This window comes from Lathyrus oleraceus, chromosome 6, assembly GCF_024323335.1.
Source record: "Lathyrus oleraceus cultivar Zhongwan6 chromosome 6, CAAS_Psat_ZW6_1.0, whole genome shotgun sequence".
NCBI classification, from domain to species: domain Eukaryota; kingdom Viridiplantae; phylum Streptophyta; class Magnoliopsida; order Fabales; family Fabaceae; genus Lathyrus; species Lathyrus oleraceus.
Window position 1 is genome coordinate 220,458,344 of NC_066584.1, and position 72,089 is coordinate 220,530,432.

Genomic DNA, 72,089 nt, shown 5'->3' on the forward strand with positions numbered 1-72,089 from the left:
ATATGTGAAATGAGAGTGAAGTGGGTTTTATAAAGGTTTTGTAATGATGACAAAATCTTTAATAGTGCAATAAATCTGACATAGGGGAAAATGTAGAGATATTTTACTTATTCCCAAAAAAAAACTTTTCTCCCAATGTGTCACTCAATCGTTAGAAGTGTTCCATTTTAAGACAATTGTCTTTAATTTGAACCACAAAATTAAGTTGATTGACAACTAATTAATATAGAAATTGTTCAGTATCCAGAAGGTAAAACTTTTTACAAAGAGGTTCTGACTGGATACTTCTGAACCATGAAACCTTCTCATTTCAGAAGACTCACTTGTCAGAGCCAAAAATCTTATAGTCTCATTTAATCACTCTGAGAAATTAAACATTCTAAGATAAACATTCCAAAAATCTTATACATCTTTTTCATTCTAGACATAAGTCCATTTTCAAATTCTTCAGAATGAAAACAAATATATCTTCAGCAATGGGTTTTGTAAAGATATCAGCTCATTGATGGTATGTATCAATAAATTTTAAGTTTAAAATTCCCTTTTGAACATAGTCACGTATAAAGTGATATTTAATCTCAATATGTTTAGATCTATAATTTAAAATGGTATTCTTAGATAAATAAATAGTTGAGGTATTATCACAGAGAATAGGAACGACACTCTCATATATCTGAAAATCTTCTAGCTGACTTTTCATCCAGAAAATTTGAGTGCTACATCCAGATGCTGCAATATATTCAGCTTCACCTGTTGATAGTGCAATTGTGGATTGCCTCTTGTTGGACTGTGAGATCAAGTTGTCTCCTAGAAACCGGCAACTTACATAAGTGATTTTTCTTTCAAGTTTATCTCCAACGTAGTCAGCATTACAATAACCTACTAGTTATACTCTTTTGATTTTCTATAACATAAGCCAAGGTTAGTAGTACCTTTCATATACCTGAACATCCTTTTAACATCTGTTAATTGGGATTCTCTAGGATCTTATTGGAAGCAAGCACATAAACAGACATTAAATAAAATTTATAGACCTTTAAGAGTTAAGTATAAGAGAGAGCCAAAAGGATCCAAAAGGATTCTCTAGGTTCGTGTTTCCTTGTTATATATCATATGGCCTTTAAAGTGCTCAAAGTATCCTAACATTATACATTTTTGTGCCTTAGAATCAAACTTGTTCAGATTGTCTTTAGTGTTCAGAATAAAACAAGTACGTCCAAAAGGATGGAAATATGAAATATTGGGTTTTCTATTCTTCCACAATTCATAAGGAGTCTTACCTAGAATAGATCTTATAGAGATCATATTCTGAATATAGAATATTGTGTTAATTGTCTCTTCCCAAAAGTACTTAGCTACATTAGGGTCATTGATCATGGTTCTGACCATTTCTTGCAAAGTCATATTCTTCCTCTCTACAACTCCATTTTATTGTGGAGTTCTATGGCAGGAGAAATCATGGGAAATTCCATTTTCATCAAACACTTATAATCTATGATGGAAGAATCATCCAAATTTTTCATGGAAAGATCAACAAGGGAATGTTCCAAAGTAGAGTCCCATTCAATATCAGAACCAACCACAGCAGTACCAACAGCAACAACCGTACCCACAACAACATCAGCAATATCAACAATAAGCACCCAAAAAAGCTGAATGGGAACTTGCCATTGAAAAGATGGTTGCTCAAAATTACCAGGTCCAAGAGTAAACAAGAAATAATCACAGGAACATGACCGCTTCCATCAAAAATCTTGAAGTTCATATCGGTCAGATAGCACAACAAATAGCAAGTTCTCAAACACCAGGTCCTTTACCAAGTGAAACAGTACAAAATCTAAGAAATCATGAGAATGTTAATATTATCACGACGAGAAGTAAGAAGGCTACTAAAGATTAAAAGTTATACCACCTGGAAATCCAACTGAAGAAAAAAATAAAAAGGAGACTAAACATGTGATTAAGTTACCATATCCTCTGAGAGCAACAAAAAAGGAACCTAGAGAGACAGATTTTGTGAAATTCATGACAATGTTCAAAAAGATAGAGAGTCATATGCCTTTGTTTGAAGCACTCGAGCGAATACCCGTGTACACAAAATTCATGGAAGAGGTAATCGCCAAAAAGAGACCAACAAAAGAAGAATCGGTAGCCTGGAAGGAAAAGTGTAGTGCAATATCACTAGGTAAGAGAATTCCAAACAAATAGAAGGATCCTGGAGCGGTCACAGTACCGTGCACTATAAAAGAGAGAACTTTCAAAAATGTACTAATTGATTCTAGAGCTAGTGTGAGTATGATGCCATTATCAATCTATCACGGGTTGGGTATTGAAAATGTCAGTGATATAAGGATAAATCTGAAGTCTGTAGATCACTATATAAAGAATGCATATGGGATAGCAGAAGACGTGCTGGTGACAATAGGGGAATTGAGTTTTCCTGTTGATTTTGTGATCATAGACATACCCGAAGATTAAGTGACACCTATCATTCTTGGTCGACCATTCATGCGGACAGGTTGATGCAATCTCGACATGGACCAGGGCACGTTAACTTTAAAAGTTTATAATGATGAAATAACCTTGAATGTTATTGAAAACAGGAAGCTAGAGGTAGGAAAAGAACATAAATATCAAATAGGCATGATCAGGACATATGTGAGAAGGCAAAGCAACATACCAACATCAGAAAAAGACGCAAGAAGGCATTCTCAACTACCACTGCCTCCATTAGCAACTCCGAATGAAAAAATTCCTGGTTCCAATCAAAAAGAAAAAAGAAAAAAGGAGATGCCATATCCTCAAGGACGAGGAATTGTCCTGGTAAAGAATGTTTATCTACACAGATAGTGTGGTAACCTGGCGAGCCATGTGACGTTAAACGAAGCGCTTAGTGGGAGAAAACCCACGCTTTTACTTACTTATGAATTTTTCATTTTCGTTATTTATTTTGTCTTGTATTCATATGATATACAATCTCTCAGTAAAGGGAGACAGAAGGAGCCATGCTGAAACAATGCAATCCATGATGTTGCATTTTCCTCCTCCACCTCAATGAGGGTACTGTAAGTTAGCCCTCTCTCTCTCTCTCTCTCTCTCTCTCTCTCTCTCTCTCTCTCTCTCTCTCTCTCTCTCTCTTGTTCTAAAACATTAAGGTCAATGTTTAGTTCAGGTTTGGGGGAGGTTTACTAGTTTCTTTTTATTATTGTTTTCGTTACTACGTTGATTGTTTATTTTTATTAAGTATTGTTAAGTGACACACAATTGCTGGAGTTCAGTGTTTGAATAAGTGACGAAGGTCAGTAATGATAGATGATTGATTACTTCCGTAGAATTACCCCCAAAAATATTGATACTGCTGAAGATGATCAGACACAACTTTCTTGAGCTCGACCAACAGAGGAACAATGTACATCCCAACTTAAGAGGGAAGTTGCACCACACTAGAGGTATTACAGAAATTATTAGTTTTACCAAACATGGTGAGAATTAAAATCCAAACACAAGATTCATCATGAGAGATCATTCATGTATGTCTCTATTACTCATAGTTTGCGTAAGTTCTCTTCGAATTTCACTGCATTAGTATACACACTGAGGCAAGTTATTTTCTTTTATCCCTGAGCCTTTCAAGTCAACCTTATTAATTATTACCCTTCGTTTACCCAATTTGAGCATGTATCCCTTTGTTTGTATATATCACCATATGAATGTAGCCCGCGGCCCGAACACTTCCTTACCATGTTCAGAGAAAGTGTTATGTTCTTTTAGTTGTGTGCAATTCTAAGTTTGGGGTATCCCCATAAGAAACTGAAATTAAGGTGAGTGCGGAAAAAAAATAAGAAAAACGACCATAAAAAAAAGGAAATAAAAGAAAGAGAAAAGAAAAAAGTAATTTGATGGAACGAAGAAAATCACTCACTGAATGAGAAACACTCAATTGGGTATAAAACCAAAAACAAAAAGAACTGAGTAACGGAACTGAAAAAGAAAAAGAAATGTAAATGATATGTTAGAACAAACACATTGAAAAGAATAATGACATTGACTCTGAATCCAAAAACCATTTCTACCTCTTTCATATCCCATCTTACCCCAAGCCCCGCTATAACCTGAACGACCTCGAAAGTGTGTGTATTGTGCAAGTGAGATGAAAGGAAAATTCATTCAAGCTTAAGAGTCAGTATTGTATACTATGAAATCATGAGTGCAAACACTATAGCCCCGAGAGTCTAGGCGAGTGTGTGAAACAAGCTGACAAGCGAAGTAGTACTCCTATGTGGAAGTATGGCGGAACAAATAATAGCGGAAAGCTGGGGATCCTGAAAGAAGAAGAATGAGTAAGTTGTGAAAGATCTCAGCAATATTTTGGTAAAAGATAATTCTTTAACTATTTTTTGGGGGTGACATAAATTGCTTGAGGACAAGCAATGAGATAAGTTTGGGGTTGTGATCAGTCACCATTTATTCTATGTATTTTGTCACTTATTCGGCAAGAATCCAGGTGATTTATATTTACTTTGTTTTAATTACTGTTTTGTTGAGTCTATTTCTCTCACTGATAGCTTATTTTACTATTTCATCATTATTTAGTGTCATTTATATTTTTTGTCGCATTTTACGCTTTGGGTGTATGCATTTTCTGTGTTTTAGGTCCCGGTAGAAGACCCAAAAGACTCAGTGCGAGAAAGTGGAGAAATCGGGTGTTTCGGGAAGGAAATGGCCAAGATACAAGAGGCATGCCACAGCCACCCGTGTCACCTAACCCGGGTCGTGGTAGGATGATAGCCTTACAAGAATTCAAGAAAATGGAAGGATCAGTTGCGCAACACGGGCGCTCGTGTCACCTGACACGGGCTGTGTCAGTTTGCCTGAGCTTGAAAAAGGAATTGGAAAATCAGTGGTGCAACACGGCCACCCGTGTCAGCTGACACGGGCCGTGTTGGCTCAGGCACTGATTATTTTTGCTCTTTTTGTTTTTTTATCAAGTATTGAGATGAAATGGTGTTTTGGGGATTTCCATCCAGTGCCAATGGATTTTCACTATTTCGGAGAGTTTTTACGAGGAATGAAGGACTTTTGGACAGCGCGAAGAATTGTTACACGATTGAATATTGCTGAGATCAAGGAATTCAGATAGCAGAAGATTTTCATGAGCGAACGCAATTGAAGAAGATCCAAGTCATCCAATTACTTGTAATGTCTAATTTTTATCTTGAAATTATTTTGAACAGTATGAGTAGCTAAACCCCCCAATGATAGGGGTGTCCCTGATTTGAATTTGTAATGACTTTGAGTTTACATTTGCAATGACAATATTATTTTTCAGAATTACCGTAATCTTTTGATGTGTTTTAATGCTTTATCTTTCAGAACAATTAAGATTGTTGTATGATTATCAATTAGGCTGGACCGCCATTGATAATGCTTTCATAAGATTATTCTGCAGTAGATATCACCTAGGACTAGGGATACCCTGTATGAACCAAATGATTCTCGATATATTAAGGCTTAATTTCACCGGTAATTTTCTCTAGACATGGAGATTATGGCTTAATGATTAAAGGTTTTCTCACCAAGGCCTTGGTAGAAAATACCCTTGAGAACTGGTAGTAATTAATTGATATTTGTTGATGCAATAGTGACTCAGAGTTGTTACAGGGACAAATTACACACCTTCCCTGGCATGTTCCTTTACCTTGAAAACCCTTTTTACAACATTATTTATTTTAGTTGCAATTATTTTTAGAAACTTTAATCATAAACCCCCAACAAAAGTTTTTGTATAATTGAACAACAATTCTAACTCAATATTTGCGAGCAGTCCTTGAGATCGACATTCGGGGAACTTTCCCCATTATTATTGTACAGGCAAAATAGTACACTTGCTATTATTTCGATCAAGTTTTTGGCACCGTTATCGGGGACTGCCAAAATATAGAGTTTAAATTTAGTTCAATTGAAATTTTGTTGCTCTGCAACTAAAATTTTATTTTTGTCATTTAATTTATTTTGACTTTTATTAACTAATTTGCCTCTGATATTTTATTCGAGTTAAGACCTCAGCTGAATTTCCTTTTAACGCATAAATTGAAAGAACTTTGCGCGCAAGACTCAAACAAGCTAGATTAGCAAAGCTGGAATCGGACAAAGAACAACCAATTGTTCATTCAGAGCCAGATTCAAACCCGGAAAAAGAGCCAGAAAGAGAGACCGAAACGATGGGTGAAAATCCACCACCACCGGAAAGACTGTTAGGTGACTATGGGATAACAAATGCACCGGGAAGTAGGCTAACTATTGTAAACCAACCGGTGATTGTCCCAAACTTTCAGCTGCATCATAGCACTATTGATCAACTTGAGAGGAAACCTTTTTCGGGAAAGATCAACGAAAATACCAACAAGCATTTACAAAGGTTTCTAACTATGAGCACCACTCTAAAAATAGAGGGGCACACGGAAGAGGCAAAGAAGCTACGAATGTTCCCGTTCACCCTATCCGAAGATGCAGAAGAATGGTTATACTCATTACTTGTTGGGAGTATTACCACCTGGGAACAAATGGAAACCGCTTTTCTGAATGAGTATTTTCCAACTTCAGTTTTCCTCAGGAAAAGATACAACATCATGAACTTCAAACAAAAAGAAAGCGAATCACTTGGTGATCCATACAAACGGTTCAAGAGGATAATTGTTGATTGTCCTACACACAACTTGGATCAGATAGAGCAAATGCAGATGTTTGTCAATGGTCTCCAATTGAAAACTAAAAAATTGATTGATACAGCAGTCGGTGGCTCATCAAACTTTTAAACAGCCACAAGTATTAAAAAGACCATTGAAGCAATAACTGCAAATGAGCACTTGGAGTTATATAATAGGTGTTCAAGCAAATCTGAAGGAACTATTGATCTAAAGCTTGAAACCAATAAAATAAGAATCGAAGACACGGTTGCTGCAGTAGTGGAGAAGAAACTAAAGGCTATGAATATTGGTACCCAACATGTAACTCAAATTCAGCCAATTCAGAATGTAAGTTGTTAAATTTGTGTAGGACCTCATTTGACTGTATATTGTGTTGCAACTGTGCAACAAATTGAAGAGATCAAATTTCTAAAGCAGAACAACCCTTACTCTAACACTTATAATCCAAGATGGAAGAATCATCTAAATTTTTCCTGGAAAGATCAACAAGGGAATGTTCCAAAGTAGGGTCCCATTCAATATCAGAACCAACCATAGCAGTACCAACAGCAACAACCGTACCCACAACAACATCAGCAATATCAACAACAAGCACCCAAAAAAGCTGAATGGGAACTTGCCATTGAAAAGATGGTTGCTCAAAATTCCCAGGTCCAAGAGTAAACAAGAAATAATCACAGGAAATCTTGAAGTTCAGATGGGTCAGATAGCACAACAAATAGCAAGTTCTCGAACACCAGGTTCCTTACCAAGTGAAACAGTACAAAATCCAAGAAATCATGAGAATGTTAATTTTGTCGTGATGAGAAGTAAGAAGGCTGCTAAAGATGAAAAAGTAATACCACCTAGAAAGCCAACTGAAGACAAAAATAAAAAGGAGACTAAACATGTGATTAAGTTACCATATCCTCTGAGAGAAACAAAAAGGAACATAGAGAGATAGACTTTGAGAAATTCATGACAATGTTCAAAAAGATAGAGAGTCATATGCCTTTGTTTGAAGCACTCGAGTGAATGCCCATGTACACAAAATTCATGGAAAAGGTAATCGCCAAAAAGAGACCAACAAAAGAAGAATCGGTAGCCTGGAAGGAAAAGTGTAGTGCAATATCACTAGGTAAGAGAGTTCCAAACAAACAGAAGGATCCTGGAGCGGTCACAGTACCGTGCACTATTAAAGAGAGAACTTTCAAAAAGGTACTAATTGATTCTGGAGCTAGTGTGAGTATGATGCCATTATCAATCTATCACGGGTTGGGTATTGAAAATGTCAGTGATATAAGGATAAATCTGAAGTTTGCAGATTACTAGATAAAGAATGCATATGGGATAGCAGAAGACATGCTGGTGACAATAGGGGAATTGAGTTTTCCTGTTGATTTTGTGATCATAGACATACCTGAAGATGAAGCAACACCTATCATTCTTGGTTGACCATTCATGCGGACAAGTCGATGAAATCTCGACATGGACCAGGGCACGTTAACTTTACACGTTTATGATGATGAAATAACCTTGAATGTTATTGAGAACAGGAAGCTAGAGGTAGAAAAAGAACATCAATATCAAGTAGGCATGATCAGGACATATGTAAGGCAAAGCAACATACCAACATCTGAAAAAGACACAAGAAGGCATTCTCAACTACCACCACCTCCATTAGCAACTCCGAATGAAAAAAATACATGGTTCCAATCCAAAAGCAAAAACAAAGAAGGAGAGGTCTTATCCTCAAGGACGAGGAATTGGCCTGGTAAAGAATGTTTATCTACACGGATAGTATGGTAAACGGTCGAGCCATGTGACGTTAAACGAAGTGCTTAGTGGGAGGAAACTCACGCTTTTACTTACTGATGAATTTTCATTATCGTTATTTATTTTGTTTTGTAGTCAGGTGATATACAATCTCTCAGTAAAGGGAGACAGAAGGAGCCATGCTGAAACAAATGCAATCCATGATGTTGCATTTTCCTCCTCCACCTTAATGAGGGTACTGTAAGTGAGCTCTCTCTCTCTCTCTCTTGTTCTAAAACATTAAGGTCAATGTTTAGTTCAGGTTTGGGGGAGGTTTACTAGTTTCTTTTTATTATTGTTTTTGTTACTATGTTGATTGTTTATTTTGATTAAGTATAGTTAAGTAACACACAGTTGCTGGAGTTCAGTGTTTGAATAAGTGACGAAGGTTAGTAATAATAGATGATTGATTACTTATGGATAATTACCCCCGAAAATATTGATACTGTTGAAGATGATCAGACGCAACTTTCTTGAGCTCGACCAACATAGGAACCCTGTACATCCCAACCTAAAAGGGAAGTTGCACCACACTAGAGATATTACATAAACTATTAGCTTTACCAAACATGGTGAGAATTAAAATCCAAACACAAGATTCATCATGAGGGATCATTCAGGTATGTCTCTATCACTCACAGTTTACGTAAGTTCTCTTTGAATTTCACTGCATTAGTATACACACTGAGGCAAGTTATTTTCTTTTAACCCTGAGCCTTTCAAGTCAACCTTATTAATTATTACCCTTCGCTTACCCAATTTGAGCATGTATCCCTTTGTTTGTATATATCACCACATGAATGTAGCCCGCGGCCCAAACACTTCCTTACCCTGTTCAGAGAAAGTGTTATGTTCTTTAAGTTGTGTGCAATTCTAAGTTTGGGGTAGCCCCATAAGAAACTGAAAGTAAGGTGAGTGCGGAAAAAAAATAAGAAAAACGACCATCGAAAAAAAAAGGAAACAAAAGAAAGAGAAAAGAAAAGAGAAATTTGATGGAACAAAGAAAATCACTCACCGAATGAGAAACACTCAATTGGGAATAAAACCAAAAACAAAAAGAACTGAGTAAAGGAAATGAAAAAGAAAAAGAAATGTAAATGATATGTTAGAACAGACACAGTGAAAAGAATAATGACATTGACTCTGAATCCAAAAACCATTTCTACCTCTTTCATATCCCATCTCACCCCAAGCCCCGCTATAACCTTAAAGACCTCGAAAGTGTGTGTATTGTGCAAGTGAGATGAAAGGAAAAAGCATTCAAGCTTAAGAGTCAGTATTGCATACTATGAAATCATGAGTGCAAACACTATAGCCCCGAGAGTCTAGGCGAGTGTGTGAAACAAGCTGACAAGCGAAGTGGTACTCCTATGTGGAAGTGTGGCGGAACAAATAATTGTGGAAAGTTAAGGATCCTGAAAGAAGAAGAATGAGTAAGTTGTGAAAGATCTCAGCAGTATTTTGGTAAAAGCTGATTCTTTAACTATTTTTTGGGGGTGACATAAATTGCTTGAGGACAAGCAATGAGATAAGTTTGGGGTTGTGATCAGTCACCATTAATGCTATGTATTTTGTCACTTATTCGGCCAGAATCCAGGTAATTTATATTAAATTGTTTTAATTAATGTTTTGTTGAGTCTATTTCTTTCACTGATAGCTTATTTTACTGTTTCATCATTAGTTAGTGTCATTTCTATTTTTTGTCGGATTTTACGCTTTTGGTGTATGCATTTTCTGCATTTTAGGTCCCGGTAGAAGACCCAAAAGACTCAGTGCGAGAAAGTGGAGAAATCTGGTGTTTCGGGAAGGAAATGGCCAAGCTACAAGAGGCCTGCCACAACCACCCGTGTCACCTGACCCGCGCCGTGGTAGGATGATAGCCTTACAAGAATTCAAGAAAATGGAAGGATCAGTTGCGTAACACAGGCGCTCGTGTCACCTGACACGTGTCGTGTCAGTTTGCCTGAGCTTGAAAAAGGAATTAGAAAATTAGTGGTGCAACACGGCCACCCGTGTTGGCTCAGGCGTTGATTCTATTTGCTCCTTTGTTTTTTTATCAAGTATTGACCTGAAAGGGTGTTTTGGGGATATCGAACCAGTGTCAATGGATTTTCACTATTTATGAGAGTTTTTAAGAGGAATGAAGGACTTTTGGACAACACGAAGAATTGTTACACAATTGAAAATTGGAGAGATCAAGGAATTCAGAGAGCGGAAGATTTTCATGAGTGAACGCAATTGAAGATCCAAGTTATCCAATTACTTGTAATGTCTAATTTTTATCTTGAAATTATTTTGAACAATATGAGTAGCTAACCCCCCCCCCCCCCCCCCCCCCCCAATGTTAGGGGGTGTCCCTGATTTGAATCTGTAATGACTTTGAGTTTACATTTGCAATGACAATGTTATTTTTCAGAATTACCGTAATCTTTTGATGCGTTTAATGCTTTCTCTTTCGAAACAATTGAGGTTGTTGTATGATTATCAATTAGGTTGAACCTCCATTAATGATGCTCTCATAAGATTATTTTGCAGTAGTTATCACTTAGGGCTAGGGATACCCTGTATGAACCAGTTTATTCTCGATATATTAAGGCTGAATTTCACCAGTAATTTTATATAGACATAGAGATTATGGGTGAATGATTAAAGGTTTTCTCACCAAGGCCTTGGGAGAAAATACCCTTGAGAACTGGTAGTACATAATTGATATTTATTGATGCAATAGTGACTCATAGTTATTACAAGGACAAATTACACACCTTCCCTAGCATGTTCCTTTACCTTGAAAACCCTTTTTACAGCATTATTTATGTTAGTTGCAATTATATTTAGAATTTTTAATCATAAACCCCCAACACAAGTTTTTGTTTAATTGAAGAACAACTCTAACTCAATATTTACGAGCAATCCTTTAGATCGACATTCGGGGAACTTTCCCCATTATTACTATACAGGAAAAATGGTACACTTGCTATTTTTCTGATCAGTCTTTTTAGACTTTCCCATGGATTTCAGAGCGAAAAAATTGACTTTTCTTTAAGGCCCGTCTTCTTCAAGTTATATCTCATGACTTCTCAAAGAACTCACAAGTTCTTCAAGAGTTGTGTTGTTCATATCCTTAGATAGTTTCAGCGGAGTTACCATAGGCCTCCATATTGTAAGACCCCAATTTTGTCCCTAAGATCCCTCATGGCATCATAACATTGCATTTGCAAAGCCTCAAGGATCATAAGCATCTTGGTTTCCTTTGCCTTTGGGTGGGACCTCTTGTGAGTGGTTTGAGATCACCAAGCATGCTTGAAATCGTATATTATTGCTTTTCTTATTTTACTTACTAACCAAAAGCCCAAAAATATGTCACTAACATTTCTTATTTGTAGTTTGAGCAATCACAAGGTCAAAAGCTTCTAGAAGATCCTTTGTGCAAAGATATGGCCAAGTGAAGATGAAAGCAAGCACGGTAATGGTTCCCAAAGCTCTCATTCATCAAATATGCCTCCCTAGTATCTCAATTCATCATTTTGATCAAAGCAAGTCAAAGGGTTTGGAGTTTGTTTCTCAAGGAAACCCTAATTCATCTGTGTACCAAGTGTGCCTTGCTCATGAAGCAACCTCAGCCCATGATCAAATACAATCAAGGGAAGTTCTTTAATTCATCATTTAATTGCATATTTTAACTCATTTGAGTATCCTCAATCATCAATTCATCAAGATATGAGTTATGGACTTGAGAAGTTGATCAGTCAATTCATCTAACTATTTTGAAATGCACTGAGACCTATCTTTTTATGTGTTGGTCAAATGGAGATGATCCTAAAATAAAATATGTTCTAAAGGACAATATTAACAACTTTCATGTTCATCAAAAATTTATTTGAAGCATGTAATGTCATCATCCATTCCAAGACATTATAGATCATTTTGACTGAAACCCTAATTTTGGGTCAACTTCCCAAGAACATAACTCATTCATTTTTCATGATTTTGAGGTGGGATCAAATGAATTGGAAAGCTTAAGATGTATAATTCAAATTTTATGTTGAACAAAATTTCATAATCTCAAAGGAAATACATGTGATAATGCAAAACATTATAGGTCACTTTGGACCAAATGCATTGAAAGGCAAAAAAGTTCAACTTCAAGTGCCCATACCTTCTTCATAAAAAATCCAAATGATGCAAAATTTAAGTCCATTTTGATTGTCTTGAAAAGATATACAACTCTGATGTTGGAGATTTTTTCATTTGAGGCTTGCATCATCAAAACAGAAGGGCTTGAACATTGGCCAAATTTGGAAATTTCACTTTTTGCATGTTTTGCACCTTACACTTTAAACTCAAAATTCACTAATTTCCACACTCCAAATGAGTTTTTTCTCAACATAACATTTGTTCCTTACATCAAGACCTTTCCAACCATTACCCACATGCTTATGTTTGGATTTAGTAAGTGGCATTTTCGAAGAAGAGAAGTTTTTGGTTCAATTATGCATAACACATCAAAACTCCATGCACAAGCCAATTCATTCCAAACTACACATCCAAATAAATTTGGTTGATGTTCAGAACTCATTTGCAATTGCTCTTGGGCCTCACATGCGCCTGTACAGGCCCATGCATGGAGGACCCAAGTTCATGCACACGCGAAATTCACCTTGCTTTGCATCAGCTCCATCTATAAATAGAAGGCATTGTTCACTTCCAATCAGACCCTGAATCAATCTGAAATGCTGTAGAAATCAAAACCCAGCCATACCTAAAGGAACTAGTTCACATTTTCTTCAATTTTTCAGATCTAAAATTCAACTGAATCTGGTTGAATCTTTAGATCTAAAGTTCCTAGACCTTCATCATATGATCCATTGAACTTCTGTTTGGCTAAAGGAAGCAAGGAAGATAGCTCAACGCTCCACAGTTCAAAGGTGATCCTCAACTGGTTTTTTCTTCGAAACTCATTAATCTTTGATCCATTTGCTCGGCTATTGTGTTGTCTGAAGTCCTCTTCATATAGGCAATTGTTTTGAATGCTCAATTGTTGAAATCCATGAAGTTCAGTATGAACACCATGATTTTCTCTCTCTCTGATTTCTCTCTCTATGAGGATCTAGAGGAGAAACCAATGGTACAGGGGTGATGTACATCACCCCAACTTTCCAATGATATGAGGATCGTCCCTTTTGGTTGAGATTTTATGACCTGTAATTTCTGGACTTCGTCGGAGCTCGCCGGAGAAGACGGTGGCTCTGGCCACCGTCCCTTTGCCAGATGGATTGTGGACCGTGTGATGGCATCTCCAGATCTAATCCCAGCAGTCCATTGTTATGACTTTTAATAATGCCTTGTGTGACGCGTTGATTGAAGCCTACCATGAGCGCGCGCATGTGGAGCGTTTGATCAGCCACGTCAATTAATGAGGCTTGATCAAACGCTCCTGGTTTTTTTGATTTTCTTAATTTCTGATTTTATTTCTTTTATTTCCATTATTTTCAAAAATTCATAACTCTTTCATTTTTAATCCAAAAATATGGGACCAATTGCATTCTTCTCCATTTTAATTCTAGTTTCTAAAAATGATTTTTAATATTTTTTATTTTGTCATTTGATATTTTTTGTGAATTTTCTCTTTTCTGGTTATTTTTAATTCATTTTAAATAGTTTTTAATATTCAAAAAATACAAAACTATTTTCCTAACCTATTTGAATGATGATGGATCTATGAAAAATATTCTCATCAATTTTTTAATTGATTTGAGATTTATTTGAGATTTTAGTTCAATTAGGTTATTTTTATTCATTTTTAATTGATTAAAAATAGTTTCTGACTTTTAAAAATGCTGAATTTTTTTGTCAAACTTTGTTTGACCTTGTTGAACTTGGGATAAATCACTTGGACCTTTCAAGGTTGATTTGAAGTGATTTTGAAGTTTGACCTTTCTTTATTATTTTAATTCAAGTTTATTTTAAATATTAAAAATGTCAAAAATATTTTGTTTATTCTCTTGACTTCCAATCTTTCTCTCACTTCTGTTTTTGATTGTTTGACCATGATTCTCAATGTCATTGGTCAACACTTGTTGATTGGTACATTCTATTTCATTTAATGTCATTTATTCTTTTCATCTCCATTTTCCATTATTCATCTCCTTCTTCTTCTTCTTTTCTTTCTTTTTGATCAATGAGTTAAAGGTTGACAAGTTAGCATTGATTAGGGAGACTTAATCTTCCTTGATTCGAATCTAATTCATCTTGATCAAATGATCAAGAGAATGGCTTTGCATTAAGGATAGGTTGCTTCCTAAATCATGCAAAAGACTTAAACCAATACAAGATCATTTCCCATTTTCTTTTTGGCATGGCAAGTTGTTGGAACTTGGTTCACTAATCAAGACTTCTAACTTTTGTTGTTGCCTACATTATTATTGACCGGCCTCAGATAGTTGTGACTTCTACATAAGTCCAATTACGATTGCTTAACATAGCGCTAAATTTGCCTTATGGCACACTAATTACTAACACTAACCATTAACAATTAACTTTTACTTTTTGCACTTTACTTTTATGCAATTTATTATTCTTGTACATATTATCCATTTGCTTTTTCCTTTGCTCACTTGAGCACATGTTTATGTTAATGCAATTTGCCTTTTGTTCACTTGAGCACATATTTGTGTATATACTTTTGTGCTTGTGTTTTGTTTGATTGTTGTGGATCAAATGCAAAGAAATGGACAAATGGACTTAGACTTTAGGACTCTCCCTATGCAAATTTGGAGTCAAAGAGCAACTAGGCCTCATGCCTTTAGAGTGCTTAAATGTCAAAGAGCAACCAGGCCTCATGCCTTTAGAATGCTTAAAGCTTGAAGATGAACATTGAAAGGACCATATTCTAAACTCCCTCTTGTCCATTCTTTGATTTGTTAATAGAACCTTTTGATGTGTGTGTTTTTGTGCTAGGGATTCCAACATTGAGCCAAATTGAGGAACCATTGCCATGAGCTTCTAAGAGAGAGGGATCTTCCAAGAGTTCATTTGATTGTTGATTGCTTGGGTTTATGCTTATGTGATTGCTTATTCCAAAGGATGGGAGCTACTTGGATCATCAATATGATCTCAAGAGAGGAACTCCATTTGTGGTTTTACTTCTTGTCCCTTACCTCTTGTGCCTAGGACTTTAGCCATTCTTCTTCTTCTCTCCACTCTAACCCAAGCCAAAACTTTTGTGCAAACATTTAACACTTGTTTTCAACATTAGAAACCTAAGCCTTATGCTTTTGATTTTCAAACTTTCTTTTCTTAATACTTATTTGAATTGAACTTCTAAGTCAACTTTGACCATTTTTGTAAATACTTTTCATTGGTAAATATAACCCATTCAAATGTTTTTTGTGGTTTCAATGGCCACTTTCTTAATCAAACTTTTTCATAACCTTTAGCTATTAGGTTTGAGTTATCCTTGAGGTAGATATAATACTCACCTATATCCTTAGTGATGGACAATAAGTCTTCCATGCTTATTATAGGGTTAACCCCTCACTAGCATGTTGAAGCTATCCTCACATGGTGGATTTGTGGTTTTTGGTTGAGTTTTCTCCCTTGGATAACAAAAGACCTTAAGGCTTTTGGACCAATCAATTCACCAACTCATTTTGAGATTTTTACCCCGAACTACGAGGTTTTGATCCTAATCTTTTAAGATGGTACGTAGGCAATGGGTTTATCCATCCAAACACAAAATGTAAATAAACTTGTATATTCTCTTCTCATCTCTTCAATCATGTTTGCACAAATAAATTTTCACAAAACACCAACCTTACAACAAGTATGAAAAGGGCTCCCTAGGAGTACCTAGGATGTTTTGGGTGCTTAAAACCTTCCCATTGCATAACCAACCCCCTTACCCAGATCTCTGACATTTTTACTAGTTTTTGACTCGATAAAAATTTTAGGTTTTTGTTCGCTTTCTAACCATTCCTTTGGATAAATAGAAGTGCGGTGGCGACTCGACTTGTATGGTTTACCTTGGATTTAGTCAATATCTCTAATGGTAACGGATACCCCGCTACACATATCTTGGGTAAGCTTTTGATAATTTTCTTAACATGAACAGAAGTAGAGTAACCTTTATCCAGAACCTTCAATCTTACATAAAGATTCTGAAACCTTGAGAACATATTCTCAACAGTTTCATTATCCTCCATCTTGAAGGCTTCATACTTTTGTATCAAGGCAAGTGTCTTGGTTTCTTTCACTTGAGCATTTCCTTCATTAGCCATCCATAAAGAATAAAATATAGACTTAGATGTGTCTGTATTGGTGATCTTATCATACTTAGAGTATGATATAGCGTTCAATGGGGTGGTTCTTGCTTTATGATGATTCTTGTAATTTTTCTTTTGTTGATCAGTCATCATTCTTCTTTCTACCTTGTTACCACTTGCATCAACAGGATGAATGTAGCCATCAACCACCATATCTCATAGATCCACATCATGACCAAGAAATAAATTTATATTTTATCTTTCCAATCCATCAAAGATTGGGGGTTTGGCACTAGAGTGATCTCTTTCATTGTTACCAAAGGGTGCAGCTGGTTGAGGGATTCCTGTCATATTGTTTTTCAAATCTGGATCTCTATCTGACACGGTGAAGTGTTTGATACGCAATCAATACCAGAACCGGACCTCTGATTCCAATTGAAGGTTATGGAAACACAAGAAATGGGGGTTTGAATTGGGTTTCTAGAACTAAAACTTTTGCAACCCAAAAAGACAAACAGAAAACAAAGAATAAAAATAATGAACACAAATATTTGTTATCCTGGTTCGTTGTTAACAGAGTTACCTTCAGTCCACCCGCCAAGGTGATTTTTCCTCATCACAAGGACTTAATCCACTATAACCAAACTTGATTACAACACAAAGACCAACTGTCAATTTATTCTTGAGTAAATATGAGTAAACCCTAGTCACTCAAGGAAATACACTTATAAAGATTGAGATACAGAATGTGTTTACAGAATGCTTCTAAGAAAGCAGAATAAACAAATGAATTAAAAAGTGTTTCACATAAAATATATTCTATGAAGACTATGAACAAAATTTCCTTGTGTGTATGTTTCTTTTCTCTCAAAAATATTCACAGTATGCAATATTCACGTAATGATATTCTCTTAGAGTTCTTAGCACTTGGATACAGTTTTATTCTTCCAAAACTCCTTTATATAGCCAATAAAAAGATTTATTGGAGGGTAGAAGTAGAATACACAAATGTAATTGTATTCTTGCATAATGGTCTGTGAAAACGGGAAACACAATGGTATGATAGTATAGTCCTTATCCCACAAAATCAGTGTGGTGGAAGGAATATTTGATCTTGTATTGTGTACTACTTTTCTCACATAAAACCTTTTTGATCTTATATTCAATATTTAAGGGCTTCTTATAAAGATTTGATGAAGCATACATAGAAGAAGAACAAGAGTCTGGTTGAGAGAATCTTCAGAAACTTGGTCTTCGAAGTCCTGATCCAGTTCATCAGAACCTAGTCTTCGGAGTCTGGTGACATAGTTCATCATAGTTGTTTGAGCGCAAGACTTCAGAGCTTGACAACATCAGAAGCTTAAGAGTATAATGCTTTGTATAAAAAATGTTCAGAAGCATTGAGTAGAGTAGTCTTGAGCTTGAATATTTTGTAGAACACATATCTCAGAGTCAGAGTGAACTAGTTTCAGAATCTGATGGTGTCACATGTCATTCCTTCAGAGTCAGAACTTGTATCTAGTAGCTGCCTACTAAACAAAATCATTAGGGTACAAAACATTTATCTTAGAGTCTAAGTATTGTTATCATCAAAACATAAGGTCAAGTGCATAACCAAATCTTGTTCTTACAATCTGTATTTGTATATTGAAACTAAAACAATGTAACGTAAGAAACTTTGTATTTTAATTAAAAGAAATGGATATTAGTAAACAATATAATTTGTATTTTTTTTTAAATATCCTTTTTCCTTCGGTTTTTTATAGAAATCGAGAGGTATGTGGCACTAGTTTTGAAAATATAAAAATGTTGTTGTTAGGGATCGAACCAATGATCATTTCAACTATCCCAAGAGGGTAAAGTGGCAGGTTTTCATGACGCCCTTTGTTACCTCACTTGTGTAACCGAGGTAAAATCTCCTTCGCACACGAGGTAAAATGTGTTTTTTGTAATAGGGAATGGATCTGCACAGAGGCTGCCAAATTGGGATTTGGAGTTGTAATCGAAAGGTCAGGTAATGGTTCAGATATAAGACTTGAACTCGTGACACTGAGATGCGAAAGAAGTGGCAAGTACATGACTCTTATTCGGAAGTTGAAAAGAGATGACATTGGTTCGAGGGAATGTGAGTGTCCTTTTAAGTTGCATGGATATCTTTTGGCAGATAATAAATAGATATTTAATATAATTCGTGGTACACATAATCATGACATGTGTCACAAGTTAGCAGGTCATCCCATTGCATGTCACCTTATGTATGGAGAGAAGGAAATCATTTATGACATGACATTGAACATGGTACAACCAAAAAATGTACTTGCAACTTTGAAACATAAAAGATCCGGAAATATCTCAAATATCAAGAAAGTATACAATGTTTTGTATCCAAAACAATAAGGTGATAAGAGAGGATAGAACTGAAATACAACAATTGTTGAAACTTCTGGGTGATAATCATTATGTATCTAGGTACCGAGTGAGCGAGGATGGAGAAACCATTCAAGATATATTTTAGAATCATCCTAGAAAGAATAACAGATTTCTGGAATGTTATAATCAATTCTTTTACATAAGAGATATATGTCGTTTCGGGTATACTTTTCAAAAAGGTGCGTGAGAAATATTCATATTTCTTGAAATATTTGAAAATACAATTCTAGATTGGGTGAAGGAGAAGATTGTGTGTGCTTAGACTGATCAGGTTAGACAATTTGGAAATACAATAACTAACTGATTTAAATCTTCCACGCTACATTGAAGAATTAGTTGGGAAATAGTAAAGGTGTTTTGTGTAGAGATTGGAACTCTATGAACCAAACAATCCAAAATCAGCGAATAAGATACAAACATCATTTGGTCGTAGCACTACAGTGTTGGAACACAGATTCAGAGACAACAATCTTTATTTACAATTGGTCGGTAACATATCTCAAGAAGGATTGAATTTTATTTTTCACGAAGTGAAACAAGCTGAGAAAGTAGGTTCTGATAGCTTAAAGTATGGTTGTACACTTAAGAAGAAGTACGGTCTCCCATGTGTTTGTTAATTTCAAGGAAGGTGGAACGTGATAGTCTAATACAAATGGATGAGGTTTGAACTCATTGGAAAAGGCTCATGTTTGATGATGATGATGATGATGATGATGATGATGATGATGATGATGATGGTATGATGAAGGACGGTAAATCGAATATCTTTATCTTGACAAAATGAGAAGTGATACAAGAGAGATTTTTGAAATTTGATGACAACATGAAACTCCACATCAAAGAGAAATTGAGGAATATTGTTTATCCAGAAACCATAGATTTTAAACCAATGTCTCAATTGATAAAAACAAAAGGTGTTCCTAAGAAGGTTAAACCAACACTAAGTGAAAACTCAACGATGAGGTCTCCTTTCTATTTTGAACATGTTGAGACACTTTTTCTGGATTTTCCAACTTCAACATTTCAAAAAAATATTTTCAAAGGTGTTCGCATTAGCAAACCATCTCTTACACCATATTTACCAAAATTCCGATACATCGAAGATATGTTAATTTTTATGCACAACTACAATGAATGGATTGTTAATATTAAGGGTGACGGTAATTGTGGTTATCGAGTTGTTTCTGCTTTGCTTGATAAAAGAGAGGAGAATCATACATTTGTCCGCCAATAACTTATCAAAAATTTAAAGGCGCATGAGGAATCATACACAATGCTATACGGGAAAAAATAACTTTAATGCAATTCATGAATCTCTTATTCCTTGTGTTAGGGGTCCGGCACCAGAGGAAAAAGAATTTGCTTCCCAGAAATGGGTCATCTTATACCAAGTGCATATAATAGGGAGTGCATTAATCTGACATGATACGGGTTCTCGAAAACATTTTTTTCACTGTAGAGTGCCCCACCTCAAAATCCAACTGATTGAATTATGTATATATGGTGCATATAATAGGGTGTGAAATTATTTGACAAGATACGGGTTCTCGAAAACATTTTTTTCACTGCAGAGTGCCCCACCTCAAAACCCTACTGATCGAATGATGTATATTAGGTGGTGGCTTTCTAAATCATTGCATTTTGCTCAAGTTTATTTGAAACCAGTATATCATATACCATTGACATCACTAAAGTGAACAACTCATTCAACAAAGGAAGTTGAAACTTGGTCGAATCATTTTATGAATAAGATGCAATAATTCACCAAGTTGAGTGAGATTGAAAGAGAAACAAATAAACAAAAGTCAATGGCGGTACCGCCCATAGATATAGATTTAGGCAATGACACATGTTTTGATACATTTTAGTTTTTCTCCAACAATGTATTTAGGTGGTTAGGCATATTTTGTATATAATGTTGGATTAATATTAACGATGTCAAATGTATAAATTTTCATAGATTTTAATGTATGTTTCAGTTTTCCAAAAATTTCAACATTGTTATGTGTTATAACAGGTTATATTTATAAAACAGGTTATGTGTGAACAATAATAAATGTATACATTTCCTTATCCACCCTCATATTGTTAAAAACAATAGTCGAGGTTTATTCAAAAATGTATTTTCAGACTCACTCTAATTTCACTAAACAAAGCAAGTTGTATCCAGAATAACTCCTGAGACAGGATTGAGTTTTTAAGGTCCATATGATCTAAAACTTTATATAAATATAAATATCATTAAACTTGTTAGCATAAACACACAAAAAACATACAAAATATCTCAGTATCTATATCTCTCTTTTGTCTACTTCAACGGCGAGAAGCCCCCTTTTCAATTAAGATTCTCAGAGGTCACATGTCTTGTCAATCTAAAATCAAAACTAGAGAGTATGTACCATAAAATTGATGAGTTGTGAAGCTCTATTATCTTTCATCCTCGATTGACAACAATGGAAAAATACAGTTCAGCGAGCTAAAGACGGGTGAAAATTTAACTGTTATATGAAGTGTATTTTATTGTTACGAAACAAAAGATTCAATCGAGCTGGATGCAAAGATTGCGAGATCGTCCGAAGATATTCTAAAGTTGTTGAAATGTTCTACTTGATGATGAAATATATTATTCGATTTACGTTAAGGATTATCTATGTAAAGGTTAGTTTTTTATGTATGTCATAATAATAATTGATGTTATTTTATCTTTGTTTTTGCATTTGTTTCTGACTCAATAGATTCCAAAAATACACTTTTAAAATTTACCTGAAAATGCATCTTCATATCATTTTTTATCATAAATTAGAGTTTAACTCATTTACAAATGATTGTGTGTGAATTAAGGTACGTCCAAAAGTACATTTTTGAATTCCAATAATAGTTTTAATTCCATTAATCACAAAACTCAAAATCAACCTGCATGTGCAATTAGGGTTGGAAATGAGTCGAGTCGAGTCGAACCCGTCGTCAGCTCGACTCGACTCGATAAGAATTGGTTTAGCTCGAAACTCGACTCGAGTTCGACACGAACTTTTTTTTAAGCTCGAACTTGACTCGTTTTAAGTTCTTGAACAACTCGGTTCAACTCGTTAGGTTCAGTTCGTTAGGTTCAGTTTGTTTACTTCACGGACTAAAAAGTCATTTTTTAAAGTTTAATTTTTTTATTATATTTGACGTTTTAAATTATTCTTTTTAAAGGGAAAATATTAAAACAAAATAAAGCTTTCAAGAGATAAATTTAAAAGTCTAATTCAAAAACTATTCTTTTTAAAATATCACAAGTATAAAAAAATATCACAAGTATTTTTTAAAATATTTAATTTGATAAGTTAAAAGGTTAAAATCTATACATTATTTTTTTAAATGATACTATTGAGATATATGATTTAAAAATATTATATATATATATATATATATATATATATATATATATATATATATATATATATATATATATATATATATATATATATATATATATATATATATATATATAAAACCGAGTCGACTCATGAACCTAACGAGTCGAACTATACATAATTCAAGTTCAACTCATTTATTTTTCGAACTTAGTTTTGAGCTCAAGTTCGACTCATTTGGTTCATGAACCAAGTCCAACGAATTAATTATCGAATCGAGTCTCGAACTATTTTCGAGTTGGTTTGGTTCATTTCCAGTCCTATGTGCAATGATTCTCGTCCCGAGAAATGGAAAATTTTACCTCTTACCCTATCATTTATTCCCCTATCCCTACATTATTATTTTTTTTACCAAAATGCCTCATATAAATAATTGTTAAAGGTTAAAAAATGTTTTAAAAAACACTGACTACGGGAACTCTTTTGCAAAGTCTTCTAGTACGCAAAATAAAAGTTAAAAAATGTTTTAAAGTGAGTACCGGAACTCTTTTGCAAAGTCTCCAAGTACACAAAATAAAATTTAATGTTAAAAACTGACTATCAAAATTCTTTTGCAAAGTCTTCTGATACACAAAATAAAAGTTAAAAAATATTTAAAAAGTGACTACCGAGACTCTTCTATAAAGTCTTCTGGTACACAAAATAAAAATTAAAAATTGACTACCGGAATACTTTTGCAAAGTCTTCCGATACACAAAATAAAAATTAAAAAATATTTTTTTTTAACTTAGTAGCATAACTATTTTACAAAGTATTTCAGTACACAAAATAAAAATTAATGTTAAAAACTGACTATCAGAACTCTTTTGCAAAGTCTTCTGATACACAAAATAAAAGTCAAAAAATGACTACCGAAACTTTTTTGTAAAGTCTTCTAGTATACAAAATAAATATTAAAAAATGTTTGAAAACTGACTACTGTAACTCTTTTGCAAAGTCTTACAATACACAAAATAAAAAGTTAATGTTAAAAATTAACTATCGGAACTCTTTTGCAAAGTCTTTCGATATTAAAAAAAATAAAATATTAAATATTAAAATATTTACTACAAAGACTTTTTTGCAAAGTCTTCCTGTACGCAAAATAAAAATTAAAAAATGTTTGAAAAACAAAATGGTAATTTAGTTAAAAATATACGGAGCGAAGTTTGTATTTTTTATAAAATATAGGGGTATAGAAATAAAAATAGGGGCATGAGGTAAAAAAACTTGAGAAATGTTAGTAACACGTTATTTTTAACACTCTCAATTATTGTGCCACATCTTCCATTTCTTATACATGTTACTTTTACTGTTTATTCAAGTTCATTGCAAAAAAATTATTTTATTCTTTTTATTAAGTTTTGAGTTGTTGTCATCATTCTTCTAGAGAATTTTTTAATGCACCTTATATGTTACTTACACACTAAATAAAAATACTTAAATGCCCTCAGATTTCGAAGATGCATCTTCGGACGCACCCATATCAAATCATTATTTTTTGTATTTCATGTCTACATTGGCGCCATTGACGTACCCGAGGTGTTGCAGAAATTTTCGGAGATGCTTCTTTAGAATTTTTCGTTTAAGTTTCTCAGTAACTAGAGATACATCTCTAGTATTTTCTCAGTCTTTTTTTTTCTTGCTTGTAGTATTGCTTGCTTGCACTAATTGTCTGATTTACTTTAACTTACATGCATTATGGTTGATAGACACGATATGCTGAGGTACGAGAGGATTGCACAGCATGCATCAGTGCAGCGAGAGAAGAGTCAGATTACGGAGGCTTGTGTTCCCTCTGGCCATGCAGAGTCATCTACTTCTGGGGCTCGTGTTTCTCCTCATGCTTTTACATCTTCTTCTTCCCGTATGAGACGGGTTTCACCTACCGACGCGTCATTCCCTCCATCCCCCCGTATGCGCCAGGTTTCACCTATTCAGGCGCTAGAAGTACTCGAGTCACTAGTGGTACCAGAGGAACCATTGCCACCTCTGACGCATGATGTTGCTGAGCCATTGCCACCTCATACTTCCAATAATGTTGATGTTATTGAGTCAGTTCCACCTCCTACTGCTGATGGTGTTGAGTCAGTTCCATATCCAAAGGTGAAGTTGCTGAGGATGTTGTGCCAGAGACATTTGGAGAAAGCCTTGTAGAGTTGTCACTAATTAATCTATACCCAGTCCATATTGTCGGACATATCTGGGACGAAGAGGTAGCATTAGTTGAATTTATTCTTTTAATTTACGTTTATTTTAATTGACAAGTTTATGACTTTGATTTATTGTTCTGCAGGACCGTGATCCGCTGAAGTTTATTAACCACGGGCAGGAAATTATCGGCTTGCCTCAACCGAATGAGGTGTGGTTTCAAGTAGCTTTGTCCCTATCTGGGATGAAGGACTTGTGCATGACCGGTTATATTACGGTCAATTACGGGATGTTTAATGCATTCGTGGAGAGATGGCACTCTAAGACCTCGTCATTTCATCTCCCGTTGGGTGAGATGTCTATCACACTCGATGATGTGTTATGTTTTCTGCATCTTCCGATCAGGGGGAAACTTCTAGATCATGGGAGGATTAGAAAAGACGAGGCACTCGAGATGATAGTATATTATTTGGGGTTGACCCAACGGATGCGATTGCGGAGATGGATAGAACTAGAGGATCTCATGCTAGATTTGAATTCCTGAAAAAGTTATATTCAAATGAGCTCGAGAGAGAATAGGAGTCTAGAGGTGATGACTAGCAGGTGGAGCTCTACAGAGCGCATGCTTTGAGAGAATTTTAGTTGGCACTGTAATTTTTATGGACAATAACGCCACCTATACAAATGTCATCTACCTAGGGTACTTCAAGGATTTTGAGCAGATTCATGAGTACAATTGGGGACCGCTTGTTTGGTCTACTTGTACTTGAAGTTATCAGAGGGTTATAGGTAGAAGACGAAGCATGTCACAGTCAGCATCACACTACTTGCGATAATATTTATTGGTTTTTTTAATGTTTTTATGTCCTTTTCATTTAATCTTTACAACGCCATTACTGATGATTCGTGTGTTCCAAAAAAATTCAGGTTTGGATCCTCCAACACTTCCCGCGTATCTCTGACTGGAAGAGTGTACTGATTTACACTAAATATATGCCACGTGCTACTTCATTTTTTCCGCTCAGAGGGAACCAGACGATAGAGTCGTTCAAAGTGTATCTTGATCGTTTGGTTGCCGAGGACATGCACTTCAACAGCTATGTCGATCATCGTGTGACACGACCATTTGACAAGATAGTTCTATACTCATGATGGTTGGCTTGCGGATCACGTCTCACTTCTCCTCATGTGCCCGAGTGTGTGATGCGACAGTTCGGCTACTTTTAGACTATTCCTAGACACCCTATTGTCTCTACTCCTCCTGCTTTAACACATAGACATATATATATCATGTTTGATGATTATGAGAGTCATTTGGTACCGAAGGAGGCACAGAGTACCATAGATGAGAGTGACTGGAGCTACGTCGACAAGTACATCAGGTGGTTCTTCATAATGTCACATACATATATGGTGCAGGTTGCTATATGAGATTCATCTAGGCCAACTCATCAGGAAATACTAGAGGAGGAGCATGCATAGTTAGATCATGCTGAGGATGTACTTCCTATATGTCATCGCATTATGGAGATTGCGTAAACAGACATTGATAGAGGTATCTTCCCTGATGGATCTAATATGAGACACGTCTTAAATGCCATCATGACGGAGGCACGGGGGACATTGATGTACCAGAGACTGCGTCGGATGACGGGGGGATTGATGGTCGAGGAGGAAGAAGAGGTAAAGAAGATGTAGTTCAACATACACGTTAGTGCAGTAGTATATAATAGTTGTACTTTGGACGGGGGACATTGATGTACCAGAGACAACGTCGAATGACGGGGGGATTGATGGTCGAGGAGGAAGAAGAGGTAAAGAAGATGTAGTTCAACATACACATTGGTGCAGGAGTATATAATAGTTGTACTTTGGATTCATTATGGACTGTATTTTATTTTACCTCATGTTACTTTATCGTTGTTTTCGACTTTATTTATATTTGACAATTTTGGACCATCTGGATTTATATATATTATTTTTTGCATATCAATTGTATGGTTTAAATCTCGTCACATAACATGGTACATAATATTTATAAATCTTATCTAAATACACATAAACAAAACATAACATGTATTATTCTATTTTAATAGGTTACAGAGATGTATCTCCGTAAAATAAGTGGAGATGCATCTCTGGTACAAAAAACTTGTAAAAATGACTTCTAAATGTGATACATTGTATATATTAAATTGTTACGGAGATGCATCTCTAATTCATTCAACGTTTCAAGGTCCGTCCAAAAATACAACTCCAAAATCAGGGGACATTTAAGTATTTTCACATGATACCTAAGTAATGTGCATTAAAAAATTACTGCACCACAAAACTACAATGCACACTCTTTCAAACTTCTCTTTACTTGTGAGATGAACTCTCCCCCTTCTAAAGAGCTCCTGCGCTGCAAACTCCATCTGGTCATGATATGCTCACACTTAAACTCTTATAACATTTGAAATCCAATGGTGGAGACATTTGAACTTTCTTGATAAAAACATAATCGTTCTGTACATTTTAAAATCTAGACAGATAAATAATTGATAATAAAGTTCTATTTCTTTTACATTTAAAAAATCAAGATTTGTTTTAAATACCTATAGTATATAAATGCCCAAGTAAAACCACCACCACCACATAGCTATACCAAGAAATGCTTAGATCAACAAGATGAGAATAGACACTATCCATTTTAATAGTTTTTCTCTATACTACTAAATCATAAGCGAGCTTATATATAAGTTATCTCTATAATCAAAGAAATGGCAGAGAAATTTTTCAATACAGAAAATATCAACATGGATACCTAGTGTTAAATAGCAGTAGTTAGTAGCCAAGGTCAGTCATGTAGTACAACAGCTTTTTGTTGAATTTCTCCCATAAGAATATGAATACAGTAAGAAGCCTTTCATTTTCTCAGCCTATTAGAGCATCGAAGCTCGACAAAAATGGCCAAAAGTCCTCTCTATATTACTTGCTATGCAAGAAACACATTTAAATAATCCTGCCTTATAATACTTCACTTTATAAACATCCCACTTTTTAGGCACTTTTTAGGCAATAATAGAGAGCAAATACCGACTTCCCCTTCTACTCCAACACCTACGTGAACTGCTTTACCATCTTTTAAGTATATCGCAATTCCATCATCTATCAATTTCTTTTGAATTTCCTTTTTAACTTATTTGATTTGGATGCTCCTTTACCTACATTAGAAGCTGCTTTATCCTTCTCCGTACCCGGCTTTACGTTTCTATTACCACCACCCTGAGTGAAACTTTTGAACTGGCTTTTATTCCCCTTTTTACTTCCTTCTGACCTAACGTTTGAATTTGTATCATTAGAATGCCTACTTCTCTTGGCTAATCTGAACTCATCATTGCTAGTAGACTTAGATGGTCCCTTATTGCTTGACAAGTGTCTCTCAAATTTATTTTTTCTCTTTTTTTGTTGAAATGAGTCTTTCTCTTGGGTATCTCTGTTATTATGTTTCCTCCGCTCCGGCCTACAAAGGAGAGTGATAGACGGTACGACTCTGAATCAGCTTCCAAGAAATAATAAATCAGCAACATTTTTTTTTCACAAGCAATAAAATCATACCCTTTGGCAGCTGAAACTTCAGGTGTATTTTCTGTATCATTAGTGGCTGCTTCATTTGATTTGCCATGTCGATTCTGCACATCAATAGGCAACATAAAAAAATTTTATCAAACATTAAATCAGTCTGATGTTGAGAGTAATACAAAATCCAAACAAAACATTTTCCATAAGTAGCTATAGCTGTGATACAAAGATTATTTTTTTCCTTTGAGTAACTGAGTCTGCTTAATTACAAGGGTCCTATTTAAAATCTAATGTAAATATGAAAAAATAGACCTAAAGCATAAAAAGACAAATGATTAAAAGAAAAATAAATGCCAGAACATTCACTACGATTTTAGCTTTCATATGCAACCATATTATGGCAGCAGCTACACCTCTTTAGAAATCGACCCAGGAACAAAATATTTGTTTGTTCCATTATGATAAATGTGTATGAAATATGGAGTTTATATACTGTTTAATGCCTCATTAATTTTATCCATAAAAAGTTAACCCAGATCATTTAAGAGCTCGGTCTTGATAAAAAAAAAACTAAGCCCCTGTTAGCAACTTCCATGCTTTTAAATGGTGAAATAACATATGGCTAGACGCAGACTTAAAGAAGTACCTCTAAAACCGTCTTTAGAAAATCCATGTATTTCTCTGGGGTAACCATTCTCACAGCAGCGGAACCACACTTCCGAATTAATATTTCTAATATGACTGTGACCTACAGACAAACAAGAAAACATTATTGTTATGGTTCAATCAAGTATAGATGCATGATTCCATGTTGTGCAGGTGTACTTATTTACGCACACAGTATGCATCCAGTATAGATGCATGTTGTGCGGGTGTACTTATTTACGCATACAGTGTGCATCCTCAAGACTATAAACTTAATATTAGAAGTTAGACATACCTTTGTTCTAAAATGATGTCTTGAAACAGATGACCAGCGGATGATTTCAGCAACAACATCTGACAGAATATTCTGCAATCCTTTTGCTTCTAAGCAAGAGACCATCACTTTAAAAAAGCCCAGGACAGCCTGTTACAGATTGAAGATTAAACTCTATGCAATGACAGAAATATGCTCAAACAATTATTTGACTTTGAAAATGTATGGTAACACTCACTTTTATGATTTCCGTATCTTTGCTGTGCATCAAAGATAAAAGAGAAGGGACAAGATCAGAAACTGAGAGACAAAGGTTTGCATCCTTATATACCAATACTGACAGCGCAGAGACTGCTCCACTTTTTATATGGGGAGACGAACCGGAAAGATATCCCATTATCTGTGTATTGGAGTATTGAAGCCATAACTCATTAATATATTCTAGAAAATGCAAATCATCCACTCCAATTATAACATGATATAATTTCTTTTAACCTAAAACAAGTTCATCCAAGCACACACAGTGTGAAATTGCATTGGTTGCAAAATTGTCGGCTTAAAACAGAACAGAAAAAAAAATACATAATTGTACAAAATTCGAGTAAAACTTGATTGATAAAAATAAGTTAAGTTAAAAACAAGAGTGAACTTACCATGCTAACTAGTTTGTGATATGGTGCAACTGGGCCAACACATGATAAGTCTCTCAAACTAGAACTTATATTTAAGAGTAAATCGCAAGCTTCTTTCCTAGCTTCATCATTTCCCTACACAGCACCATTGTGTACAATTTAGCACAGCTACTATCTCTCCTTGTTGATATGATACATTATACATAGTAGACCAAGCTAAACCAATTAACTAAAGAAATGTGTATACTGTACTTGAACTTACATCTTTTAATGTGAGTATGATTTCATTGAGAATGAGAAAAGCCTTTGAGTTGACCTCCTCTTCTAAGCTAATCTGCATAATGCATATATATCAATAAAAGACCGTTGAAGTCTAAGTGCCACGTACGTTGTACAACCGTATTCAAATATTAAAAGAAAAAAAAAAAAAAAGAAGAGTACGAAAATAACTTTATGAACCTCCTCCCGAGAAAGCTTCAAAGATACGGCTCAAATATACAAATGACTCAAATATACAAATGAACCAAGCTCTTACAATACATTTAATGAAGATATGTAAAATGTACATCTGCTAACCCAGTTTCACGGTTCAGCCAGAAGCAAACAAAATGCTGCACATATTCTAAAGATGCATTAAACACAATGTTATTATTATTAACCACACCACATCACATGCTTTACCCACACCCTTAATATGAGACGCAGTGGGGCTTCTGTAGCGGCAGTCGGCCATAATAGCGGCACTATAGCTATTGACTACATATGGATCATGTCTTGGTTTCTACCATGCCATATGGGTCGGAGTCCAGATACTTTTTATAAACAGGGTATGGGTAAAACAAGTACTTTAGAACTTGGCAGTTGGAGGAGCTTAAGGCTGAAAATGGATTTCTACTACAAAAAAAAAACATACAACGTGTTTATTTCCAGAATGGACAAACTTTAAACACACAATGACCCACCTCAGAAAAGATGTTTTCCCTTCGTTCTGAAGTGGAAATACTAATTTCCAAAGACACGCATAGAAGCCAAAATATATTCTAGAAGATTGCACATCCTCTTGTCTAAGATTTACAGAGACTGAAACACAACCATATCAAAACCAAAATAACATCATAATTAAGATTTCTGACCTTCACAATGTGTACCATCAGCATGTTGAAACAAGCAAACCGGCTTCTAAGAGAAGCAACTGCGGTTGGAGGCTTTACACTAAGTAATAAATCAATTAGCTCCATGTATTTTGGTGAAGCATAGCTCGGTTGCTCCTGCACCATCAAACAAAAACACTGACACATATAACAAGAGAAAATAAAACAGAAAAAGATGTCGCACAAAGCATACCTCCAAAATTTTGCTCAAAATGTTGTATGCTTCATATCGAACACTCTCATTTGTTGCCTATATATCAAACATACATTAACTTTTATTTTTCAAAATTATGTTTGTCAAAAGAATTCCAAAAGGAATATAATAACACACCGAGTATTGCTCAACCATTGAGAAATACCTGAAACGAATGTACAGTTAAATTATAAATCATCTCAACAAGATTATCATTGGCTCCTTCAACGAGACAGAATGCTATTTCCAATATTGCACACCTGAAGCATAACACGACTCTGGCTTGTCATCAATTATATAATTATAAGAACTTGCAAAACATGAGATGGTTTTAAGTGGTCAGGACTCAATTTGCTATAGACTTTAAGAAGATGTTAAGCTCAATCATATTTAAATCCGCCAATAAATAAGAAAATTGACATTAGAACAAGATCAACAAATAAAGAATTATTGATTATTTTAATCCAATTAAGGAAAACTGTAGTTATGAACAAATCATCTCTAAAATTTAAGCAGTCTAAGCAACGTCCCACGGAGAGCAAGGTTTTGACGAGGTAAGCACATAAATGGTTATATTCAATTACACTCCTTCACATGAGCTCTTAATAACAATTCATTGTTTCCATGTTATTACTCCCTCTACTCATAAAAAGTGTCACATTTCTACTTTTTCTCTGTCACAAGCTAACTGTTACTTTAGGAATACTAATGCAATGTTTATTATACTTTTGCACTAACATACCTTTATTTATCGAACTTCACTACACTTAATTACTCCACTAACTACAATTAATAAGGGTGTTTTAGTAAATGATAATAGTTTTAACATCGAAATCAACCCAATTAATTATTTCGTTAAGAACCATGCACAACTCTACTGTGATATTTAATCTTAGAGGAAGGAAGTATCAATCTGCAAAATCTGTTTGTTATATGAAATTTTGGCGGTCACAATAAATCCTATATATATATTAGTTACTAGTTTCACCTTTGAGAACAACTCTTCTCATCACTTGGCTCAATGTCCAAAGCTTTACTGTTAGTTGTCAATACTTCACTTTCACCTTCACAATCTACAATCTCAAACCTCCTGAGCAGAGACATAAAAACTTCTCTGGTTACAGAAGAATCGATTATCGAAGCTAGGCACCTGATTGCACCCTATAAAAGAGCCAAAAAATTATTAGTAAAAGAATAATATTCAGCCTAGAAATTCTCCAAAATCATATTAAATGGAACAAAAGAGTGTATTCATAGATTTTCAAGACAAATGAGGATAGGAGAAGGGTATCAGAGTACAGAGGAGAATCTGCAAAACAATTGAAAAATGTGAAACCTTTAATGAAATGCGTGTTTCGGGAAGTGAACTGATAAATAAATCAGATAAAATATGAAGCAACTGATTCGAATGTGATGCTAAAGCCTTTATGTTTCTGGTAGCAACTTTCTTTGAGTAAGCACGTCGCGTGATGATCTCTAATGAAGAATCATGTTCTGCATCACAATCTGGTCCGTTCTTTTTAGGACCAAGTGCAGCTTTATTCTCATTCACAAGCATCTACATATAAAAGAAAATTCACATGCAAAGTCAATTGCAAAAACAAACAAATAAAGGCACCAGTACAGAGGCCACCACCAATTTATGAAATGTGACCTGTAATGCCGTTGAAACATTTTCATGCATGGAGACGTCCTTTTTAAGAAAAGTATACAGGGCATCACATAGACGAGCAAAACTTTGATGAGTATCAGTTGCATGACGACAGAAGCTAGGAAGCAAACCCCACAATTCATGGGCACGAACCAGCAGATCTTGACTAATCTCTGACTTTTTGACTGGAAAGAAACCAGAAAATTTTGGCTCAAGAATTTGACTAAATTAATTATTATGTCATAAAATAGAGATTGCATGTCTAATAGTAACAGCTTAAGGATAAATATATGAAGTGAGAGTGGAACAACAATGACAAAACTTAAAGACAATATACTTTTTTCTTAGCATAGTAATATCCCAAAATGACTAATTGTCAAGATTTAATTTCCTTTTACTATTTTTCCCCCATAGAAAATTGAAATAGATTATTCAGTTACTTTTTTCAACTATGTTCTCAATAGCGGGCGACCACAGTATCACGGATAAGAACTGGAGTCTGATGCGACCCTAAACGCTGGTCTGTTAGAATGTTGCGGCCGCAAATTATAGGGAAAATGGCCTGTTGAGGCAGTTTAAGGGGGTTAGGATTTGAAATACCCATTTTACCCTCTTTCATATCTGTTCAAAATATTTGTCAGTCTCTCTTCTCTGCGTTTAGGCAAGACCCAGCTGCTTTCCAGCTCTTCATTTTTAGTTATGATGACTGATATTTCTGGCGACAGCAAAGGCAGCAGCAGTAGTAACAGCCATGTTCAGTTCCCTTCTCAGTTCAGTTTCTCTCCGCTGTTTTTTCACCTCTGTTTTCTATGTTTTTCGCCTCAGTTTCTACTCAAACATGGTATCATCTCATGCAACAACTTTCTGGAGCCCTGATCCCTCAACTGGTTCAGTTGCAAAGGTCAAGCATACCAATGACAACCTAGATATGGCTAGGGAATGGAATTCATTGAGTGAGAGTGTGGATGAGATTGGAGTGCAAATGAGTGTAAGTTGTTACTGACAATGTAACTGCTTGAAGGGCAAGAATGTTGTTGCTAATGATTAAATTCTCTAATGCTTTATTCATGTGATAACTGATTGCCTATCTTGTTCATTCAATTTGGTCTTAGGCAAATATTTCCAAGATGAGCAGAAAAGAGTTTTTTGGACTCAATGTGCCACACCTTGTCTGGATTTGATGTTGGAAGACATCGGAAAGCTACCAGAGTCAAGGGGAAGAGGGAAATTTCTTGTTGGCTTGATCTACAACCAATCATTGCCCTTAAATGATAAGGAAGTTCATCCTAAAAAATGGAATTGGTTACGAGTTGAACTGGGTTGTTGAATTTTGGCCATGGAGGCACCATGTTGAAAACCTAAAAATTGGCTGCATGCCATGTCTTTTATATACGCGCTTCTCTTTACCTCTCTGCTCTCTTTCCTATCTGTTCTCTCCATCTCTTCTGTGTACGACTGCGCCACCACCCAACCGCGACAAGCTCTCTGCAAGGCAAGTCTGCAACCACCTCTTGCTTCTCTCTGCTGTCTGTTTTATTGGTGTTTTCTTTGCTTTTTTTTCTTTATTTTCTTCTCTACCCTTATATTTCACTCTTCCTTTGCTTATTTCTTCATTTCTCTTTCATTTCATTTATTATTATACATTTTCTGTTTTCATCTATTTTGCTTCATTTTTTAAATTTTATTTTTCTGTTTTAATTCTTGCTCTGTTTATGTTTATAAGCATATTCTGTTTTTAAATTAACTTTTCTGTTTATGCTCAGTTTTAATCATCTTTTTCTGTTTTTAAGTTATTTTATTTATATTTTTTAAATTCTCTTTTTTCTTATTGAGACCAATGATATTTAATACAACCTCCATTCCTAAATATAAGACCCTTCTGAGAATTTTTGTTGTCCCTTTTTAGTAGACTTTCTTTGAACTTTCAAATGCATTAATTATTTCTTTATCAACATACCCCTATTTATTTTACATCATTTTTTTCAATCAACACTAAATATTATCATGAAAACCTAAACTAACTTTCTCTGTTATAGGACAAATTTGTAAACACGATATCAATTACCAACAAATTTATTATCACTTTCAACTTTCTTAACTCCCGTGATTTTGCCAAATGGGTCATATATTTAGGGACGGAGATAGTATCAACTGAGTATGTGGTTTGTGTGTGTATCTATATGTTTTTCCACCATACCCTGTCATGCTTGCACCATACACCGTTACACCATCTGCCATATGTTCATGGCGACAGCCATTTTCCACCAACGAATTCACTTAAGTGGAACTTGAGAAAGATGTTGACAACAGAGGAGTAGCTAAACATAAAATACAACGAAAGACACGGATAGAATTTATATGTCCTCGTGACAGTATTGTGGAATGATGTAATGTACTCTCTTTTAGAATTGTGGTTGGGCCTAACACAACCTTACAAAATCAGCTTGTTAGGTGAGAATTGCCTTCACTTATAAATATATGTTCAGGCCATATCTTCACGCATGCGCTCTCAGGTTTGGCGTGTGGATAAAAATGGTAGCTGGCTCGATAGCGGAAACTCAATAGTAACTGGTACAACAGATCTTGGATAGGCTTTGATACCAACTTGAATCTGAAAGTTTCTTATTGATATGAAAAGGTTTCGACAACTATTTATATACATGAGAGACATATAACCTAAATAGGAATGTATTCCTATCATAATCTCAAAGGATGCTAACAAATATCAATATTGCAACATTAAATATAAAAGATCTCAACAGGGATCAGCAAATATTGCAGTGTCATGCATCTCCAACCAAAAAGGGAAGGAAAAGACAAGAAATAGCCAAAGCACCCAAAGGGACAAGGTAGAGGGATGGCCATCGGTAAAAAAAATCCTTACCAGCTTCCTCCATCTTTAAGCGAAAAGAAAAGGATTTGAAAAATACAACACCATGCAGAAAGTAGTGTAGTGCAGTAAAGGAACATAATAAAAAGAAAACACTTGCTATCAATAGATAAAGATGTTCAACATGTTGAAATATACCCTTACGGCTAGCCTTCTTAAAGGACTTTGCAAGAGGCATGATATGTTCCATGTAGTAAGCAAGTGATGCTCCAGAAATGCACTTCTTTAAGATTGGTACTAGCCAAATATTTGAATAAGTATAGTTGTTTTCATCAAGAGAGAGAGGTACAAGTGTGAGAAATTTCTCTGGTCCCATAGCAAAAACAGCAGACCCAATACATTTCTGAAGCTGCATAACATTGAGAACAAGATTAAACAGTGATCAGTATAGTAGCTTTACTTTATATTGTACCAGAACATAAACAGAAGTAACTAACAATAACTGGGACAAAAGTCAAGACCAAAACAATAGCCAGGAATTGTGCAAGGCCAATGAGAAGGGGAAAAAATATGGAGATAGAGACATTGTTTTAGTAGAGTTCTAGATTTTAGGGAACTCAAAAGCAGAATAGGGACAGCATAAGTCATAGAGGGCGGTACCACTTCTTGTACCATGTTGAAATTGAAGGGTTTTAGGTCATGTTTGTTTATGCATCCCAAGGCCTTTCAACTGGCATCTAGCCCACCAAGAAAAAAATTCATGTCTCTCAAAACGTGTGCAGCACCCTTCCAGCACAAGCAGGTAACTTAGCCTTTTAGGTATAGAGGGAGGGAATAATGCCCAAAATAATAAAATTATATAATATCGGTATGAAAGTGATCAATATATTAGATATCATTACAAGAGACATGAAAATTATCCTTATCTATATACCAATGGTATGTTTGGATTAAGGGTTTTAGAGGGCCAGGTACACATTTGAGATTTTAACAAACTAAAGAATAACATGATAGATGATCATATAAATAACATTTCAATGACACTTAATTCATTTTTAAAAACATTTTATAGTTTCCTTAATTTAGAAAAAAAATAATAAGTCTTTCCCTTCTCTGCAAAATTCTTCATCCAAACATACCCATATTAAACTCTTAATACTAATTAAATAAGGAAATAATTCATGAAAAAAAGGAAACACAAAAACTACTATGAAAACATATTATGACAGAATATTAAATTGCTGAAATATTTTTCAGAATATCTTGCAGTCTTGTAGTCTACAACAGTAATCAATATTTAGAAAGTAAAGTTGAAATAGTCACTATACCAATGGAGGGTTTCCTAAGTTGAGCCATGAACTAACTTGGATTTTAGAATTAACTTGTTATATTCTATTCTTCTTGATTCCATACTTTCAGTGGACCCAAAAAGTACAAATTTATACCCTCATGGTGGTTCTATTATATTTATTTTAAATATATTCAACACAGCAAAGTTCTTATGTTATGTTGTGGTCCATCATATTTAACTCTTGCAATTTGGACTTCAAATCTAACACAACCCAAAACATTAGCTCAAGAGGTGAGGATTTCCCAAACCTTATGAGGACAATTTTGTTTAAATGTATTAACTTCCTAAGTTTAACTACCCCATAACTTTAAAATGAGTGAAAAACAACACATAATGGAGAAATACATGACATGTTCATTATGTGGTGAGGATTTTCCAAACCTTATGAGGACAATTTTGTTTTAATGTATTAACTTCCTAAGTTTAACTACCCCGTAACTTTAAAATGAGTGAAAAACAACACATAATGGAGAAATACATGGCATGTTCATTATATCAAACATCTAGATCAATGTGGAAACAACCAATACATCAAAAGAATCTCTCACCAAAACTTACATGTTCATTATTAGCCTTGCCATCGGGATTTTGAATCATCAAGTCAGCAAGTTTAAGTACAATATTCCTCATAAATTCAAATGAGAATTCCCCTGCAACCAACGAAGATTACAAAAAGAAGACCGGGATGAAATGAGTATGATTACAAATTTCTTTTACACAAGAAAATTTGGTATAGCTAAATAAGAGAAGTGCAATACCAAACACAACATTATCTCCTCAAAAAAATATCAGGGAAAAACAGAGACAATCAAACAGATAGAAAGAGACTACCCAGTGTTTTTTCTTTATATTTTGTTAGAATATTATAAATTCTGCTAACATATTTGTTTGACAGAAAACTGTAATAAGAGAGAAAAGAGACTATCCAGTGTTTTTTATTTTTATTTTGTTAGAATATTATAAAATATTCTAACATATTTGTTTGACAAAAAACTTTAATAAGAGAGAAAAGAAAGAAAGCATAATGAAGGCGATGGACAAGAAAACCAGCTACTATAAGAAACAAAAAGAAAACAGTGAGCCTAAGAGGTTTGAAATTGTATTGTAATATCAACACTTTTAAAACATGCGCGGAACACCAAAGTGAGACAAGAACTAACTTGCTTAACAAAACAATGCCATTGAGTATATATACTAACAACCAATTACATAGATCAACAAATTTGAAAAGAAGATATTCTATCTACAGTTTGCTAGTATGGTGATAGACAGTTTCATACCAAGCACAAGAAACAAAAGAGATATGACTGACAAAAGAAGCTCATTTGGTATCCCATCAGTAGCAGAGAGGATGCTCTCAAAAACTTCACATGTTGATTTTATTGCATCACCTTCTAAACTTGGCGAACTATCATTGTGAAATGTTTGATATGTACTATTTAATAAGATATTGGAACCAAGAAGGTGCTTGAGCACATCTTTTAAGATACTTGAAGCCTGTGATGCAGTGTTTGCCTCCGAAGTTAGAAGCCCTATGTTCAACATTTGCAGATTGAATCAGAACATTATGATATAGAAAATGGAATATAAGGAAAGAGAAAGCAGTAATACTAAAAAATTTACATGAAAGATCCATTTTACTAAAATATCTCCACAGTAACACCTAAGATTTTAACATTAATCGGTAGCAAGTTATTTAGACATTATATACATTCATATATTCATGCATAGCACAGAAGTTTTATACTTAGAACTAGACACAGCATGCCATAAAAAGTCCCTGTAGAGGATGCAGCAGGTATCCATGGGGAAAAACCACCAACCAATGCACTGCAGGTACGTGGAAAACATTTTATAGAGGAACTACCAATATATTTTTAATTTTTATTATTGATGCATTGGCATGACCAATTGGTAATTCAAAACACTTTTTCTACTAAAAGAAAAATCAGAAGAAAGATGGTTCTAAACACAACCAGGTGAAATAAAATAATCAGAATTAAAACCCAAACTAGATTAATTACAATTTAATGATTTCTATAAGGGGTGAACATAAACACCATACATACCCATCATAGATTGACAAACTAGAGGAAGGTTCTTGATCCACAAGCTTGATTGTCCAATATAAAGTAAGTCCATTGCAAGTTTTAATACATTTGCTGCAAATATCACAGTATCCAATAGGTTCTTATCGCCCAAAGATACAAAAGAGGCAAGAGAAACTACAATGTCCTCTATCTCTAGAACTATAATTCTGACTCTCGAAGTTTCAAAAATAGCTTCTACAGTTTTAAGGACATGCCTTGTAAGTGACGAGATCTGAGATTCAAATAATCTATGCACTTCAGAGAGAACTTCTGGAACAACTTCTGAAGAAAGATTAGGAGCAACCAGATTTACTATGTTTAGTACATGTAGGACTTCCGAATGCTCATGTTTTGAAGTGCCTTTATTTTTACATTCATCTGCAGTCCTCGAAGCAGTTAATTTCATTGTTAAACCAATGCACCTTTTCAGTTCAGACAGAACCAAATTGCTAGCTTCTTTAATAACAGTGGAGGATTCGAGAGACCGGAAAAACTTCTCAAGAGACTCTAGAGCACATCTTCGAACCTAAACAAACAACAAACAATTAAGTGGCATGAACACTACAGAATAGTAGTTATATTCATAATGTATTGATGTATTGAACACCACCAATAACTAGGACTCCTATATTTACATCTATTTCATAGTAATGAAGCAAATACCAAATCTTAAATGGCCAATGCCAATTGTGTTACCAGATAAATTTTCCTTTAATCAAGCATTCATGCACAAACCATGTATAATAAATGGATATAAATTAAAAGTAGAGTAAAGAAAACATAGATTGTGACCTTTGGGCGCTTCTCAGTGGAGAACTTGAGCAAAGTTTCAAAACCTAATTTAATAGAATCCCAATACTTCAAATCACAAAACCCAAGCAAAACACCCACACACTTCACTGCAGCCCTCAGGCTAGAAACACCCAAGCCCTCCCCCTCCCTCACCAGAAGCTTAACCACGATTTCCGCCGCCTCCTGAGCCTTCTCCGCGGAGATGGCTCCGGCCGGCACCAGTGGAAGCGCGATGGCCATAAAGGACACAAGCGAGGACAGTGATACGGAGTCTAGGGACTCAGACGACGACGCAGTGGAGATAGCGGCTGCGAAATAGGCTGCCGGTGTGAGAGGGAGGGACTCGGAGGAGAGGTTGGAGCGCAGAGCAGCGGCGGCGGCTAGGAGGTGACGGTGGTGCGGGGCTGGGGATTTGGCGTAACGGTCCATGAGCTGCTGGCAGAGGTCTGAACCGTCGTTGAATGTCTCCATGTGTTCTTCTTCCATTTTTTCCGATGGAGTGATTCCTCCGAAGTTCAATCGGAGAGTTTTGATGAATGCGGGTGGAGAGTATACGACGGCTATGTGGCGGTGTCGTGCAGGGTTTAATCTTTCTGGGGGTTTATGCGTTCCAACTTCCAAATAGTAATGTATAATTTGGCTACTTATTTTATTATTTTGGATTTTTACCCACGCATTTTTCAATTTTGCAATTTTAACACTTTTATTTTTAAAATTTTGGAAACTCAATCTAAGCATTTTAATTACACTTTTTATCTAATGTTTTATTAATTTATAGATTTTGGTGTTCTATTTTTAAATCTATAATTTTAGTCAACTATTTTATAAATTCTAAAATTAAACTCATTCTTATCAAATACTCTGACATGATAATGGCGGAAATATTAGTAAAGAAAAAAATAATATTGATAAAATAAATTGTAAGAGTATGATAATATGCGGAAGACATGGAAGACATGTTGAAAATATTAAAAGACTTGCTTTTATTTATGAAAATACTTACAAAGGATGGCAATCAAGATTTCCAAGTTTTAAGACTGAAAACTCGAATACATTTCACAACACACAAATGATCCTTTTATAGGCAAGGATCCACACGGACTTCAAACTAAATTAAACTAAGCATAAACTTTATACAAAGTAATGACCCACATCGTCTGAATAATTGAAATAAAACAAAAAACTTTAATAAAGTAATGACCCACATGGTCTGAATAATTGAAATAAAACAAAAAACTTTAATAAAGTAGAGTCAATAATTCAAAAGTAATTCTGAGTGGAAGGTAATTGAGGCCAACAAAGGGAGTCGTTGTTGTCTGTAGCTTCTTATCTTCTTCAAAATAATTCTGACAAGAGGAATCTTTAAAATCTTATCTTTTTCATAATTGATCTTATCTTCATCATAATTTAGAGATCTATAATTCCATAACAATCATCTTCATTATTATTTTCAGAAGTGCTAGAAGCACTATCACTTTCAGATAAAGCAGTCATAGCTTCTTTAATTCTGTTTAAGAATTCTTTATGGCTGGAAGTAGCAGATAAAGAGGCAAGTAATTTTGATTTATCTAATAAGAACGATGTATCTTCTGGAGAAATGGCCTTTTCTTTGCAAAGACCCGGATGAGACTTGAACCAAGAATCTAATCATGATGGAGAAAGCAAATCTGGATTAAACTTTGACCACCATTTAACAGAAAATTTCTTGACCAATTGAGTAGAAGAGGACCCTTCCCATAATGGATCAGTTGAAAAGGTCCAAGATGAAATCCATGTAATTCCAAAAACAGCACAAAAACATAATAAAGACTTGTAATCAGGACAGGTAGTTTTTGTTGTAAAATTGTTAAAGGCTTTTGAGGCATAATCAGGAAATATTTCTAAAATTGGCCCAACAATTATGAACCACTGGATAAACCAATTAGGAAAGCTAAGTGAAATATCCTTGTTGAACCATATAAACCAAGTGTGGTTGAAAGGTTCGACCGACAAAAAATTGAACCAAGCATCCATGTAATCAAAGTACGAATAGTATTGTGGAGTAAAGGCTCTGGAAAAAGATTTTAATTCTGATGGAGGTTGATTCCAATCAGAAGGAGATAATACCTTATTCACCTTGAATTTAGAAAACTTTATCTTAGATTTATCACTCGGATCTGTTTGGTGGGTAAGAGTAATAGACTCAGAATCTACCAGGATAAATTCGTAGAATTTTCTGGTCTTGGTTTGGTCTTTAGGAATGAAGTAAAATCCTGGGGGGAAAATTCTTGAAATATTTTGTAATAAAGAGGAGTTTGGAGGACAGTAAAGGGTTTCTAAAGGTAATATTGGTATAGACAGATCTTTGGTAATAAAAGTCGATTTTGGTAAAGAAGAAGGAGGTGTATAGTAGGCTAGTTTAGACGGGTGATTTTTCTGGATAGATAATGGACTGGTAATTTGAGATGTAAAAGCTAATGGAGTTAATAATGTAGGCTTAATAGTTGTCAGCGGAGTAGCAGTAATAGGAGAGGTAACTTTGGAAATAAAAGATGGAGAACCTAAAATTATTTCCTTATCTTTTTGATCTTTAATGGGAGGACCATAATCATCTCTGGGGTCAACCGATTTTTTACTCATGTTTTCCCTGTAAAAATTCTCTGGTTAGAAAATCTGGTATCAGAGCCTGGTTGGTGGTGATTACAGACTTGACTTACATTATCTTTTACTAGATTTCTACTAGTTTTATTTAAAAAAAAAAGAGTTATTTGAAAAGTTTTCTTATTTCACTGTTTCTTTTTAACCATAACCCTGAGCTTTGAATTTCTCTAAGGGTACCTGCTGGTAGTGTGTGGTCCAGGTCGTAAGTCCAGATAGGTGAGGCAGTAAAACCGTTGGTTAAGCACACTGTAGTTGCCGTTAAGAAAACAAACAATAAGGGGAAGGATAGAGATAGATAGTGGGTGAGAAACCTGAAGAATAACTAGTTCGAGTAAATAAAGCTATTTGTATAAATATTTATTTATTTTAAAAACCATGTCTCAAATCATCAAGGCTTTTAGTGAATTAGGATGTAGTTCACGGAGTAAAATTAATAATCGAACCTTAGTTCCTGCTACCTTAAATAATGATAAAATTGAATTAGATCAAGATACCTTCCAAAACCAAGAATTAGAAATTCAGGAAATGGAAAATAGATTAGTTAACTGGTCTATGCCAGAAATTAAATTTAAAGAAATATATAAAATTGGTACTTTTGATTTTAAAAGTCAAAAGATTATTCATACTATTGAATCGGCTACGTCTGTTAGTAACAAGCATGAAACTATTAATTTGTTAAATAAAAAATTATTAGAAACGCATTATAGAGAAGATTATCGCTATATCCATCTAGGGTTAATTCAGATAGCTATAAAACCATTACATAAACTAGGGTTAAACACCCCTATATTGCTAGTTCTTCGAGACACTAGAATTAAAGACTTTCATAATTCAACTATTGCTATAGTTGAATCAAATCTTAACGATGGTCCAGTCTACTTTAACTGCCATCCCAATTACTCTATGAGCTTGGCTGATGAATTCACTAAGAATTCATTAGTTATATACGTCCAGGGTCTAAGCGATAATTTTAATCCTGGAGTTGCCAATATTGACGTTATTAGTAGAATTACCTACAAAGTCTCTAATGTTAATTATGATTTTAAATCACTCAAAACTACTCCAAGAAATGAAACTTGTATTATTGAAGCAAATCTTAGCAGGTCCAATGTTATGACCCCAAAAATACTGACTGCTTCAGATATTATAGAAAAATTCCCTCAAGAATGGATATTATAGGATGTGGTTAAATCTGAAAAGATTGAGGCCAGAACTATTAGAGATGTTATTCAAGATATTGATGGATCTGTCAGGATCAGGATGAATAGAAGCCAATCATATCGCTATCATCAATCTAGTAGTATTGGGTCAACATCTAGTGCTAGACATTCAGTTGATTCAACAATTAGGGTAAATCTTGCAGGAGTAAACTTTGCTCCTACAATTCCTCGACCGCTATACTCTGAGAGGACCTCTAGGTCACCCTCTCCAACTGAATCCCAAATACTAGGTGTTATTACAAATGACGACCCCTTTGTCATAGACAAAGCTTGGATTAGAGCTGACTTTGAGGCCATTTATAATTTAGAAAAGAGAAATTGGTATTTCTCAAATTTCTCTAAAGATCAGACTCAAATGTATTTGCAAAATTTTTATAGGTTTCTAGAAACACATGAAATTAATATCTATTTCTTTACATGGTTTGAATTACTCTGTCTAGAAGAATAGATAGAAAACCCTTTTGCTGTTAAGATGTATTTAGATGCTAATGTTAGGATAAGTACCAAATGGAAAACTTCTAGGAAAGAAATTATAGAGTCGGTTCATCCACCATTGGAAGCTATTAGAATTACCCCTTCTAAAGAGAACATAGAAATAGAAGCTTCACCATTTAAATCGATAGCTAATCCTGTAGATAAAAAAAAGACATTAATAATCTGCATAGTCAGATTAACTATTCAAACCAAATACTTCACACTATGTCCCAACAATTAGATAGGATAGAAAACTCTATTCCTCAACCTAAGGATGTTAAAGACTATAAATTGGATCCTACTCGACCCATTTATCAATACCATACCCCTTCTAACCAAGAGTTGAAAGGAATGAGTTTAGGTCGTGATACTACTCATAAAATAGAGGAACTGGTTACTAAATTAAAATCCTTAAACATAGAAACTTCTTCAGGAGAGATAAATACTTTATCTCGAGACGAAGAATACGACAATATGGTGAATAAATTAGGCGGAAGAGCCCCAAGACCTAAAACCCGAAATTATTATCCTAGGCCTTCATTTGCTGATGTGCAATTTGAAGAAAGAAGTAGTTTTATAGAAAATAATTATTCAGGAGAATCCATTGTCGAATGGAATATCGATGGTGCATCTGAACAACAAGTTTTGGATACAATACAAAACATGACCATGGCTGCTACTGCCTTCAAACTTAAAGGAAATACGGATAAACATACTAAAGAGATATTAGTTATGGGATTTACCGGACAATTAAAAGGATGGTGGGACAACCTCCTTAGTTCAGAAGATAAATACCAAATAGATGCAGCCGTAAAAACAGAATCTAACGAAGAGATTTGTGTTACAACCCTCTTATATGCTATTACTAAGTTCTTTGTAGGAGAACCCCTTAAACTCCAACAAAGAGAAGCTGACCAATTGCTAAACCTTTATTGTCCAACCATGTCTGATTATAGGTGGTATAGAGATATGTTCTTATCTAAACTATGCCTTAGGTCGGATGGTGCGGCAGATTATTGGAAAGAGAGATTTATTAGTGGTCTACCTAGGTTATTTGCAGAAAAGGTAAAAATTAATATTAAGCAAAACTTTAATGGAATGATCCCCTATCAGTCATTAACCATTGGAGAATTATCTAATTATGTAATTGAAACTGGTATACAAATTTGTACAGATTATAAATTACAAAATAAGATCAAGAATGAAAAGGCTAGTAATAGGCGTGAAATGGGATCATTTTGCGAGCAATATGGAGCTACTCCTTTAAGAGCTCCGAGTAACCCCAAGAATAAAAAACCTATTAGAAAAGGAAGAAATAACTTCCATTATCATAAGAAGCAATTTTACAAAGACAAGCCAGAATTTTATAAAAAACCTTACAAGAAAAATTATGGTAAGAAACCTTACAGAAAATATAATGATAAATCTAAACCCAAGGATAAAGATGTTAAATGCTATAAGTGTGGTCGTCTTGGCCATTATGCTAATAAATGTAAGGTTCAAGAAAAAATTAATCAACTGAGTAACTTAGACATTTCAGAAGAGTTAAAAGAAAGTTTAATATCTACTTTAAATAACATCTTGTTAAACTCGGAGGAAGAAGGGTCGTCAACATCTGAAGAATCTTCTTACGAAGAAATACATCAAATTAACAATTCTGAAAAATCGGATGATGATTCTGATGATTGTTTAGGCCTAGATTTTTGTAATTGTGACAATTGCAATAAAATAATTAATGTTTTAACAAATAATCAAGCTAATACTTTGATAGGAATATTAGACAAAATGGAAAATTCAGAAAGTAAGAATGCTTTCATGAGACAAATTAAAAATATTATAGATGAAAATGATATTTCTAAAAAGAATATTCACAAAGTAGAATTGAAAAATGTTATGGATTTATTTAAGAAACCGGTTGAAAGAACTGTTTCTATTAAAGATTTACAAGAAGAAATTAGTAATTTAAAAAATGAAATTAGAATTCTAAAAACCAGGGATGATGAGATAGAAATTAAACTTTTAGAGTTACAAGGAAACATGATTATTCAGAATCAATCCAATAAAAACTTAGCCTCATCTAGCTTAACCAAAAATGATGAGGAAACTATTGTTCTGAATAACGAAGATGGGTATATTAACGAAATAGAAAAATTAATATCGCATAAATGGTATAGTAAAATAAATCTCATTGTTAAAGATAAAACTTATGAATTAATTGCTTTGATTGATTCAGGAGCAGATTTAAATTGCATCCAAGAAGGGTTGATCCCAACCCAATATTATGAAAAAACTAAAGAATCTTTAAGAGGAGCCAATGGTAATAGATTACAAGTTTCTTACAAATTATCAAGTGCTAAAATTTGTAAAGATCATATTTGTTATAAAACCTCTTTTCTTTTAGTAAGAAATATTCATGAGTCCATTATTCTAGGAACCCCTTTTCTAGCTTTACTCTACCCTTTCATAGTTAATAATGCAGCTATAACCACTAATGCTTTAGGGCGTGAAATTAAATTTGAATTCTTAGAACCACCTAAGATTAGGGATCTTAACTCTGTCCAGAGTAAGGTTATATCATTTATTAATCAAATTAATAATAAAAGAAAACAAATTAATTTTATTAATAAAGAAATACACTATAAAAAGATAGAAGATCAACTGCAATCTCCAAGTATTCAAGAAAAAATTAAAGGTATACAAAATAAATTCATTAAAGATCTTTGCTCAGAACAACCTAATGCTTTCTGGAAAAGAAAAGTGCATACTATTTCATTACCCTATGAACCTGACTTTAAGGAAGCAAATATCCCCACTAAAGCCAAACCAATACAAATGAATAAGCAAAATTTAGACTATTGTAAAAAAGAAATAAAAGATTTCTTAGACAAAGGATTGATTAGGCCCAGTAAGTCTCCTTGGAGTTGCTCCGCTTTCTATGTTACCAATGCTTCTGAGCTAGAAAGAGGAAGTCCTCGGTTAGTAATAAATTACAAACCCTTAAATAAAGCATTACAATGGATTAGGTATCCCATACCTAATAAAAAGGATTTGATAAACAGATTACGTAACAAAAGTATATTTTCAAAGTTTGATCTTAAATCTGGATATTATCAAATACAATTAAAGGAAGAAGATAAATATAAAACCGCTTTTGTGGTGCCCTTTGGTCACTATGAATGGAATGTCATGCCTTTAGGATTAAAAAATGCTCCTTCCGAATTCCAAAATATTATGAATACTATATTTAATGATTACTCGCACTTTACCATAGTCTATTTAGATGACATATTAGTATTTTCAGATTCTATAACTTAGCATATACAACATATGAACCTATTTTATGAGATAATTAAAGAGAATGGGTTAGTCTTGTCTGAAAAGAAACTTAAAATATTTCAATCTAAAGTAAGATTTTTGGGTTTTGATATTTCCCAAGGTATGTATACCCCCATTAGTAGATCTTTAGAATTTATTAATAAATTTCCAGATGAACTAAAGGATAAAACCCAGTTGCAAAGATTCTTAGGTTGTATAAATTATGTGGCTGACTTTATACCCAACCTAAGAACCATTTGTATACCATTATTCAAGAGACTTAGGAAGAATCCTCCTCCTTGGGATGTTTCAATGACCCAAAGTGTTTTGCAATTGAAGAAAAAAGTTAAAAAATTACCCTGTTTAGGGATACCTGATCCTAGTGCCAACCTTATTGTTGAAACCGATGCCTCAGACATAGGCTTTGGGGGAGTTCTAAAACAAATACTTCCGGGCATGGAAAAGGAACAAGTGGTCAGATATTATTCTGGAACTTGGAACCCAACTCAATTAAACTATAGTACTATTAAAAAATAAATTTTATCTATTGTTTTGTGTATTACAAAATTTCAAGATGACTTGTTTTCAAAAACATTTTTATTAAAAACAGATTGCAAAGCTGCACAAAGTGTTTTACAAAAGGATGTTAAAAATTTAGTTTCAAAACATATATTTGCTAGGTGGCAAGCATTACTTTCTTGTTTTGATTTTGAAATCGAGCATATTCAAGGAATTAAAAATTCATTACCAGATTTTCTAACCAGAGAATTTTTACAGGGAAAACATGAGTAAAAAATCGGTTGACCCCAGAGATGATTATGGTCCTCCCATTAAAGATAAAAATGATAAGGAAATAATTTTAGGTTCTCCATCTTTTATTTCCAAAGTTACCTCTCCTATTACTGCTACTCCGCTGACAACTATTAAGCCTACATTATTAACTCCATTAGCTTTTACATCTCAAATTACCAGTCCATTATCTATCCAGAAAAATCACCCGTCTAAACTAGCCTACTATACACCTCCTTCTTCTTTACCAAAATCGACTTTTATTACCAAAGATCTGTTTATACCAATATTACCTTTAGAAACCCTTTACTGTCCTCCAAACTCCTCTTTATTACAAAATATTTCAAGAATTTTCCCCCCAGGATTTTACTTCATTCCTAAAGACCAAACCAAGACCAGAAAATTCTACGAATTTATCCTGGTAGATTCTGAGTCTATTACTCTTACCCACCAAACAGATCCGAGTGATAAATCTAAGATAAAGTTTTCTAAATTCAAGGTGAATAAGGTATTATCTCCTTCTGATTGGAATCAACCTCCATCAGAATTAAAATCTTTTTCCAGAGCCTTTACTCCACAATACTATTCGTACTTTGATTACATGGATGCTTGGTTCAATTTTTTGTCGGTCGAACCTTTCAACCACACTTGGTTTATATGGTTCAACAAGGATATTTCACTTAGCTTTCCTAATTGGTTTATCCAGTGGTTCATAATTGTTGGGCCAATTTTAGAAATATTTCCTGATTATGCCTCAAAAGCCTTTAACAATTTTACAACAAAAACTACTTGTCCTGATTACAAGTCTTTATTATGTTTTTGTGCTGTTTTTGGAATTACATAGATTTCATCTTGGACCTTTTCAACTGATCCATTATGGGAAGGGTCCTCTTCTACTCAATTGGTCAAGAAATTTTCTGTTAAATGGTGGTCAAAGTTTAATCCAGATTTGCTTTCTCCATCAAGATTAGATTCTTGGTTCAAGTCTCATCCGGGTCTTTGCAAAGAAAAGGTCATTTCTCCAGAAGATACATCGTTCTTATTAGATAAATCAAAATTACTTGCCTCTTTATCTGCTACTTCCAGCCATAAAGAATTCTTAAACAGAATTAAAGAAGCTATGACTGCTTTATCTGAAAGTGATAGTGCTTCTAGCACTTCTGAAAATAATAATGAAGATGATTATTATGGAATTATAGATCTCTAAATTATGATGAAGATAAGATCAATTATGAAAAAGATAAGATTTTAAAGATTCCTCTTGTCAGAATTATTTTGAAGAAGATAAGAAGCTACAGACAACAACGACTCCCTTTTTGTCCTCAATTACCTTCCACTCAGAATTACTTTTGAATTATTGACTCTACTTTATTAAAGTTTTTTGTTTTATTTCAATTATTCAGACCATGTGGGTCATTACTTTATTAAAGTTTTTTGTTTTATTTCAATTATTCAGACCATGTGGGTCATTACTTTGTATAAAGTTTATGCTTAGTTTAATTTAGTTTGAAGTCCGTGTGGATCCTTGCCTATAAAAGGATCATTTGTGTGTTGTGAAAGGTATTCGAGTTTTCAGTCTTAAAACTTGGAAATCTTGATTGCCATCCTTTGTAAGTATTTTCATAAATAAAAGCAAGTCTTTTAATATTTTCAACATGTCTTCCATGTCTTCCGCATATTATCATACTCTTACAATTTATTTTATCAATATTATTTTTTTCTTTACTAATATTTCCGCCATTATGATTATCATTATTATTATTATTTTAGAGGCCTCTACCGCTCTGGAAGAACCTAAGATGTATTTAGATGCTAATGTTAGGATAAGTACCAAATGGAAAACTTCTAGGAAAGAAATTATAGAGTCGGTTCATCCACCATTGGAAGCTATTAGAATTACCCCTTCTAAACAGAACATAGAAATAGAAGCTTCACCATTTAAATCGATAGCTAATCCTGTAGATCAAAGAAAAGACATTAATAATCTGCATAGTCAGATTAACTATTCAAACCAAATACTTCACACTATGTCCCAACAATTAGATAGGATAGAAAACTCTATTCCTCAACCTAAGGATGTTAAAGACTATAAATTGGATCCTACTCGACCCATTTATCAATACCATACCCCTTCTAACCAAGAGTTGAAAGGAATGAGTTTAGGTCGTGATACTACTCATAAAATAGAGGAACTGGTTACTAAATTAAAATCCTTAAACATAGAAACTTCTTCAGGAGAGATAAATACTTTATCTCGAGACGAAGAATACGACAATATGGTGAATAAATTAGGCGGAAGAGCCCCAAGACCTAAAACCCGAAATTATTATCCTAGGCCTTCATTTGCTGATGTGCATTTTGAAGAAAGAAGTAGTTTTATAGAAAATAATTATTCAGGAGAATCCATTGTCGAATGGAATATCGATGGTGCATCTGAACAACAAGTTTTGGAAGGTATCTTGATCTAATTCAATTTTATCATTATTTAAGGTAGCAGGAACTAAGGTTCGATTATTAATTTTACTCCGTGAACTACATCCTAATTCACTAAAAGCCTTGATGATTTGAGACATGGTTTTTAAAAAAAAAATATTTATACAAATAGCTTTATTTACTCAAACTAGTTATTCTTCAGGTTTCTCACCCACTATCTATCTCTATCCTTCCCCTTATTGTTTGTTTTCTTAATGGCAACTACAGTGTGCTTAACCAACGGTTTTACTGCCTCACCTATCTAGACTTACGACCTGGACCACACACTACCAGCAGGTACCCTTAGAGAAATTCAAAGCTCAGGGTTATGGTTAAAAAGAAACAGTGAAATAAGAAAACTTTTCAAATAACTCTTTTTTTTTAAATAAAACTAGTAGAAATCTAGTAAAAGATAATGCAAGTCAAGTCTGTAATCACCACCAACCAGGCTCTGATACCAGAGCGGTCGAGGAATTGTAGGAGCAAAGTTTACTCCTGCAAGATTTACCCTAATTGTTGAATCAACCGAATGTCTAGCACTAGATGTTGACCCAATACTACTAGATTGATGATAGCGATAGGATTGGCTTCTATTCGTCCTGATCCTGACAGATCCATCAATATCTTGAATAACATCTCTAATAGTTCTGGCCTGTCTTTGTAAAATTGCTTCTTATGATAATGGAAGTTATTTCTTCCTTTTCTAATAGGTTTTTTAAGATGTATTTAAGATATATATATAGATTTATTATGTCATGTTATTATTAATAAATAATATATTTTAAATTAATAGTTATTAGTATATTTTAAAAATATATTAATTATTTATTTTAAATAACAGAGGACCTCTTTATATATCATGTATTTGTTAAAAATATATAAGAAGGATAGTCTTGTATTTGAAGAGTTATATCTCATGCATAGTGATGATAAATTTTGTAGGTGAATAATGATCTCTCATTTCTCAATTTTAAATATGAGGTATTTAGAAATATCTCTTACGTGTGTATCCTTAGAGCTATGGAATAGTTATTCTCACATTTTCCTTATGAACGTGGGATACGTGGAATCGTTTTTCTCTTATAATTACGAGGGTGTGGTTTTCCTCCTTATCTGGCTTATTTATCACATTGGTTTATGAATTAACGTAATTATCCACGTTTAAGGGACAAGTGAAACTTACATTTGATAGCCCGTCCAATTTGGGTGTCTTACGATAAGTCATCGGATGAATTAAGCATTACATTGATGCTTGCACAGTATTCTTTATGGTTGCTTATCGCCCTCTCCCCAATGAAAGTATTGCTTCAACTTCATCTTTTAAGTTTGATAAACTTATCCCAATACATAATAAATTCACAAAAAAGGAAACATTTGGAAAAGGCCCAAATCCTGTCTATGATAGATTATTGCAAAGTTATAATCGATTATACAAGAGCAAGTTAGGAAAGTTTCATATAAATATGAATCATAATTGACTATGAGGTTTCAATTATCGATTACTAAGTGAGACACGCCTCATAATTGATTATACCACCACCATAATCGATTATAGGCTGAAATTTACTTCATAATTGATTACCAATATATCACAATCGATTATGCTTAGTTTAAAACAAGTTCTGTCTATTCAAAAAGGTTTTCCATAAGGGATTGAAAAATATGAAGTTTGAAAAATATGTTGTGACTGTGTGTATATATTTTTTAGCAAAACGAGAGTCATGCACTATTTACATTAAAATCCTACGGAAAGATAATACACTTAAACTTCATATTAAGGATTAAAGGTGAGAAAAATACACAAGAAGGGGGGTTGAATTGTGTATGCCAAAAATCATTTTGCTTATGATAATGTAGCTTCGGAATCTAAACAACGTTCAAGGTCTGATATCATAAATAGTAACAGCGGCGAAAATAATAATGATCAAAAGTAAAAGCAAGCAACACACAAAGATTATCCTGGTTCCTCTCCTCAACTGAGAGTAGTTCAGTCTCTTTGCCTCAACAAAAGTTTTTCACTATAATCAACAGATTACACTTTCCTCAAACACACTTGCAAGGACTTCACTTGCTCAATCAACCTAGAAAGAGATTTCTGCTCAATCAACCTAGAAAGAGATTTCTGCTCAATCAACCTAGAAAGAGACTTCACTACTAAAGTACGTAGACAAGAGACTTCACTGTCCAAGCACGCAGACAAGAGACTTCCTATACTTTAAACAAAAAAATTAGTAGAAAATATAACCATTATACTTAGATACACAATCAGAAGTATAATACTCGTGCAAACACCACAAAGGTTTTTGACCTCTTAATATTTTTAAGATAAACAAATATAAAAAATCTTAAGATCTTATGCAATAACATATACAAATGAAAGCTCAGAGTTATGCTCAAGATATTGTATTGCATTGTTGTGTCCTTCCTTCAAATCTTCAGCTTCCTTTTATAGAGGTAGAGAAAAAGTCATTGAAGGGTTTAGCATAAGAGCAAACTTAGTGAAGAAGCATGTCAGGAGAGACATTAGAGGATGTATCTGGTTAGAATCATTGTCCATTGAATAATGGCATTGTTCACATCACCTTTCGAAGTACTATGCATCTACCAAAAGGTAGAACAAACTGAAGAGGTCACATCATTATTCTTGAGCCTTGCAAAACGAAACTCTAATTAACCATGTCCATAAATTTGGCATTTTGAAAATACTAGTCTGCTTTGGTACATGGTACAGATAAGAGGCTCCTTAAGACTTCAGAGTTTGAGTTGTCACCATAGGCTGGAATACATGACCAGAGTTTGAACCTTTAGAGGTTGATGAACACATTTAGAGTTATCAGATTGTGATCAATCAAAATTAGAGTTATATTGCTTCTCCACATATGTTTTCAACAGAATTATTTTAGAATGAATTATATGCAAGTGATCATGTACACTTGAACATATGTTAGTATACTCATTTGTTCTCTAAGTACTTTGTTATCATCAAAACTCAAGGGATATGAACAATCTTGTTCCAACAATCTTCCCTTTTTTATTATGAAAAATAAATGTATTTAAGAATAATGGTTGGTCAGTTTAACTAACTTGACAACATTAGAGTATGAGGTTTGTAACACCCCCCCCCCCCCCCCCCCCCCCCCGAGTCTAATAATCCATAGATTGAGTTTTATAAGATCCCCCTAAATCTTGTCCAAGTTAATTTAAACTTATTTTGATAAAATAATATTCAGATGAAAGCAATATCAAAATAATTAGAGTTCAGGTAAATTAAAAGCATTTGATATATACTTGCAATCTTCTTAAATACTCCCATGAATTTCTCCCCCTTTTGTCATCAACAAAAAGTGAGATCGGACATGTCAACATAGAAGAAGACAAAAATATTTAGGAATAGAAAAATATGTGGGAAAATTTGAATTCCCATAACATATAGCAATAACAACCTTTACTCTTCCCAATAGAGAGAAACAACTATAATGGTTGAAATATGTATGCACTTCTCAAGACGATAACACGTCATTCAAGAATATCAACCATCAGAAGTAATTGTTGCATGCATTAAATCATCAGAAGTTCCAACTTCCAATCGCAACGCACAAGTCACTCAATCTCCTCTATAAAGGCCTTTCATAGACATACTTCTCATCTTTTCAACCAACCATTCTTATCTTCGTAGCAACATGAGTTCTCCATCAGAGAAGGCTAAGATCACTATCTCGGCAAAGGTTGATATTGAGAGCAAAATTGTTACTACGGTACAACACCTTCAGCAGCCCATTGAGGAGGCCCAACCATCTGGGTCGACTGCTGTAAGGGATGCCCTGAGGGTAAGGAAGCCCGAGAAGAAAAAGAAGAAGAAAAAGAAGAAGAAGAAGAAGAAGAATAAAAGGATGATAAGGAAGGTTTTTTACTATGACTCAGATGAAGGAAGTGAGGAATGTGTTGTTTAATGGAGGATTATTTTAGTGTTATGGGTTATTGTTTCGATCCAGACAAACTTATGTAATCCCAGAAATCATGTACTCTTTCCATATAATCAATGAAAAAAGTTTCCTTATTTGCAATGATTTTTTTTATTAGTTATTCCATTTGAATGTGTTAATCGTCCAGGAGATTTTCAGAAATAATTCTTCCAAAAAAATAACTCAAAGAAAGAAAATATTATTTCTAACAATTATTATATAAGAAATAATGATTCCGAGAAAAATATAGCTTAGAGTAAAACACATAATCATGCACACATAAAAAAGATAAGCAAAATAGACAAAGAAAGTAAAGTCATGTATAAAGAAATTGGTTTAACTTAGAAAAAAAAAGAAGGATTCTAGATCCTAAGTCAAAGGTTTCTTCAGAAGATCCAAAATAGCTCTAAGATCTGCAGCCATGATGTATTGTCTAGCATTCATATACCTCATCCTTTCACCCATTTCAATTTGCTTGACAGTCATTGCTTGTTGAGTGGCAGCAACAGAAGCCAGGTTCTTCTCCATAAGATCTTGCCTAGAACAGAAGGATGCAACAGAATCTGAAGTGACATCCTTCAGATTTTTAGTAGCTGATGCAACAGAGGTTTTGAGAGAATCCCACTTAGCAGAATATGTTACTGGGTCAGATGCAAAAGATCTCTCATTGACCAGATTTTGTACTTTATATAAAAAGATATTTTTGATTACATCCATATTGATTTGGATAGTTTGTGATAAAGATGAAGTGTTTGTATGAAAGGGCACAAGTTCAAAAGATTGGTTTGTAAGGTCAGGTAGTTCTAGGGAGATTTTAGGGTGAAGGTTGTCAAAAGGGATATGTTCATACTTAACTCTAGGTTCATAAGAAAATTGAACTAGAGTTAGATCTTGAACAACTTGTTCAGTTTCACTCTGAATTTCAGATACAACTTTATCTAAAGGTTGATTCTGAACAGGGCTAGGTTCTCTATGAGGACATGTTGAGGGTGAAGGTTGAGATTATGCTTAAGTTTCTAGTGGGGAGGTAATTTCAGGTTGGACAAGGGTTACATGTTTAGCTTCAAAAGCAGAACATGTTTGGTTAGAAGGTTGGTCTTAAGAAGATAAGGTTCTAGTAGGAATGGTTGGAATAGGTTTGATGATGATATGTTTAGGGTCAAAGGATTTGAGGCCAAGGTGAGCTTCAAAACTTGCTTCATCATGTTCTTATTCAGGACTAAAATAATAAGTTTTTCCACTGAAGATACTGATATGTGGTTCAATCATTGTGTTAAGGGGTATTGGTTGATCATGAATAGTATCGATGGTTAATTGATTCTAATTTCCAATGGATTCAATAGTGGATGATGAATGAAGTTTAGGAGAGGGAATAGGTGAAGGAATTGGTGAGGGGTGGAGATTTGCGGTTAAGGGTGGTGTAATTAAAATCATCTTCATAGATTAAGTTCAGATCAATACATGTTACACCAATATTCAAAGCTTCAGCAATAACTTTTGAGGCAACTTCTTCAAGAACATCAAAAGCTTTTGTCACAACAGACTTCAATCCGACCATTACTTCAGCAGTCTGAACCCTAGCAAATTCTAATTCATTAACAATAACAACCTTTTGATTCCCGGAAATAGAGGTTTCTATATGCTTCTCCAACTGATGTAACATAACAGATGCTACCAGTTGAGCACACTTGAATGTAGGCTTAATTACACTCTTTTGAGCAGTGTCATATGCATCTTTCTTTTTTATGATAAAGGACATACCAACTTACTCTTCTGCTTCCTCCTCAATATCAAACATCTTCCTTAATCTCTTCTTCTTTAAAGGTTCTTTTGAAATAACAAAAATAGAACCAACCTTATTGGAAAACTTTCCACTTCTAGTTTTGGAAGGCATCGGCTCAGTGGATGCAATAACTTCTTCAATTTCCTTCTCAATCTCCTCTGATGAACTGATGTCTTCTTATAAGGTTTCTAAACATCCTTTAGTATAACTGAAGTCACTTATTTCCTCTTATTAGAAGGTTTAAATACATCAGTAGGTTCGTCAGGAATATCTTTGTATCTGATGACTTTTCCTTCCTCGAATGCTTGTTTGATGAAATTCTTGATTACTTCAAGATTATCCATCTTGATGATGATAGGATAGTCCTTAAGATAATCAGAATTGGTACATCTAATAGGTATATGTGCCTTTCAAGCAACAACGTCAAATTCATTCATAAGCTTCATGTTATCCAGAACATAAGCAAATAAGATATTCCCATAGATCTCCTTCAGATCCCCATTGTGAGGCAAGTTTTTAAGGGCATTAATTAGACGACCCTGATAAAACATTTTTGACAACAATTTAGCATAAGGCACATTCTTCTTGTGAAGCTTTGTGTTGTCCTTGATTGCTTCACACAAATGGTTAGAGATGTAAGCAGATATATTTATCTTATCTTCATTCTTCAAGTAGAATAAGAAGTGCTTGTGATCCCATTAAATCTGATAAGTACCACCTTCTTTGGGAATTAGACAATAAATTAGAATCTTAAACAAGTCTAAATTTTCTCTACATGTTCTTGACCTTTCCAAAGTCAGAGGAACACAAATTTTCAACATTATCAAACAAATAACTCTTGATAGCCTCTACTTTAGGATTGTTGTCTTTAGTGCCCACAACAAACCTTTCAGACTTTGGTGCTCTTAAAAGTTTAGGAATAATTTTCTGAGTGATGATCACAATGACACCTATTATAGTATATATGATTTCAACATCTTCAAATTTCTTCAATCCTACTTCTTCTCTACACTTCCTCTTCAAAGAACTATTCTGTTATACCATGAGTCTGAGTGCCTCAGAAGCAACAAGTTCATCAAAAACTTATGCCCTAACCCAGAAATATTTCACAAGATAAGGATAAGTTGGTTCACTCATCATTTCAAAGATTTGAGACCAATCTTGATTTCTGAATAAGCTCCAAAGATCATACCCATTCTGATTGAATGAGTCAAAGTTGACAATTTATTCTACCAAAAGCTTCATATCACTTTGATTCAAGTCCATGATTTTGGGCTTGATAGTCATACTTTTTCTAGATTTTGTGATAATATGGGCATGTTGAGCATTTGAAGAGGACACCATTGTTGAAAGGAGCTTTTAGGGTTATCTTTTTTGAAAAGGTTTTTTTTACATGAGGTTAGAGAAAGCAAAAGTGTAAGTAGTGAAATAGTGAAGTGTGTGTGTTTCTGATGTAAATAGAGTGTTTTTGAGTCAAAATTGAATTTTAAACACAACACAACATAAATTCATAAGGAAACAAGAATTAAATAAAATAACTGCAAACTAACCAAGAAATAAGCAGTTTTTACTCAACAGTTTCATTCCACGTGTCAGGAGACATTTCACATTTAAGACACATAGTAAGGCAGGTGCCAGAGGTAGTTACCACGAAGTGTCCATTTGTGTGCACATCAGGGGCAGTTAGTCTTATTCATAGTAATATAGGTTGTGATGCTTCAATGGCTATTTATTCATTAGAAGCTGGTAAGAAGCTTATGATAAAGGTAGCTTTCGAACATCATCAGATTTTGATATAGAGAAAGATTCTTTGCCCAACTAATAGAAGTAAAATTATCACAATAAAGTGTAATTCTTCTTTCATAAATATGAAGTTCTTTTAACAAACATTAAAAATGTTAGGATCAGAAAATCTTGCATAAAAACATAATCATACATCTCTTTGTAGTTTCAGCTTTTGAGATTGTCCAAGAGGAACAATATAGTTCCAACAAGGATCTTCTGAACACCACCGGAAGTATCTTTAGACTTCCCAAAACAACTAGATAAACTTTAGAGACATATCCAAGAGTCTGAAGCATGAGTTCAACATGGGAGACTTTTATTCTTTCCAGTACCAGTAATCTTGTCTTACCGGCTTCTTCCAAATTCCACATTTCCTTCCTCCTTCAGAGTTAGGATTTGGGATGTAGGTCTTCTTCTTGTTAAAGGTTGTAAGCAACCACTATCCTAGAGCACTTGTTGCTTTGTACTTTCCTTTAAGCATATTTACAGCAAAAACAATCTCATTCTTTGGTACCCATACTTGTATGGGTCTTCTGAGGTTAGTTTTATAGGGTTTCCTCTTCCTTTGTGCCTTAGACTTATAGTAAGGTTTAGACTCATTCCATACTTTTTTCTATTAAGATTTTATTTAGTATAAGTCTTGGCCCTGACTTTTGAACCTCCAAGAACATTAGATATAATAACTTTGAGTTCTGAGTTCTTAAAAACCTTCGACTTGAGAGTCCTAGGTTTTAATTTACTTAGAACTTTTGACCATTGAGTCTGAGATCTTGAATCCTCCAGAACTTATAAGTTTTCTATCAGAGGTTCTTATTAGTTCAAAATTCTACCATTTTCAGCATCATGCATAAAGTAAGCATTCAAACCCTTTTGAGTAATGCTTAAAGAAGAAGGGTTTGATGGTTTCATCAAGATATCAGTTATTGGATTGTAAGGTTTCTGATGATAACCAAAATTTTCTCCTTTGCTCTTACTTACTCCATAGGTCATGGAAGCAAGTTTGTTTCTTTCACACCCAGATATAATGAAATCTGGAAGAGCTAATTCACTTTTATCTAGAGGTTTATCAAACATATCTTTTATTGAAGCAATTTGTTCTTTTTCAATTTTTTCAATTTTTTCTTTATAAATATTTAAGTCATCCTTGAAAATATCATATTGCTTCTTTAATGTTTCATATGTCTGGCTTTTTGTTGGCATCTTTCCATAAGATCATGACATAGAGTACTCAAATCAGATTTAGAGAGTTTAGAAAGTACATGTTATGTTTCTTCTGACTCTGAGTCAGAACCAACTTCAGATTTTGAGTATGAAAAAGTTGAGGCCATCAAAGCAATATTTGCTTCTCTATCTTTTCCTTCATTAGTTAAGTTCTTCCCATGTTGCCATAAAACTTTTCTTGAACTTGCTTATGAAGTTATTATTCTGAAAGCTTTCCTTTCTACTTTTATCTGTTTGAAGATCAGGACATTCAACAATGAAGTGGTCATACTTCTTATAGTTGTAACAAACATCCTGATCTTTGCTCCCAAAACTTGACCCTTTGAAGCCATCTCTTCTACTAGAGAATTTGTTCTTCTTTCTGGCCAAGATTTGAAATCTTTTGATGATAAATGCTAATTCATCAACATCAGATTCTTCATCAGAAGCTTCATTATGAGTGGCTTCTTTGATATTTTTGGTTTGAGAGGATTTCTTAGATCTCCCAACATAATTTAAAGACATAGTTTTAACTTGCTTTTTAGGCTCATCTCCATTTAACTCCATTTTATTACTTTGGAGATTGCTAACAAGACCTTCAGAACTTAATGTGTTTAAATCTTTAGCTTCTTGAATATCAGTTGCTTTGGTTTTGTATTTCGCAGGAAGTCTCCTAAGAATCTTATTGACATGATCTGAAGTAGTATATCTCTTGTTCAGGACCTGAAGTCCATACACAAGAACTTAAAATCTTGAGAACATTGATTCAATGTTTTCATCATCTTTCATTCTGAACAACTCATATTATTGAACAAGAAGATTTGCTTTAGCTTCTTGAACTTGTTGATTACCTTCATAGGTAGCACATAAAGATTTAAAGATAGTCTTAGAAATATACTTATCGGTAGTCTTTATATACTTATAATGAGGTAAGGCATCAATAAGAATGTCTTTCACTTTATGATGTTTTTTATAAATCTTTTTCTGATCAGGAGTGAGAGACTTTCTGTTAGAAACTATTCTAACACCATTGACTTAGAAGTCAATGTCATCTTCCAAAATATCCCATAAATCATCATCTAAACCAAAGATATGAGTGTACATATTGCTATTCCATCATTAAATTCAGCAGAGTCACCACTGAATGTTGGTGGTCTAAAAATATAGTTGTTTTGACCATATGTACTTTGGTCATGGTTATTCGTACCACGAGGAGAACCTCCAACATGGGTAGTTGCTTCAGAACTATCATCCATGACGGAAAGAGTGTTTTTCTTAAGATCTTTTTTGCACCACGGTTAAGTGTTAGAGTACATACCAGGCTCCGATGCCACTTGAAGGTGAGAAAAATACATAAGAATGAGGGGTTGAATTATGTATGCCAAAAATCGTTTCGATTCTGGTAATGCAACTTCAGAATATAAATAACATTCTGTAAGACCCCAATTTTTGACCCTAAGATCCCTCATGGCATCATAGCATCTCATAGCATAAGCCTCAAGGATCATTGAGCATCTTGCTTCCTTTACCTATGGTTGGGATCTCTTTGTGAGTGATTGTTGATCATCAAGCATGTTCGCATTGTATATCATTGCTTTTCTCATTTTTTGTTTGCTAACCAAAAAGCACAAAAATATGTCATTAACCTTTGTTACTTGCAACTTAAGCAGTCAACAGGTCAAGCACACCAAGTGAATCCTTTCTGCAAGAGAGGAGGTATTTCCTTGAGATGAAGACCACATGATCATTATTAAGAGCTTATATGAGCTAGGGTTTCATTTTGAAGCAATCTTGCCAAGTGGTAGAGGCCCAAGTTCATCAAGGCATTTTCAGGTCATCTGAGGACCAAATAATCAACTGTGCAGTCAACTGAGGGCTATGATCTGGGGAAATGAATCTTTACACCTCAATCATGTTCATACAAGGCCTATTCATCATTTCAAACATCTATCTTGAAGATTTTGAAGTCATTGCAAAAGTTTCCAAAAATGGAAAATGACCTGTAATTTCAAGTTTCCAAAAATGGCAAGTTTTTGGTCCACATTCAACTTGATTTTCCAACATCAAAGAAGCTTCAAATGGATTTTTGGTGAACATGAAAGTTGAAGATCTTTATCTCCTCTTTTCAAAAAGTCCTATATCATGTCCATCTGATGATTGGTTGAGAAGTTATGGCCAAATGATCACAAAGTATGTATGGAAGTTCAACATGGCATAACTTTTGATTCAAAACTCCAAATTTGTTCACTCTTTTTGCAAAATACTCCTTGTGGCCAATACTTTCCAAATGAATCATTGCCTTGCATGAAAGAAGCTCATATTATCACTTGTCCATACATGTGCATTTTGGAGGGAAATTTGATAATTCAAATTTGGTTGATCATACAAGCAAAAGACCACTTCCATCATGTTTATTGGTTGGTTTTAAGTGAACTTGAAGCATAACATGGCACTGTTCACGTACACATGACCACATGCTAAACATACTTGCCATTTTTGCACTACACCTCATATTTCCTTAATCAAGATTAACCAAGGCTTAATTGTGATTTGAGTGTGATTAAGGGATCATATATAAGCTAAACCCTAACTGCATTTGTGGGAAGAGAACAGAATTCAAATCTGAAAATTCACATTTCCCTCCAATTTTCTCTCTCTTCGAAATTCAAAATTCTTCACACAAACCTTCAATCTCTTTGCATATTCATGATCCTTGTGGAATTCTGAGCAGGATTCATCCATTGTTTATTGGAATTGAGCTAGTTTTCAGGCAGATCGAGCACATGAACATATCAATGGATTTCAGCTGGATTCGAGTGTTTTCAATTGCTTCTTTATGCATAAAGCTTCAAGGCAAGGTTGAGGAAGAAGATCTGGAGCTTTTGGATACCTGAGGACACGATTTCAGTGAACTTCATCTCAAGTAAGTTGAAAATCGATTCTCTCCTTTTGCAGTTTTGTGTACATGATTGTGTAGATCTCTTTGTGCTGAGCATGTTGATATGTTTAGATCTTGAAATGGATGAATAATGAACATGTATGATGAACATTCAGTTTGGATCTTGAAAATGTTTTTGATCGATCCATAAAACCTGGCATGAATTAATTAATTTGAACATGATATTTGAACTCCTGGTTGAGAGATCTTTCGAATGGTGTATCGTTTGTTCGATTTCTGGAAAAATTTCATGAGTCTCCGCCGGAATTCCACCGAAGAAGACGACCGGAAACACTGTTCCGGCGTCTGGTTCTTGTTGCTAGGGTTTCGCCTGAAACGCAGCGTTTCATTAAGCGCTTTTGATCCTTAGAGCGCGCGTTCGATACGTGGCGTGCGTTTTCTGAATTTCATTTGATTTCTTCCCTTCCTTGCGTGAGTTTGGTACCTGGCTCATGTGTTTTTCTGAACATTAATTTGAATTCTTATTTCCCTTGCTTGCGTGTGTTCGAACCTGGCTGTATGCATCTTGTTGGTTTTATTCAAATTTCATTTTCCCTCCATTATTCCATGTTTATTTCATTTTATTTCTTCAACTTTAAAAAATCATAAAAAAATGAAAAATGCTTCAAATTGATCCCAATTTTTTTTTCACATTCTTGTTTTGATCTCTAGTTTTTTATAGGGTTTATTTCATGATTTGTTTGTTTCTGGATTTTTATTTGATATTTTTTGATTGAACATTGTGTTAAATTGATATGTCATGATAAATGCTTTGTGAAATGCTCATGGTTAATCCAATTGATCTGAAATTTTGCATGCTTGATCTTCACATGTGATATGATTTTTTGGCTTTGGTTTGGAATTTTTTATCATATGCCATCACTGTTTTGGACACATGAACATGTAGTGTGACAATTTGTGTCACATTCTTGACCTTGCATTTGTACATTTTCATTCATATACCATTTGAGCTCTTCTGGATCTGATTTTTTGCATGATGATCTTTCATAACATGATAAGCTTACATAAAAAATTTCAATGTCATTGCTTGTGTTTCTGTTTTGATTTGGATTTTCTAATTTGGATGTCCAACTTTGTGCACTTTGTTTGCCTTTGCATGACATGAATTGTTTGAAGCATTTTCCTTATGAATTGATGTTGGTCCTTTTGAGGACCTTTTCTTGATTGATTGAATATGCTTTGTGCAAAAGATTGAATTCTGTTTCGGTCATTTGACTTGCTTTTGAACCTAGTCTTTATACTAGTGATTTGTACACATACTAATTGTGCTTTGTGTTTCAGGTTTGAGCATTTAGCTTTGATGGTTGGTGTGGTCTCATTATTTGAGATGCAAGATGCTTTTGATTACTAACTATTATTGTATTGTAGGTCCATTGATGTGATGAACTCACTTGAGTGCTTGCACTTGTGACTGGCATTGTGTAGATATTGAATAGTTCCACTGTTGTCTGTTGGTTTTCTGAATACAATATTAACTGTTTGGCTTTTGTACAAGTACATTAGTTGCTAGCTAGCTTTTGCTTAAGCTTTGGAGTGTGGTTGATACACCACTTAGGTAGCCCCTCTTTTTCTCCATGTAGTCTGGAAGTCCTGCCACCTTTTTGGCAGGCATTTGGCTGAAGTCCTCCTTAAAAGGCTCTGATTGTGATTGTTTACGTTTGTGCCAAAGACCTCCAAATGAGGCATGTCCTACTTGATAAGTCCTCCTAAGTGAAGAGGCAATTGACAGATAAAAGGGGTTAGCAATCAATCCCGTGTTATTCAGTTAGTCGTTCATTATGCTCGCACTACATGTTGATGCTCTTGAACAAGTACCTAAGATCTTTGTATAGAGTCAGTCAAGTGGAATAGGGTCCCTCTTTCTGGATCCCCACACTTTCTTTGATTCAAGCTCACCCAGGCCAGGGTTAAGAGCATGAGGTCTCATCCTCATTACCATATTTCATCAACTTCACCCTAACTCTCAATGTTAGTGGTTAAGAGCTTCAGCATACCCCTACAGTTTTGGCTTGTTTGTCAAGGTTGATATGACCCCTCTTGACTAAAGCCCAACCATTTGTATGAGCCTCTTATTTGTATATAGAGTGTGATAATTGCTTTTCATGTGTTTGCTTTTCATGCATGTTTTTTGTTCATGAGTTGGATATAAGTCCATACATTGGCATTCTATTTCCTTTGATTATTCAGGAGTCAGACATAAGTCCATATATTGGCATTCTGTTTCCGTTTTTTGTTAGGAGTTGGATATAAGTCCATATATTGGCATTCTATTTCCTTTTTGTTGCTTGGAGTTGGATATAAGTCCATATATTGGCATTCTATTTCCTCTTTATTGTTGATTGCTTTTGCCTTGTGCTTGTTGCTTATTCCAAAGGATGGTACTTACTTGGATCATCTACATATGATCTCAAGAGAGGAACTCCTAATGTAGTTTTGTTCCTCATCCCCCACCTTTTTTATTTTCTTATACCTCCATTCTTTCATGCTAACCCAAACAAAAAACCCAAAAATTGTGCAAACATTTGACTTGTTTTCAAAACTAAAAACCTAAGCCCTAGGCTTTTGATTTTCAAATTTTCTTTTCATAATACTCATTTTTGAATTGAATCTTTAAAGTCAACTTTGACCTCATTTTGTGAATACTCCTAATTGGTTAATTCAACTCACTTCAAATGTGATCTTTTGTGGTTTCAATGACCATGTCTTAATCAAATTGTTCATAAACCTTTTGCTATTAGGTTTGAGTTATCCTTGTGGTAGACATAATACTCACCTTATCCTTAGTGAGTCGATCGTAAGTCTTCCATGCTTATTATAGGGCTAACCCCTCACTAGCATGTCGAAGCTATCCTCACATGGTGGATTTGTGGTTTAGGTCGAGTTTTCTCCCTTTGATAACAAAAGACCTTAAGGCTTTTGGACCAATCAATCCACTCATTTGTTTTCGAAATCTTTTAGCCGAACTACGAGGTTTTGATCCTATTCTTTTTATAAGAAGGTACGTAGGCAATGGATTCATCCATCCAAACACAAAATTTAAATAAACTTGTATATTCTTTTCTCATCTCTTCAATCATGTTTGCACATAAATAATTTCATAAACAATAACCTTTGCAACAAGTTGTGAAAAGGGCTCCCTAGGAGTACCTAGGATGCATTGGGTGCCTAACACCTTCCCTTTGCATAACCAACCCCCTTACCCAGATCTCTGTCTTTTTTAATAGTTTTGTTTGTAAAACTTTTAGGTTTTTGTTCGCTTTCTAACCATTCCTTTGGATAAATAGAAGTGCGGTGGCGACTCGACTTTGTATGATTTACCTTGGATTTAGTCAATATCTTCAATGGTAACGAATACACCGCTACAGAAAAGTGGCGACTCTGCTGGGGATGAGATTCTCTCTAGTGGGTTTGCCAACTTTTCACACTTGTTGTATTATATTGTTTATGACATATTTTTGTGCAATTTGGGATTACTGTATTGTTTGTAATGATTGAATTGCTTGATATATCAATTGCTTGCTTGCTTGGTGATCTCTGTGAGATGAGTTCTATACCCGAACTCGAGTGCACTTAGGATAGGAGAATGGCGTAGTCTCGTTGACTTGTGTGGAGTTATTCCTTAGCAAGTTGACTTGCGAGTCCATTCACTTGGTGGAGGTCATGTTGGATCAATAATGTCACACGAGTAAATTATGGTTAGACATTATTCTTTCAATATAGACCATAGAAGCCAAGGACCGTAGTTTACCAAGCCCATCTTGGCCTATTTTAGGATGTAGTGCGGAGGTCGTTCAAATGTAAGATTTGATGCGATTGTTACGCGATACTATATTCATAAGAGTCTCTCTTGAGAATATTTTTGGAATACGAGTATTCGTTTCTCCGATAATATTCGAAAGATGGGATGATGACTATGGGAACCTCTTGTAGAACATGTTCGGCAGGTTTAAACCATAGTACACTCCCTTTGGGTGGTTCTTAACCGAGACTCCATGCTCGTGACTCACAACAAACCCTTGATTCATGGTTGATCCGTTCAGGTATCCTTAATATCAATGGAACTTGGGTGTTGATAAGGTGTAAACCATAATCCACCAAAATGGATGATTGATATTAAGGATGGTTGAGTCGTTCATATATCGTTAATATCAATGGAACTTAGGTGTCGATAAGGTGTAAACCATAATCCACCAAAATGGATGATTGATATTAAGGATGATATGTTCCATCCCATGACCTTTGTCTGGTGTGCTTTGCTTGATCCTTGAGTGTGATTGTTGCATTCATGCATTCATGCATCCATTTGCATCCATATCATCAAAAAAAGAAAATTTTCAAGGAACTTAAGGGGTTTATTTGCAAAATTTTCAGACATGGAAAAACAAAGAAGGCATACAAACTTTAAGTACAACTTCAGACAACCCGATCTGAAAGAGTTAAGGAATCTGACATCCTATGTATTAGATCCCTTGGGTTTCAAAGCTCGTTTCGGAAAACTTCTGCCTCTTCTGACTACTCAGGTGGATGAAGGGTTGATGAGTACTTTGGTGCAGTTTTATGATCCTCTGTACCGTTGCTTCACGTTTCCAGACTTTCAGCTTTTGCCTATCCTTGAGGAGTATGCTCATCTGGTGGGTATACCTATTCTGGATCAGTTGTCGTTCAGTGGCTTGGAGAGTATTCCTACTTCTCAAGAGATAGCTGACATGTTGCACATAGATGAATCCTTGGTTCGTGCTCATATGACTACCAAAGGTGGAATTCAAGGTCTCCCTTCTGAGTTCCTCATTGCTCAAGCTACTGTTTATGGGAAAGCCATGAGTGAGGATGCCTTTGAAGCCATATTTGTACTGCTCATATATGGATTGGTATTGTTCCCCAACATCGACAAATTTGTGGATGTGAACGCTATTAGGATCTTCTTTGCTCTTAATCCCATTCCGACTCTGTTGGGTGATACCTATTTCTCTTTGCATATGAGGAATGCAAAGGGCGGTGGCGCTATTGTGTGTGGTTACCTCTGTTGTACAAGTGGTTTATTTCGCACTTGCCTCAGACGGTCGCCTTCAAGGAGAATAAGGGATGTCTACGGTGGTCTACGAGACTTATGTCTCTCACTAATGATGATATCTCTTGGTATAACCGTGTATATGACGGTGTGCAGATTATTGACTCTTGTGGTGAATTCTCCAATGTGCCTCTTCTTGGTACATGTGGTGGGATTAACTACAACCCTGTGTTAGCACGACGTCAGCTTGGGTTCCCCCAAAAGGATCAACCTAATAATGTTTCGTTAGAACGTATGTTCTTTCAGGAGGGTAAAGATCCCCAAGGTCTGAAAGGCAGAATGATCCGCGCTTGGCGCAAGATTCATAAGAAAGGTAGAAAGGAGTTGGGTCCTAAGAATTGCATTGCTTTGGAGCCATACACTGCTTGGGTAAGGAAGAGAGCATCTGAGTATCTCATGCCTTACGATTATCCGAGACCTACACCTTTGATTGTGGCTGGGCCTTCAACCCTCCCTAATCAAGGAGTAGAGGAGTTCAGAGACGAAGACCTATCACGTGCTTGGATCCGTGAAAGGGAAGAGTTGCTTCAGCAGATTAAGGAGAAAGATGATATGATCGAGTTCCTCGAGCATCAGGTTATTGATGACCCTGATGATGCGTGGACTTCTCTACTTTCTCAATCTTCCAAGTTTTGGAAAAGGAGGTATGATCGGCTCGCCAAAGAGAAGGCGGATATGGAAGCAGCGTACGAAAGAGAAGTGAAGAAGCTTCGAGCATCTTATTGTCCTGTTCCCTGAGTATTAGATGATCTGTTTATAGGGATCCATAGGATGATTATTTTCCTTTTCTCTTGTAATGATTGACAATGATGTACTTCTTTTTCTCTGATATATTTGATGAGATAATTTCCATATGCGATAAAATGATTAATATTTCAAAGTTTGCAAATAAAACCCTAGAGTTCCTTTGAAATAAAAACAAATCATATGCACAAGCATTTCATGCATCATATGCATAAGCAGGTTTTGTTCCGGTCTCCTGTCCTGTGATCTGACTCTGTGCTCTTCATTTATTTTAAAGATAAGCTGACTCACCGGTACTACACCAGAGCCAATTCTTCGAGATTGATGGATCACCTAGAGCAAGAGAACCGTGAACTCAAAGTGGAAGTTGCCAGACTGAGTGCTTTGATGGAATCTTTCCTGGCAGCCCAAAACCAGTCTTCTCCGACGCCTTCAACTCCTCCCTAGAGGACAGTCATCTCTGAGATTGTTTCCTCAACTGTGCCTGCAGCCAGTGCACATTTTATGCCAACAGACATGCCAGTCGGGTTTCCGTGGGGGATGCCTCCCAACTTTATGCCTGAGATTCCTGCTCCGACTTTTGCTTCCATGCCGGCATCTAGCCCGTTCCTTGCTGTTCCTCCTCCTGTCGTGCATACCGTGCCTAGGGTAGACGACACCATCTATCATTCTGAGCCGTCTGAGGGCCCAGATGTCAATGAGAAGATGGATGCTATGAATGACCAATTTCTTGAACTCCGCAAGGAATTGAAGACCCTTCGAGGAAAGGATTTGTTTGGCAAGTCTGCTGCCGAGTTATGCTTGGTTCCCAATGTCAAAATTCCTGTGAAATTCAAGGTCCCTGAATTTGAGAAATACAAGGGGAACACTTGCCCTCTCGGCCACCTGGTCATGTATGCCAGGAAAATGTCAACTCAAACGGATAATGATCAACTGCTTATCCATTACTTTCAGGACAGTCTGTCCGGTGCTGCACTGCGTTGGTATATGGGACTAGACAGTGCGAACATCCGTTCATTCAATGATCTTGGCGAAGCCTTCGTCAAGCAGTACAAATATAGTGTGGATATGGCTCCCGATCGGGATCAGCTAAGGGCCATGTCCCAGAAGGACAAGGAAACATTCAAAGAGTACGCCCAGAGGTGGTGAGAGTTGGCGGCACAAATTACTCCTCCGCTAGAAGAGAAGGAAATGACCAAGATCTTTCTGAAGACCTTGAGCTCATTCTATTATGAGCGGATGATTGCTAGCGCTCCTTCTGACTTCATCGAGATGGTGAACATGGGGATGCGTCTAGAGGAAGGGGTTAGAGAAGGACGGCTAACCAAAGGAGAAGGCTCTTCTACTAAACGTTATGGGGCGTTTACGAAGAAGAAAGATGGAGAGGCACATGCTGTGACCTCCCATGTTAAATCCAGAGGACCCTCTGCAAAGAGGAAGACCGCGCGTCCAGCCGGTAACCAGCATCAGGTGGCTCATATAGCACCTGTCTTCAGAGATAATTCACAATATCAGCATAATAATCAGCAATCACCTCAGCAATATCAGCAACAAGAGCATCGTCCTCAACAGCAGGCCTACCAGCCTCGCAACAGTAATCAAGCCAGCACGAGTTATGAGAGGAAGAAGATCACTTTCGATCTGATTCCTATGACATACGTAGAACTGTATCCCTCTTTGATAGAGCGGAAATTGATTACTCCAAGAGACCCACTGGCTATACCTGTTAACCCTCAGTGGTGGTATAAGCCTGAGTTGCATTGTGTGTATCATTCGGGTGCTCCCGGCCACGATGTGGATAATTGCTTGCAGCTGAAGATCAAGGTTCAAGACCTTGTAAGGTGTGGTATTCTGAGCTTTGAGGATGTAGGTCCTAATGTTAAAAAGAACCCATTGCCCGAGCATGGGAAGTCTGTTAACATGGTCCAGGGTTGCCCTGGCAAGTACAAGGTCAAATATGTTAGCCATATTCGACAGTCGTTGGTTGAGTTGCACCGATTGCTGTGTGAGTACAGTCATTTGGAGCACGATCATGATAAATGCCGAATCTGCTCTGTTAACAGATTGGGTTGTCGCCAAGTGCGTAAAGATCTTCAGGAATTGCTGGACGAAGGGACCATTGAGATCCTTCAGAATAGGAATGTTGACGAAGATGAACTAGAAGTCAACGTCATTTCCCTAGTGTTTCGAGTGCCCGAACCTGTTATCATTAAGTATGATGGTAGCAAGCAGAAGGTTTCTCCTTCCCTGATTATCAAGCCTGCCGGTCCTCTACCGTATTCTTCCGAAAAGGCAATCATATTTCGTTACAATGTTGTGGCTGTGGAAAATGGGAAGGAGGTGACTTTTCCATCCTCTGCTGTAATGAATATTGCTGATGTGAGCGGTTTGACCCGTAGCGGTCGTGTGTTTTCAGCACCCCCGAAGCCTCAGGCTAAGGTTGACTTTGTTGAGCGTCCGGTTGGGAATGCAGTGAATGCTCCGAATCCGGCACCTGTTGTTAAAATCTCCTCTGTACAAACTCCTACTTCTGTTGGCCCTAGTGGCAATTCGAAAGAAGACTGTGATGAGATGATGAAGCTCATCAAAAAGAGTGAGTACAACGTTGTAGACCAGCTTCTACAAACGCCGTCCAAAATCTCCGTGTTATCTTTGCTTTTGAACTCAGAACCCCATAGAGAGGCTCTGCAGAAAGTTTTGGATGTGGCATATGTTGATCACGACGTCACTATAGAACAGTTTGACAGCATTGTTGCAAACATTACTGCTTGTAACAATTTGAGTTTTTGTGACTCTGATCTCCCTGAGGAGGGAAGAGACCACAACATGGCTTTACATATATCCTTGAATTGCAAAAACGACGCCATGTCCAACGTGCTGGTGGATACTGGGTCATCCCTGAATGTATTGCCAAAATCCACTCTCTCGAGATTGTCTTATCAAGGGCCTCCCATGAGGTAGAGTGGAGTTATTGTGAAAGCTTTTGATGGGTCGCGTAAGACTGTGATTGGGGAGGTTGATCTCCCAATCAAGATTGGACCAAGTGATTTCCAAATTACCTTCCAGGTTATGGATATTCACCCATCATATAGCTGTCTCCTAAGTAGACCATGGATTCACGAGGCAGGCGCTGTGACATCCACCCTACACCAGAAGCTGAAATTCGTGAAGAATAAGAAACTGGTTGTGGTAGGGGGAGAAAAGGCTCTCCTGGGTAGCCACTTGTCTTCCTTCTCATACATAGATGCTGAGGATGAAGTTGGAACTCCTTTCCAAGCTTTATCTATAGCTGAGCCTGTTGAGAAGAGAACTCCTTCATTTGCTTCCTATAGAGATGCAAAATTGGCCATTGAGTGTGGTGCAATTGCTGGTTTAGGAAAAATGATTGAGCTAGAAGACAATAAGTCCCGGGCTGGCATTGGCTTTTCTTCTGGGGTCTTCAACGAGAAAGGGTTGTTCAAGAGTGGAGGTTTCATCCACACCGGTCAAGACGAAGATGCTGCTGCTATTTTGGAAGAAGATGCAGAGGACTTTGACAATTTTGTCATCCCTGGAGGGATCTGCCACAATTGGGTCGTTGTGGATGTTCCTACAGTTATCCACAAGTCAAAGTAACAATCACTTTGTTTGAAAACCCTTCTCCCATGCCAAAAGGAGAAGTGATGACATTGTTGGCAACATAAATACAATGATGTTTTCATTCAATAAATTCATGTTAAATGTTTGTTTTTCTAATTGTTTTCCCTTTTCGCTTTTTGCATGAAAAT

At 35.2% G+C, this 72,089-nt stretch overlaps 2 protein-coding genes across 3 annotated transcripts; one reads left to right on the forward strand and one right to left on the reverse strand.

The window, feature by feature from the left end:
- Positions 1–27,469: 27,469 nt before the first annotated feature.
- On the reverse strand, positions 27,470–40,533 carry LOC127092073 (uncharacterized). Of its 2 annotated transcripts, none has more exons than XM_051030861.1 (18): positions 39,912–40,533; positions 39,099–39,645; positions 38,310–38,561; positions 37,588–37,679; positions 35,883–36,087; positions 32,852–33,033; positions 32,534–32,755; positions 32,186–32,358; positions 31,364–31,457; positions 31,198–31,254; positions 30,987–31,121; positions 30,116–30,187; positions 29,875–29,988; positions 29,460–29,621; positions 29,243–29,371; positions 28,949–29,050; positions 28,339–28,412; positions 27,470–28,243 (listed from the first exon to the last, which is right to left on the reverse strand). In XM_051030861.1, exons 1-18 carry the CDS (start codon positions 40,395–40,397, stop codon positions 27,892–27,894), a joined length of 3,450 nt encoding a protein of 1,149 aa, XP_050886818.1. In that variant the 5' UTR covers positions 40,398–40,533; the 3' UTR covers positions 27,470–27,891. The 2 variants fall into 2 exon arrangements, with proteins under 2 accessions (XP_050886818.1, XP_050886817.1); XM_051030860.1 differs by having other exon boundaries at positions 35,877–36,087.
- Positions 40,534–42,926: 2,393 nt separating this feature from the next.
- LOC127094848 (uncharacterized) lies at positions 42,927–43,730 on the forward strand. Its single transcript, XM_051033620.1, has one exon. It carries the CDS (start codon positions 42,927–42,929, stop codon positions 43,728–43,730), a length of 804 nt encoding a protein of 267 aa, XP_050889577.1.
- The last annotated feature ends 28,359 nt before the right edge of the window (positions 43,731–72,089 follow it).

What these genes read in the sequence shown, in the direction of transcription:
- LOC127092073 (XM_051030860.1), bottom strand. Translation starts at nt 40,397, where the DNA reads ATGGAAGAAGAACACATGGAGACATTCAACGACGGTTCAGACCTCTGC. An exon ending in GAGAAGAGTTGTTCTCAAAG is followed by an intron (nt 31,458 to 32,185) that starts GTGAAACTAGTA and finishes GTTATGCTTCAG; the next exon opens with GTGTGCAATATTGGAAATAG. An exon ending in ATCACAAACTAGTTAGCATG is followed by an intron (nt 29,622 to 29,874) that starts GTAAGTTCACTC and finishes TCCAATACACAG; the next exon opens with ATAATGGGATATCTTTCCGG.
- LOC127094848 (XM_051033620.1), top strand. Translation starts at nt 42,927, where the DNA reads ATGTCTCAAATCATCAAGGCTTTTAGTGAATTAGGATGTAGTTCACGG.